The sequence below is a fragment of the Giraffa tippelskirchi genome, chromosome 5, assembly GCF_054371585.1.
Source record: "Giraffa tippelskirchi isolate mGirTip1 chromosome 5, T2T-mGirTip1v1.2.pri, whole genome shotgun sequence".
NCBI classification, from domain to species: domain Eukaryota; kingdom Metazoa; phylum Chordata; class Mammalia; order Artiodactyla; family Giraffidae; genus Giraffa; species Giraffa tippelskirchi.
The window spans coordinates 70,598,706-70,663,357 of NC_137279.1; the positions used below are offsets into that span (position 1 = coordinate 70,598,706).

Genomic DNA, 64,652 nt, shown 5'->3' on the forward strand with positions numbered 1-64,652 from the left:
GCTTAGAAATGCTGGCTCTGCACCTTTTGTGAAAGAATGTTGCCCATAGCCTGAAATATACATTCTCAAGGCTGTGACCTTTACAGGTATAATACTTCAATTCATATAGAGATCAAAATTGCAGAATATATAATAGCTAAAAACTTACCTAACATGGGAAAGGAAATAGTCAACCAAGTCCAGGAAGCAGAGAGTCCCGTGCAGGATAAACCCAAAGAGGAACATACCAAGACCCAGAGTAACCAAACTGACAAAAATTAAAGACAAAGATAACATATTAAAAACAACAATTGAAAGGTGACAATATACACAGGAACTCCAATCAGGCTTTCAGCTGACTTCTCAACAGAATTTCAACAAGACAGAGGGAATTGCATGATATATATAAATTGATGAAAGGGACAAGCCTGCAACCAAGAATACTGTACTCAGTAAGACCTTCATTCAGATTTAATGAAGAAATCAAAAGCTTTCCAGACAAGCAAAAGTTAGGAGAATTTCACACCACCAAACCATCTTTGCAACAAAGGCTAAAGGAACTTCTGTAGGCAGGAAACAAAAGACAAGGAAAAGACCCTACAGAAAATAAACCCAAAACAATTAGGGAAATGGTGAAAAGTTTCTAATAAGCAGTCATGGTTAAAAATAACTGGACTCTATGATCTTTTACTTTTATCTAGTTTGTTTCATTTTTTCTATTTCATATTCAGTGGTCCTATATCATTTAGTTTATGTTTCCCAATTTCTCCATCTCTTATTTTTCAATGTTTTTTCTCAAGCCTTTATCAAGTGCAGTAGAAATGCTTTAGTATACATATACATATATGTATATAATTTGTATAATATATCTATTTTAGAAAACATGAATTTCTGCCTAACTAAAAATGTGATAACATTTTGATTCCAGTTGCTTGACTTAGCATGAATATAATGCTAGATTTACAATTATAAAATAGATATGCAACAAACAACAAAGGTGTATAGCACCAGGAACTCTAGTCAGTACCTTATAATAAATTATGATGGAAAATAAGATCAAAAATAATATGTGTATATAGATAGCTGAATCACCTTGGTGTGCACCTGAACCATTGTAAGTCAACTATACTTCAATATTATATGTGTGTGTGTGTGTGTGTGTGTGTGTGTGTGTGTATACACATAATTAAAAGGTGGAGAACAATGAATATCATTTGTCTTTTTGGAGGTTTACATATAAGAACACTGACTACACAGCTGCAAGAACAAAAGATTCTGGTACCAAAATGTTTGCAACAATCAGCTATAAAGTGAAAGTGAAGCCGCTCAGTCGTGTCCGACTCTTTGCGACCCCATGGACTGTAGCCTGCCAGGCTTCTCTGTCCATGGGATTTTCCAGGCAAGAATACTGGAGTGGGTTACCATTTCCTTCTCCAGGAGATCTTCCCGACCCAGGGATTGAACCTGGGTCTCCCGCATTGTAGGCAGACGCTTTACCGTCTGAGCCACCAGGGAAGTCTAATCAGCTATAACCCCTCCCCTTTAAGTATAAAGAAGCTTGAATTATAAATTGAGTAAGATGGTTCTTTGGAGTCAAACTAGTCCATCATCTACTTGGTCAGCTTGATTTCTGAGTAAAGTTGCTATTCTTCAATGCAACGGTTTGTCTCTGGATTTATTGTTCTGTTGCATGGTGAGCAGGATGAACTTGGTCTCTGTAGCAAAATCTACACTTTTATGCATTCCCACACTTTGTGTCTCTTTTCTCCATAATTCTGCATTCCAAACTTGATCCTCCCAACTAATCCAATAACACAGATCAAAATTTGCTTTCTAATCAAAATGATTTTGTTAAAATTGCTTCTAGAGTTTTTATAGGTGTGCAAGTGTCACTCTAAATAATTCAGTTACAGAAAATACCAACTTTAGGTATTATGGTGCATTTTGAGGAATATCTTAAGTCATATACACCAAGTATGGAGTTTTCCCAAAATTTTAAAAATAGAAATACCATATGACCAAGCAATTCCATTTATGGGTATTTTTCCAAAATGTATATCAAGAGATGAATGGATAAGATGTGGTATGCATGGATTATTACTCAGCCATAAAGAAGAATGAAATCTTGTCATTTGTGACAACATGGATGGAGCTAGAGGGTATCATGCCAATGATAATAAGTCCAACAGAGTGACAAATACAGTATGATGTCACTTAAACATGGAAACCGAAAATCAAAACCAATAAACCAAAATAGCCAAACAGTAATGTAGTCATAGATACAGAGAATAAAGAACTGGTTGCCAGAGAGGAGAGGGATGTAGTGATGAGAAAGCTAGGTGAGAGAGATTAAGACTTACAAACTTCCTACAAAATAAATGAGTTTCAGGGACAAAATGTACACCATGAGAATATAGTCAATGAGAACAGTCCTTGGCACAGCTGGAATAAAAGAGCAGGAGGAATATAGGGAATAAAAACTAGAAGTTTAAGAGCCTTTTCAGAGAGAAATTCTCTGTTAGAAGAAAAGAGAGAAACACATTTAAGTTACAAAAGGAGAGCAATGATGAATCATGAATTTTTACCACAAAAGAAGCCTGAGTTTTGAAAAATGCTGACATGCAAGTTAGAAAAGTTCTAGGGTCATATTGATCTCCTATGACTAGTGGAATGAACAGACATGAGAAAACAGAATCCTTAAAGACAAAGGCAGTAGGACAGATGTAAGAACTAAATTTGCAGTTCCTAACAAGAGACTGAATTGTATACAAAGAGGAGTGATCGTGGTGGTGGACACTAAGGTAACTGGCTTATAACAATTCATTAAATTCTACCTCTGTTGAGGGGCTACTCTATACATGGGTGTTTTACAAAAAAAATATTTTAAAAGTAACAGATAAAAAATTTTAATGAAAAAACTTACATGTAAATATAGAACGTACCATATGGAACATATAGATAAAACTGCAGGTAAAACTACTACTAAATCTATACAACATAACAACTGAAGCTGTACTAAGTGAGGGCCCTCAGGAGAGAGGCAGTGAGGCCTCCCCTGATCTGGTCCAGATGAGGCTCCTGGTGCTGTGGAGGCTCCATCCCCTCTGGGGTCCAGGATGACGTTCGGGTCCAGGTCTTCAGGGATTCAGAGCAGAGCCTGCAACACCAACACAAGTGATGGAGTCCCTGGGAGGTGCAGAGTCAGACAGAGGAGGGCTCCCTGGGGAGGGTGTGCAGGACCCAGAAGACTTCCCAGGATCTAGACTTGGCTTTCGGGCTCAGATCTGCAGGAAACTGCGTCTGTTTGCTGCTGTTTGCTGAGGGTGCTGTCTGTGAGTGGGAAGTGTTTAGAAATGTCCCACAGCAGCAATTACACCTGGGCATCTGGCCAGTACTGTTCAACTGATGGGTCCCCTGAACAGTGGGATCCAGGAGGGAAGGAACAAGGGGTTCTGGGATCCAGGACTAAAAGGTTGGGTCCCCCCTTCCCTCTAGGCCCTGGGAGGAGCAGGGATCAGATAACACATCGGGTATGAGAACCTGCCCACCCATCCTACACTCAGTACAACTGCTTCTGAGACCTGAGCGTTAGAAATGGACAGACACCTGGAGTCTGTTTTCCTGCATAATCATTTCTAACCCCCAGCTAAACTCTCCTGAGGTTTATGATTTTAAGCTGTTATTATATTGTTATATTATTTAAAAAGTACATTTTATTTATTTAGCATAATGCAACATTAAAATTTGAGAGAAGACACTGCTTTTTAAACTGTAATAAAACAAGATATGCTATTAATGACAGATTGGGGAAAAAAAAATAAAAGGAACATGAGTAACTTGAATCCTGCCACTCATCCCAAGTGTACTGCTCATTTGCTTTGTTCATGTCTGACTCTGTGCAACGCTATGGATTATAGTCCACCAGGCTACTCAGTCACTGGGATTCTCCAGGGAAGAATACTGAAGTGGGTTGCCATTTACTTCTGCAGGAGATCTTCGTACCCAGAGATCAAACCCAAGTCTCTTGTGTCTCCTGCATTGGCAGGTGGGTTCTTTACCACTAGCCCCACCATGCCAACTGCACACTCCACTGAATTGCACTCTGGTGTTTCTTTAGTTGGAATTGGACACATACATGGAAGAATCTACAGAACCTCCAACTTCAGCTTGAGAAAAGGTGCCTGAGGTGACCCAAGACTCCAGGTTTCCAGATTCTGAGGGACCCCAGACTCAGGCACCCCCCAGGATGGCTGGAACCCTCAGGACCAGGGAGCACCCACAGGGATGCAGAGCTGCCAGGTGACTCCTGCCTGCACGAGCTCTGGGCGCCTATGTCTCCTTCACTCTGTTCCCAGGAGCCCAGGACTGGGGAGGGTGGGGCCGCCCCAACCTCTCTCTGCAGCTGATGATGGACTAGGGATGCCCCCAGCTGCCTTTAGAGGGTTGGGAGGGCAGAGCTGGGTCCTGCAGATGGAGATGAGGAAGCCCTCAGTGGGGATATTCAAAGAGAACCTGCTGGAACAGCAGCTCCTGGGCTCCTGCACACAGTGGCCCCACAGTGTCCCCAGCCTCCCTACAAATGTAAGAGCTGCAGGAGGAGCCAGCCCAGAAACCTCAGGGGGGTCTGTGGGCGGGACCTGTGCCATGGGGAGATGTGCTCAGGGCATCCTCCACTCATCTGCACGGATTGTTACCACCCTCTTGTCTCCACATTTGTGATCACACTCAGCAGCAGACCCCAGGGTTTTTGCTGGTGATACTGAAACACCAACAAGTGAGTGGGGTCATGATGGAGACACAGGCCCTGATCTGCCTGACCTTTTCAGCCCAGGTCCAGCATTCACACTTGCTCTTCCAGCTCTTCATCATCACTGATGATATTCCCAAAAGCACTCTTCAAAAATATGACCAGAGAACTTTTTGACTTCTGGAAGGAAAAGATACGTCAGGCAGTTCCAATCCCTCCCAGGGCAGGAAAGCAACCATATGGGGGAGCCCAGGGCAGTGCAAATTTCATGAGGCCCCTTCAGCCATGTGGGTCCAGACCTGCTGACTCCAGGCTCAACTCCTGCTCAGGCCACTCATGGTGACAAAGCCAGGGTGCATACATGAGGTCAGGAGCCAGAGCAATGCTAAGAAAATGGGGGAAGAGAGCTGCAGACAGATTTCATAGATTTTATATAAGTTCCCAGATCACCAAGTGCCTACAAGAGACCAGGTCCTTGATTATCCAGAAGGATAATCCTAAAAGATGGAAAGGGCAGATGTGGAAGTATTGCAAAGAAGTATCTATGGATCAGAAAAAGACAGAAAAAATTTAAAAGATATGAAAGAAGAAATAAATGACCTCCATATTCTTGCTATCCTGCTCCATTTCTTCATTATCTGCCTTGCAGTTTTCTGGTGTCTGAGGGCAGCAGTCATGTGGAGAGGCTGTGGGAAAGCAAAGGGGAGATTTAGAGTCAGGATGTGATCAGGGGACCCTGTGCTCCTCATAGCCTGGAGTTGGGATCCCTGGTGTCCTTTTCTCCAGGGACCTCTCAGGGCCTCAGTGTTTCAACTGTGTAATGAAAGAGTGGGTCTCTGACCTCCAACATCCTGTTGCCACCCTCAACTTGTCTACATGTGACCAGGAATGAGGCCGTGTCAACCTGTTCCTCATCTAGGTGGTCACTGTCTCCATGCATCTCTGCCCACGACCTTGCTTGCCTCCTTCTCCCACTGTTTCCTCTCTCTTCCTTCCTCATTTCTCTCCTCTAGTCCTCATTCCTTGAACCTCCCACCAGCCCTAGAGTTATCCAACGTGGGTACATTGGAAGAAGGACCATGAGTATATGGTCACCATCTCCAATCAGCCCATTATTTCATTAATCAATCCATGCCTCCCAGGGAGGACCAGGTATGGACCTGAGAGTGTGTTGAGCCCCAGGGGAGGGAAGGACAAAAATTCCACCTAACAGAGACTCTCGCATTGACTGGGGTGACCTTAGATACCTAGGAGATGCTTAATGCTCACAAAGAGACCTTCAGTTTCCCAGACCCTTAGAGAGGATAGAGGCAAACACTTCCAATTTCATTTAGCTAGAATGATGCAACAAGGGTCCTTCATAAACACGTGGTAGCTGCCGGGTTTACATTGAGACTTGGAAAATTGGAGGGATGAGACCTGGGAAGGTGTAAGGAAAGGACAGAGGATGGGGCAGGCCTGGGGTTAGGGAGAAGGGGCAGGACAGTCTGGATGGAGCAGTGGGCTCTGAGAGCAGCAGTGACCCCAGGACCGGCTGTGCTGGGACTGCTCAATCCCAGAAGACCAGGTCAGCAGGGCTGTGAAAGGAAGTGTGTAAAGAAGCCCCGTGGCCCCTTCACAGACTCTAGAATCTGCAGCCATGGAGGGTCTCTAGGAGCAGCTGGACATGGACCTTTCACACGGAAGCACCTTCAGCACATCAGCCTTGGCTGGTGCGGAGGCTAAGATGAGCTCCAGGAGACCGAGCCCAGGCAGGGACCCCAGAGCCTGTGTGCTGTGACTCATCCACCCTTGGGAGAGACCTCTACATGAGGAATTAACAGTGAGGGCAAACATGAGGGGAAGTCACAAGTCCTGAAAGTGCAGGAGGAGAGAGTTCACATCTCACACACTATCTCACATGCATGACAAGGACATTGTCTCCAGTGTCAAGTGACAGTTTTGTGCCCACTAGGATATGACCATCATAGTTCAGCATGCAATAGAAAACAGAGTCTGCAGTGCACAATACCCTAGATGTGCTGACCAGAGACTAGGCTTCCGTATTAGTCAGTGACAAAAGCAGAAAGCAGAATCTCTTACAGGAAAAATAATTTTTGAAGAGCAAAGCAAGAAAAGGTGATTATAAAACAGAACTCAATGCAAGTCCAGGGCAAAATTTCTCTATCACATCATTAAAATATGAAAAGAATAAGTCAAAACTCTACACACATTTCCTTCTTCCTAATTTCCTGTTCACCCTCCTTAGCCTACAAGCAGAATGTTTAACCCTAAAGTTCCAGGAGCCCTCTCCCATCAGATCCCAATGGAGTGTTGTTTCCTGCCTGTGTCACTTCCTTATCATTGCACCAAATGCTCTCCACAATGCCTTCCATAGAAACACAACCATGAGCAAGAAGATGATTAGAATGAGCGAGCAACCCACTTCTGTTCCAGCTGAGGCCCTGCTGGCTCTCACAGCATCACCTTGATCTTTTTCCCAGGGTCCTGAAGAGACACCCTACTGTGTATAGCAGATGGCAGTCATCTGTGCTCTGTGCAGTCAGAGCCCTTGAATAAGACACTGATCTCAGTTGCAAACCTAAAGACAGGGATGCTAAAGAGTCATTTCTCAACCTCTCACTTCTACAGGCCCATTAGAGCTCTCAACTTTATGCTAACCAACCTGAAATTCCAAGTATTTTTGACACATTTAAAACATGCCTTTAAGCAAATTATAACAGTCACATCTGGAGGTGACTACCACACTATAATGCACAGCAACCACTATATATGTTTATATATGTGGGCATGCTTATTCACTCAGTCGTGTTTGACAATTTGTGATCCCATTTACTGTAGCCCACCAGGCTCCTTTATCATGAAATTCTCTAGGCAAGAATACTGGAATGAATAGTGGTTTCCTTCTTCAGAGGATCTTCTTGACTCAGGGTTTGAACACAGGTCTCTTGCATTGTAGGTGAACTCTTTACCATCTGAGCCACCAGGGAAGTTTGAATGAATCTTAAGACAAGCACCACTTGTTCTAACAATTCTGACAGATTTTGGCAAAACAGTTTTTGGAATACTAAGGAACTTTGGTACAAGGTGGGGTGTAGGGCTTCCCAGGTGGCTCAGTGGTAAAGAATATGCCTGCCAATGTAAAGGACATAGGTTCAATCCCTGGGTTGGGAAGATGCTCTGAAGGAGGAAATGGCAACCACTTCAATATTCTTGCCTGGAGAACACCATGGGCAGAGGAGCCTGGTGGGATATAGTCCATGGGATCACAAAGAGTCGGACACACTGAGTGATTGATCACACATGAATATGTACAGGATGTTAGCATCCTTCTCCTTGTTATCCACTGTGCACTTTCTGGCTATTTCAAGATGGCTGTTTGCTGATCAATTAACAAAGAAAACACCTCTGCCCCATAAAAGTATTTAGCCTGAGAGGCTAAGAAAGGGAAGGGGGCCTCTACTGGTTTCCATGGTAACCAGTGTAACCAATGAGCCAATCTCTGTTAATTCCCCCTGTATCTACTATATTTCTTATCTCCCCTAAGGGAAGAATGCAGTAGCTGCTGTGTTCTGCCTGTCACCTGCTATCCACATTGGGTATCTTTCCAGGACCCTTTTACTTCAGATATGTAAGACAGCCCATCTATTAAACCCTCTGATATCTCTGTAGACTCTGGAATCTGTCTTAGGTCTCAAGTCCAGGCAAATACACAGCTTTCAGGCCTGTGAAATGTAGCCCAGCAGCTTCTGCAGAGTATTTGTCTGGCCTGATTTGATGATTCATTTGTATGTATTTCCTGGGCTCATGCACATAACCCAGGTACTCATGAGCCTTTGGGACACTGAAACAGCAATGTCAACACACAGATCTTAGAGGAATTCCCAGCAGGTGTTCCACTTCAGGGGACAGGTATGCACACAGGGCCCAGTGGGCCTGTGCTGATACATCATCAGAGAAGAGGTGAGGAGGGAGGGAGGGACACTGCATCTCCTCAAGAGCCCATCCCTCCACCATTGACTCTGAGATCAGGGAGGGAGGGACACAGGGCCTTCAGAGAGACATGATCAGCACACTGAACACTACACACCACACTGAGAGAGTGAGACAAGGCACACAGAATTGAAATGACAGATCATGCTCATAGACTGGAGACTTAGTGCTGTTGGCATTTCTACACTACCCAAAGCCAAGTAAAGATTCATTGCAACACCAATCAAAACATCATTTTCATAGAAATGGAAAAAGCAAATCCAAAAATATATATAGAACCACTAAGGACTCCAAATAGACAAAATAATCTTGAGAACAAAGATCAAAGTTTCTCACCTCCGGATTTCAGAACACATTACAAAGTTATCAGAATGAAATCTGTATTATACTGACATAAAAACAGATGCATAGTCTTAATAGCAGAATAAAGAGCCCCACGTAAACTCAAGGATACATGGTCAAATGAAATTCACCAAGTTTCTAAGACAACAAAATAAGGAAAGTGAAGTCTGTTCAACATTCACTAGGATGAAAAGATAACCTCCAGAAAATTACAAACCATGTATCAGATAAGCAATATATACTCAAAATATATAAGAAAATAGGACAACTCAAATGCAAAACATATAATAAAATAAAAAGTAAATGAGTTGAGGAGTTTGCAAAGATGGTGATCAAAACCATTTGGAGCTTTTTTTCTGGAGGGAATAGTGAGTTTTAAGAGGAACAGTGACCCAGAGTCCTGCTTCTCTGAGTCTCTGACCTAGGTCTGGTCAGCCCCAGGAGACCAGGTCATCAGGGCTTCGAGACCAAATGTGTAAAAAACCCAGCATCCCCTTCACAGTCTCTAGAATCTGTGGCCATGCTGGTCTCTAAGGGGACATGGACCGCTCTCATACGGAAGCACCTTCAGCATAGCATCCTTGGGGAGGTGTGGTGCTGAGATGAGCTCCAGGAGACTCAGCCCAGACAGGGATGCCAGAGCACGTGTGCTTTGACTCATCCAACCCTGAGAGAACACTTCATGCAAGGAATAAACAGTGAGGACAAACGTGAGGGGAAGCCACAAGTCCTGAAAATGCAGAGGGAGAGGGTTCACGTCTCACCCACCACCTGACACTCACTGCAACAACTTGGTATCCAGTGTCAAGTGACTATGAGACATTTGTGCCCACTAGGATGTGGCCATCATAGGAGAATTTAAACATGAAGCCAAAGTCCCTTGTACATAATACCCTGCAGGTACTAACCGAACCCAGGCTTTCACATTTGGCAGTGAAAGGTCAGGAAAGAGTAGTCTTGTGAGAAAAGATATCTCTTCTTTGTAAAGCAAGAAGAGATACTATATAAGCATAGCACAATAAAACACAGGGACACAGAGCTCTACTATATCATTAAAATATGAAAAAGGCAAATCACCTTTCTAAACATATTTCCTTCTTCTTTCTCAGTTTATATTCATCTTCCTTCACCTCCAAGGAAGCTGGTGTAGTCTGAGTGGTCCTGGAACCCTCTCCCTCTAAATCCCACTTGAGAGTTGTTCCCAATCTGCATTCTCTTCTGAATCACTGCTGCTAATATTTTCCAGGACACAGTCTGTAGAAAGACAACCAAGAGCAATAATACAGTTATACAAATTGACCCACTCATTTCTCCTCCTCCACTTGGCTCACACAGCATTTCCCTGGTCTTTCCTCCAGGTTCACAGACCTTCCCTGTGCTTTGTGGAGTCAGAGCTTTTCAACAAGGTGTTGATCACAGTTGCAAAATTTTACATGAGAGAAAGATGTGGCGAGAATTACCATTCAACCTTACACTTCTAAGGCCCAATATAGCTTTACATACAAGTTTACAAAGCTGAAATTTCAACACTTGTGGACACACTTGAAATTTGGCTAACGTGACCAAGCAATTGTGCAGTTTTTGTGATTTTTCTTAACGTAACAAGTTAATTATTGTTTGAACTATGTTCATTGTAAGTTGGCAGATCTAACTAGTGGATATTACACTGGAAAGTTCAGATCTAAGAGCTTCAAAGATCAGGAAAAGGCAGCTAATTGCCTGCTCTGTTTTTGTTTGTTTGTTTATTCCAGATGATTTGATGGCCTGATAAGATCATTCACATGTAGGTATACATGGGGATCTTGAACCCAGGACAGGCATTGGGAGAGTGCTTGTGGACATTCCAAAAGTAAGGTGAACACTCAGATTCAAAGAAAATTCCCAGTAGGGGGCTCATTTGTAGGCAGAGGTGAAGGGCATGGCCTAGCACTCCTGTGCTACAAGTAACCAGAGAGTAGGTATGGAGGGAAGGCAGGAATGTTCACTCTCTTCATGAGCCCATCTTTCCAATCCCTGACTCTAGAGGGCCCAAGCAAGGCAGTGGAAAAGGCTCATTAGGAAGTGAAAGATTTGTACATTGAAAACCATAGAACACAGTTGAAAGAAAGAAGAGACAAGTGGAATGACATACCATACTCATAGACTGGAATATTTAGTGTTTTTGATCTTCATATACTCCTAAAAGTGATATATATATATAAACCACTAACAAAATCCCATGTCATTTTTATAGAAATGGAAAAAAAAAAAATTCCCAAATACTAAACCTTATGCAACCCAAAGAAACCTAATGAGCAAAAACAATCTTGAGAACAAAGAACGACAATGGAGATTTCAGGCTTCATTAATTCAAAACAGATAAGAATGCCACAACAGTCAAAACAGTGTTCTATTGGCAACAAAACAGGCAGCGAGACCAATGAATCATAAGGAGGGACTCTTGAATAAACTGACACATGTGTGGCCAAAATATCTTTGCCAAGGTCCTAAAATTACCAAGTGAAGAAAGGATAGTCTTGGAGGTTGCTAAGATGGCAGAAGAATAGGACAGGGAAACCACTTTCTCTCCCACAAATTCATCGAAAGATCATTTGAACACTGAGCAAATTCCACAGAACAACTTCTGAACGCTTGAGGAGGACACTAGGCACTCAGAAAGGCAGCTCATTCTCTTTAAAAGGAGGTAGGACAAAACATAAAAGACAAAAGAGAGACAAAAGAGTTAGGGATGGAAACCCTTCCCAGGGAGGGAGTCGTGAAGGAGGAGAAGATTCCTAACACCAAGAAACCTCTCACCGGCAGGTCTGTGGGGAGTTTTGGGATCTCTGAAGGCAACATACCTGGGAGGAAAAAAAAAGAACCCAAAGATTACACGAGGTAGCCCGGTCACTTGGGTCTGCCAGCAGCAAGCGGTGGCTGAACAGGGAGGCGTGGGCTGGATGTATAGGGTGGGGACTGGACCTGAATGCCCTGAGGACAATCTGAGGGAGCTAACGTGAGATAGAAACCCAAACTGTGGGGTAGCCAAAGAGATGGAAAAAAAAAATAGAGAGAACTTTCCCATAAAAGGCTCTGAGGCACAGCCTGGCCTGCTCACAGAACAAAGGATTGAGCGAATACCAGAGGAGAGCTGGCCAGCTGTGGACCAACCCCTCCCCCACTGGAGCCAGAGAGGCAGGTGGGTGACAGCTAGAGATGGAAGGTGAGAGGCAATCTTGGCCCCAGAGACAGCATCCTCCATCAAACTGTGAGCAAGCTTCCAGTTACTAACGAAGTTTTCCTGGATCCTAGACAGCTGACATCCATCAGGAGGGTCGCAGCCAGAGATCAGCTCCCGAGAAGAGATACACGGCCCACCTGAGACGGCGCTCTTGGTGCACCCAGGAAATGGAGGGGCTGGGACCAGGGAGGTGATAAGATGCACCGCCCATCTGGGAGAGTGTGCTCTCCAGCACTTGGTCACCTGAGCTGGTTGGACCTGGGAAGGGCACAAACCGCAGGCCCAACTGAGTCTGTGCCTTTGTGGAGTACCTGAGAACCTGAACCTGAGCAGCTTAGACCTGGGAAGTGCACAAAACCCAGGGCCGGCTTTGGACAGTTTCTCTGCAGAGAAACCTGGAGCCTGAGCAGTGTAGACTGGGAAAACACACACGTCGTGAGTGGGGGCAAACCCAGTGTGACTCCAACACTGCAAGCACTCCCCACATACGCCAGTGATATTTGTTTGCAGTGTTCCTCCCTTCCCACAGCACAACTGAACAAGTGAGCCTAAATAAGTGACCATCTCCGCCCCTTGTGTTAGGGCGGAAATTAGACACTGAAGAGACTTGCAAACAGAGGAAGCCAAAATAAACAAGGAAGAGGGAGGTGCTCTGGAAGTGACAGGTGCAACAGATTAACCCTGGAGTTAGTACTGATGACATTGGAAGGGGCCTATAGACCTTGAGAAGTATAAGCATGAACAAGGAACTATTTGAAACTGAACTGACCCCACACTGCCCTCAACAGCTCCAGAGAAATTCCTAGATATATTTTACTATTATCATTTTTTAATTTTTCAATTTTTTTAATTTTTAAGTTCTTTATTACTCCTTCAATTTTCATTCTTATAACCTACAAAACCTTGCAAAAAAAGCCAACCCTATTTCTAAAGCAAATATATATATATATATCTTATAATTGTTGTGATTTTTTTAATATTGTATTTTTGAGAATCTAACCTCTAGATTTTTAATCTTTGCTTTTTGATTTTTGTTATCAATTTTGTACCTTTAAGAATCCAATATTCAGTACCCATTTTTACTTAGGAGTGTGATTACTGGCTTGATTGCAATCTCCTCCTTTTGACTCTACTTTTTCTCCCCCAGGTCACCTCTATCTCCTCCCTCCCCTCTTCTCTTCTCTACCCAACTCTGTGAATCTTTTTGGGTGTTCTGGGCTGTGGAGAACACTTAGGGAACTGATTACTGGTTAGACTGGTCTCTCTCCTTTTACCTCCCCCTCTCCTCCTCCTGGCCACTTCTTTCTCTCTCCTCCCTCTTCTCTTCTCTATGTAACTCCGTGAACCTCTCTCAGTGCTCCAGACTGTGGAGAGCACACAGGGAATTGATTACTGGCTAGATTGCTCTCTCCCGTTTTGATTCCCCCTCTTCTCTTCCTGGTCACCTCTATCTCTCTCCTCCCTCTTCTCTTCTCCATGTAACTCTGTGACTCTCTCTGGGTGTCCCTCACTGTGGAGAATCTTTTCACCATTAACCTAGATATTTTATCATCAGTGTAGTATGGATGGAGAAGTCTTGAGACTACTGTAAGAATAAGATTGAAAGCCAGAGGCAGGAGGCTTAAATCCAAAACTTGAGAACACCAGAAAACTCCTGATTCGAGGGAACATTAGTCGACAAGATCTCATACAAAGCCTCCATACCTACACTGAAACCAAAATCCACCCAAGAACCAACAAGTTTAAGAGCAAGACATACCAAGCTAATTCTCCAACAACGAAGGCACATAACCCTGAGCATTAAAATACAGGCTGTCAAAAGTAACCAACCCAAGACACCTCAAAACTCACTACTGGACACTTCATTGCACTCCAGAGAGAGGAGATCCAGCTCCACCCACCAGAACACCAATGCAAGCTTCCCTAACCAGGAAACCTTGACAAACCATTCATCCAACCACATCCACGGGGAAAAACCACCACAATAAAGAGGAACTACAAACTTTCAGCATACAGAAAGGCCACCCCCAAAACAGCAACCTAAACAAGATGAAAAGGTAGAGAAATATTCAGAAGGTAAAGGAACATGATAAATGCCCACCAAACACAACAAAAGAGGAGGAGCTAGGGAGTCTACCTGAAAACTAATTCAAAATAATGATAGTAAAAATGATCCAAAGCATTGATAACAAAATGGAGTTACAGATAAATAGTCTGGAGATAAGGTTTGAGAAGATGCAAGAAATGTATAACAACGACCTAGAAGAAATAAAAAAGAGTCAATCAAGAATGAATAATGCAATAACTGAGGTCAAAAACACTTTGGCGGGAACCAACAGTAGAATAAATGAGGCAGAAAATAAGATAAGTGAGGTGGAAGATAGAATGGTGGAAATCAATGAAGCAGAGAGAAAAAAAAAAGAATTAAGAGAAATGAGGACAACCTCAGAGACGTCTGGGACAATGTCATACACCTCAACATTCAAATCATAGGAGTCTCAGAAGAAGAAGACAAAAAGAAAGGCCATGAGGAAATACTTGAAGAGATATTGAAAATGTCCCTAAAATGGGGAAGGAAATAGCCACCCAAGTCCAAGAAACCCAGAGACCCCAAACAGGATAAGCCCAAGGTGAAACACCCCAAAACACATATTAATCAAAGGAATGAAGGTCAAACACAAAGAACAAATATTAAAAGCAGCAAGGGAAAAACAACAAATAACACACAAGGAGATTCCCATAAGGATAACAGCTGATCTTTCAATAGAAACTCTTCAGGCCAGAAGGGAATGGCAGGACATAATTAAAGTGATGAAAGAGGAAAACCTACAACCTAGATTACTGTACCCAGCAAGGATCTCATTCAATATGAAGGAGAAATCAAAGCTTTTCAGACCAGCAAAAGCTGAGAGAATTCAGCACCACCAAACCAGTTCTTCAACAAATGCTAGAAGATCTTCTCTAGACAAGAAACACAGAAAAGGTTTATAAACTCGAACTCAAAACAGCAAAGTAAATGGCAACGGGATCATACTTATTAATAATTACCTAAAATGTAAATGGGTTGAATGCCCCAACCAAAAGACAAAGACTGGCTGAATGGATATAAAAAGAAGACCCCTATATATGTTGTCTACAAGAGACCCACTTCAAAACAAGGAACACATACAGACTGAAAGTGAAGGGCTGGGAAAATGGGAGAATAAAAGAAAGCAGCAGTAGCAATACTCATATAAGATAAAATAGACTGGGAAATAAAGGCTGTGAAAATAGTCAAAGAAGGACACTACATAATGATCAAAGGATCAATCCAAGAAGAAATATAACAATTATAAATATATATATGTACCCAACATAGGAGCACCACAATATGTAAGGCAGATGCTAACAAGTATGAAAGGGGAAATTAACAACAACACAATAATAGTGGGAGACTTTAATACCCCCACTCACATCTATGGATAGATCAACTAAACAGAAAATTAGCAAGGAAACACAAACTTTGAATGATACAATGGACCAGTTAGACCTAAGTGATATCTATAGGACTTTTCACCTCAAAACAATGAATTTCACCTTTTTTTCAAGTGCACACGGAATATTCTCCAGGATAGATCACATGCTGGGCCATAAATCTAGCCCTGGTAAATTAAAATAATTGAAATCTTTCGAAGCATCTTTTCTGATCACAATGCAGTAAGATCAGATATTAACTACTGGAAAAAAAATTATTAAAAATACAAACATATGGAGGCTAAACAACATGCTTCTGAATAACCAACAAATCACAGAAGAAATCAAAAAAGAAATAAAAAATACCCATAGAAACAAATGAAAATGAAAACACAACAACCCAAAACCTATGGGATTCAGTAAAAGCAGTGCTAAGGGGAAGATTCATAGCAATAAAAGCTTACCTCAAAAAAGAAGAGAAAAATCAAATAAATAACCTAACTCTACAGCTAAAGCAACTAGAAAAAGAAGCAACAAAGAACCCCAGGGTTACTAGAAGGAAAGAAATCATAAAAAATAGGGCAGAAATAAATGAAAAAGAAACAAAGGAGATGGTAGCAAAAATCAACAAAGCTAAAAGCTCATTCTTTGAGAAGATAAATAAAAGAGACAAGCCATTAGCCAGACTCATCAAGGAAAAAAGGGAGAAGAATCAAATCAACAAAATTAGAAATGAAACTGGACAAATCACAGCAGACAACACAGGAATACAAAGGATGATAAGAGACTACTATCAGCAACTTTATGCCAATAAAATGGACAACTTGAAAGAAATGGACAAATTCTAAGAAAAGTATAACTTTCCAAACTGAACCAGGAAGAAATAGAAAATCTTAACAGGCCCATCACAAGCACAGAAATCGAAACTGTAATCAGAAATCTTCCAACAAACAAAAGCCTAGGACCAGACAGCTTCACAGGTGGATTCTACCACAAATTTAGAGAAGAGCTAACACCTATCCTACTGAAACTCTTCCGGAAAATTGCAGAGGAAGGCAAACTTCCAAACTCATTCTATGAGGCCACTATCACCCTAATACCAAAACCAGATAAAGATGCCACAAAAAAAAGAAAACCACAGGCCAGTATCACTGATGAACATAGATGCAAAAATCCTTAAGAAAATTCTAGCAAAGAGAATCTAACAATATATTAAAAAGATCATACATCATGACCAAGTGGGCTTTATCCCAGGGATGCAAGGATTCTTCAACATTTGCAAATCAATCAATGTGATACACCACATTAACAAATTGAAAGATAAAAGCCATATGATTATCTAAATAGATGCAGAGAAAGCCCTTGACAAAATTCAACATCCATTTATGATAAAAACCCTCCAGAAAGCAGGCATAGAAGGAGCATACCTCAACAAAATAAAAGTCACATATGATAAACCCACAGCAAACATTATCCTCTATGGTCGAAAATTGAAATCATTTCCCCTAAAGTCAGGAACAAGACAAGGGTGCCCACTCTCACCACTACTATTCAACATGGTTTTGGAAGTTTTAGCCACAGCAATCAGAGAAGAAAAAGAAATAAAAGGAACTAGATTGGAAAAGAAGTTAAACTTGCACTGTTTGCAGATGACATGATCCTCTATATAGAAAACCCTGAAGACTCCACCAGAAAATTACTAGAGCTAATCAAGGAAAATAGTAAAGTTGCAGGATATAAAATTAAAACACAGAAATCCCTTGCATTCATATACACTAACAGTGAGAGAACAGAAAGAGAAATTAAGGAAACAATTCCATTCATCATTGCAATGAAAAGTATAAAAGTATAAAATAGTTGAGAATAAATCTATCTAAAGAAACAAAAGATTTACATATAGACAACTATAAAACACTGATGAAAGAAATCAAAGATGACACAAATAGATGGAGAAATATACCATGTCCATGGATGGGAAGAATCAATATAGTGAAAATGAGTATACTACCCAAAGCAGTCGATAGGTTCAATGCAATCCCTATTAAGATACCAATGATATTTTTCAGAGAACTAAAACAAATAATTTCACAATTTGTATGGAAATATGAAAAACCTTGAATCACCAAAGAAATATTGAGAAAGAAGAATGGAACTGGAGGAATCAACCTGCCTGACCTCAGGCTCTACTACAAAGCCACAGTCAACAAGACAGTATGGTACTGGCACAAGGACAGAAATATAGATCAATGGAACAAAATAGAAAGCCCAGAGATAAATCCACGCACCTATGGACACCTTATCTTTGACAGAGGAGGCAAAAAATATACAATAGAGAAAAGACAATCTCTTTAACGAGTGACTCTGGGAAAATTGGTAAACCACATGTAAAAGAATGAAACTAGAACACTTTCTAACACCATACACAAAAATAAACTCAAAATGGATTAAAGATCTAAACGTAAAACCAGAAAATATAAAAATCCTAGAGGAAAACATAGGGAGAACACTCTCTGACATAAATCACAGAAGGATCCTCTATGACCCACCTCCCAGAGTAATGGAGATAAAGGCAAAAATAAACAAATGGGACCTAATTAAACTTAAAAGCTTTTGCACAATGAAGGAAACTCTAAGCAAGGTGAAAAGACAGCCTTCAGATGGGAGAAAATAATAGCAAATGAAGCAACTTACAAAGAACTAATCTCAGAAATATACAAGCAACTCCTGCAGCTCAATTCCAGAAAAATAAACGACCCAATCAAAAAATGGGCCAAAGAACTAAACAGACATTTCTCCAAAGAAGATATACAGATGGCTAACAAACACATGAGAAGATGCTCAACATCACTCATTATCAGAGAAATGCAAATCAAAACCACAATGAGGTACCATCTCACACTGGTCAGAATGGCTGCTATCAAAAAGTTTACAAACAATAAATGCTGGAGAGGATGTGGAGAAACGTGAACCCTCTTACACTATTGGTGGGAATGCAAACTAGTACAGCCACTATGGAGAACAGTGTGGAGATTCCTTAGAAAACTGGAAATAGAACTGCCATACTATCCAGCATTCCCACTGCTGGGCATACACACCGAGGAAGCCAAAATTGAAAGAGACATGTGTACCCCAATGTTCATCTCAGCACTGTTTACAATAGCTAGGACATGGAAGCAACCTAGATATCCAACAGCAGATGAATGGCTCAGAAAGCTGTGGTACATATACACAATGGAATATTATTCATCTTTTAAAGAGAATGCATTTGAATCAGTTCTAACGAGGTGGATGAAACTGTAGCCTATTATACAGAGTGAAGTAAGTCAGAAAGAAAAACACCAATACAGTATATTAACACATATATATGGAATTTAGAAAGGTTTTAAAGATGACCTTATATACAAGATAGCAAAAGAGACACAGATGTAAAAAACAGACACTTTTGGACTCTGTGGGAGAAGGCGAGGGCGGGATGATTTGACAGAATAGCATTGAAACATGTATATTATCATATGTGAAATAGATCGCCAGTCCAGGTTCGATGCATGAGACAGGGTGCTCAGGGCTGGTGCACTGGGATGACCCTGAGGGATGGGATGGGGAGGGATGTTGGAGGGGGGTCAGGATGTGGTACACATGTACACCCATGGCTGATTCCTGTCAATGTATGGCAAAAAACACTACAATACTGTAAAGTAATTAGCCCCCAATTAAAATAAATAAATAAATAAATAAAAAGGATAGTCTCCTCAACATCTACAGAAAGGCAACTTATAGAATGAGAGGAAGTATCTGCAAGCGTTGTATCTGAATGAGGGGTCAATATCCAGAATATATAAGCAACTACTATAACATAACTTCAAAAAACAGCAAGCAAATAACTGACTATAAAAAATGTGCAAAAAATTTCAGTAGACATTTCTTCATAGAAGACATAGAAGTGATCAATATACATCAGAAATGTGCTCAGCATCACTAAGTATCAGTGAAATGGAAACCAAGTCAAAAAGAAATATCACCTTTCAGGATGTGTATTATAAAAAGAAAATAACAGATGTTATCAAGGGTGTGGAGAGGTGCAACTGTTGTACCCTCTTGGTAGGAATGGAAAATGGCATGCCCATTATGGAACAGTTTGGAAGACCCTCCAAAAATTATTAAGATACAAAAATTATCATAAGAATTAGCAACCATTTACTTGAGTTTATGTCCAAAGGAGATAAAACCAGAATGTCCAGGAGATATCTATAATTTCATATCCATTGCCACATTGTACACAACAACCAAGATAGAAAAACTGCCCAGTGTCCACAGGCAGATAAATCAAGAAAGTAAATGTGGTGTATACATACACTGGAAGGTGATTCAGCTTTTTAAAATGAATGTTATCTTGTCATTTGCAGCAATTAATGAAGCTGGAGCAGAGAGGGCAATGGCACCCCACTCCAGTACTCTTGCCTGGAAAATCCCATGGATGGAGGAGCCGGGTAGGCTACAGTCTATGGGGTCGCTAAGAGTCGGACACGACTGAGTGACTTCATTTTCACTTTTCCCTTTCATGCACTGGAGAAGGAAATGGCAACCCACTCCAGTATTCTTGCCGGGAGAATCCCAGGGACAGCGGAGCCTGATAGGCTGCTGTTTATGGGGTCGCACAGAGTTGGACACGACTGAAGCGACTTAGCAGCAGCAATGAAGCTGGAGGATATTGGTAAGAGTGAAATAAGCTAGTCACAGGAGGACAAATACTGAACAATTTCATTTACCTGTGGCATCTAAAGGAAAATTCAGAGAAGTAGAGAGTAGAAGGGTGGTTCCAAGAGCTGGGAAGAGGTTGACACAGGGAATGACTGTAAAATGGTTATAAAATTTTAGTTTCAGGATGGAAAAGTTCTAGAGTTGTGCTGAACAACATGTTGCATTGAGTTAACAGGACTGACTGGACACTTCAAAGCTTAAGAGGCAAATCTGGACTGAACTTCCTCCATCTATGCTTGGAAGCTCCTCCTTTCTCAGATTCCTCTAGAACTGGATGTGGCATGTGTGTACCACCAGGGGGTCCCTGCAGAAGGAAAGAGCCTCCCCAGTACTAGGGGCCTTGGTTAAGGGGGGAGGACTCATTCTGAGGCTCTAATAGGAAAGATTTTGAATGAGGGAAGTGGCAGAGTGATGAATCATGACTGAAAGAAATGCTATAAGACCTACTAAGAGATGAGATTTACTATTGAATGAAGGTGTGATTGATCCAGTAAGGGGGATTCTGAAACACAGTTTTGCACATTAAGAATCCTGTAGGTCTTCCTTGGTGGCTCAGTGGTTATGAATCTACCTGCCAATGAAGGAGATACGAGCTCAATCCCTGATCTGGAAAGATTGAACATGCCGTGGAGGAACTAATCCTGTTTGCCACAACTACTGAGCCTGTGCTCTAGAGCCCAGGAGCCACAACCACTGAGCCCACGTGCCAAAACTAAGGAAGCCCGAGAGCCCTAGAATCCATGCTCTGTGACAAAAGAAGCCACCAAAGTGAGAAGCCTGTGCACCACAATTAGAGAGTTCCCCTGGCTTTTCACAAATGGAGAAAAGCCTGCACAGCAATGAAGACCCAGCAGAGCCAAAAAAAATTTTAATAAAAATTAAAAAGAATCCTGCAAATATTTTCCTGGGTAGTGATGGGATTTGTCTTCCTGGGAAAAGGATGCTCACTGTTTAGGGTGACAAATATCAAGGAAAACACAACAGAAAAAATTAATACACACAAAAAGAATCACACTATGCATTACACATGGACAAACACCCAGTTCCATGCACACAAACCTACACTATTAACCATAATACAGCTTCTTCCTGTACAGTAATTAGCCGCAGTGCTCTACTTGTAAATTACTTTCTATCACCAGGGCCCCTAAACTCATTCCCAGCAGGAATTTGGAATAAGTTTGCCCTCTACACTAAAACCCGCGAGAAAGCCCCAACTTTCTCATCTACAAAGTTTTTCTTCCAAAGTGAATGATTCTAGAATACATACCACTTTCACATCCTGAAAGGTCCACCTGCAAGTACAGAATAGAAGACACTATGAGGGTAAGATCACAAAGATGCACAATCTTTGGTTCATTTGGTGACAGTAGAAAACCTGATGAGGAACAGTGGTGGAGTCCAGGGAACCCAGCAAGATCAGAGCACACGTACTCAGGATGAAAGGCAAGACCTTTGCCTGGAGGATGGAACTTCCAAGTTCATTTCGTTTGCAAATTCCAGTCTTCTTTCCCTATAGGAAATGTTGTTGCAGGAGAGAGAACTCTGTGCTCTACAGAGTGTAATGGATGCTAACAATTTTAATATCCTGGGGACTGAGGCATCATGAGTTGGTAATAAGACTCTCATTCTACATTATCCCAATCAAGGGAATCATCTCTATCTGAAACGAACACCTTCAAAGACTCATAGCTTAATTCTACTGAAAGAGAAATGAAAAAGTATTTCTATCTCTGACCAGAAAAAAAAAAAATTGCTTGCCTTGGAGACACACGGAGTCTCTTCGGTCCTGTCACAAGCTGGGTTGACTGGCAGGTCCTCAGTGAAACCTAGAGGGACACAGAGCAACTTTTAGAACAATGGTAAGGCTGCTCAGGAATCACGCAGGGGGTTTTCTCATTGTGTGGACATGGAGTGGTGTATATGAATGTGGGAAGTTAATAAGCATGAGCTGAACTTGTGTTCATCCATCCTCTTTGGAGGAGGAAGGAAAGTAAAGAAGACGAGGAAGGAAATGAAAACAGAGCTTTGGCTTTCTAGCTAAGAAGAACCTAATCAAGAAGAAATATTTATTCTAAAAAAAGGAAAACTCTAAAATCTGTGTACTATTCAATGAAAGAGACCCATGACTTCTGCATATTTGAAGCTCCCGCTAAATTGCCATGGTCTCTTGATTTTTCCCAGATCACTCTTCCTCCAGGATCCATAGTTGCTGGTACTCTACTCATCATGTTTTCTATGAGACTTTGTACTTGATTAAAAGTGAACTCTGTAGAGTACTGAATTCAATCCTGGGCAAAGTGTGCTATTCTATTAATTCACTAATCAAATGTTTTAAATAAAATCAAATGTACAAGATTTGATAATACTGAATTCCTACCATTTAAAAACAGCCACTATGAATAAATCATATTTTTATATCAGTATTTGTTTTATGTACAGTGTGTACATGTCCACTGAGTCAGTCACTGTCGATACTCACAGGGGCAATATGTATAGTGGGACAGTTGATTATAGAAAGAACAGTTCCTCCACCAGGTCTTCCTGGGGAGCTAAGAAGTTCCTCCACTAGGTCTTCCTGTGGAGCTAGCTACACGGAGTAGCTGAGCTGTCAGGAGACTTGGTGAGAATGCTAACCAATCACTCAGCGATTCTCTTTTTTTTTTTTTTTGATGGGATGTGTGGTGGTGGAGTGTATGCATGAGGGAGGTTAGCAACTATGGACTGAGCTGCTGTTGAATCATCCTCTTTGCTGCATGAAGGAGAGCAAAGGAGAGGAGCAGGAAAGAAATGAAACAGAGCTTCTGCATTTTAACTACTGATAACCTAAATGATGGGGGAAAAAAGAAACACTAAAATGCATGTCAGCTTTCAATGACAGAGACCCATGACCCTTCTGCTGCCTTTTTAGAGCATCTTTTCAATGGCACTTATCTTCTGGACTTTTTCTGTATCACTGCCTCTCCAGGATCCACATTTATATCTCTTGAACTTACCAAGTTTTCTATGAGATTTTGTTCTTGATTAAAAGAAAATAATGCTTGCATGTCCACCGAGTCAGTGGCTATTTACACTCACAGAAGTCATACACTTAGTGGGACAGTTCATTGTGAAGAGAACACATAGGGTGAACACTGACTGTCTCTGACCCAGCTGTTCAGGAGATTGTAACAAAACTAATGGTCATTAGACTAACTACCAAGTTCCACTGTGAGATCTATTTGCTATCTTCCCTTGAGTGTATGCTACATGGTTTAACCAATGCAAGGCTTGTGGTAATGTCACCCAGTACAATGAAATATTCCCCCGATTATAATCTGCTTTTTTCTTTGTTTAAGCAATGACACTAGCACCAACAGATATGATCTACATTTTCTAAACAAAGCCACAAAACTCTCAGAATCTGAGAGTTTACCAGGAGGATGTAAGTCCTGAGGCTTCTTTCACACTACTGAGCCAAAGGGGGCTGTTAATTCACCTATGGTTTTCCTGGATTTCATGACCATTGAGCCCACCATATAATGAACATAAGGGTCTGGACCCCTGGACCTGCTAGTACCTCCAGGGATGGATATAAATGCAGGGACACCCTTGCTCCATGACTAGGATTTCAAGGCTGAGTGATAAGTTCAGGTCAGCAGTACAGAGAAGCCATATTGGGACCACACCTAGGTTCTCAGTTTGGCTTTTCCACTTAGAAGCTCAAAAACTTGCACCATTTTTCTCAACACCATCTCCATCTGAAGAAAATGAATATTAAGCAAACTCGAGGAACGGTTGAGTTGAGGAAAGAATCAGGTAATGTACAGCCAGTGTGCAGTGGTGATGAGAAGTGTTAAGAAACTTCACAGTTGACTTATTCTGTTTAAGAGGGAAATATCTTCTGAGGAAAGACACACACACACACACACGCACACACGCACACACACACACACGCACGCACTCTCAGAGCTTCAAAATCCCACCACATGGGCCTACACATTGGCCCCCAAACCTGATTCACGCAAACCCACAGCATCTAAATGATGGAGTAGTTTCCAGAGACCATAGAACACAGACATTGTTTTTCCTGGGACATCAGTCTCTTCTCTGCACTCCCAGCCTTCACCCCCTGTAGGAATCCAGCATCATGGTGCCTCTCCAACCAGAGCCAGAAAGAGAGCCCCACCTTCATCAACTAGATTGTGTCTCAGCAGAGGGATGGTCTCTGAATATTTACCGTGTTCATAGGCTGCTCCGAATGCCTGTGATTAGAGAGAAGAAAATGGTGTGAGGGTGTCAGCATCATGCATTCTCTGCAGTAAGTCTTCTGTTATCTGATTTTGGTCCTCAGAAAACTAAAACTCTTCAAGTCAATGCCCACCCACCTCCCCAATTAAACAGAGAGGACCGCTGTTGAAAAGCCTGGTATATTTTACATAAAATCTACAGTTTCAATTTGAACAAGATTTACAAAATTATTTTTGAAGCAGGAAAAATTTCTACTGAGGAATGTACTTACAGTAGTAACTGATGCTGTCTTTTTTAAAAGTACTTTTGAATCAAGTCTGTGTTGATAATATATTTATCCTCAATATTTCACCAGCCAAGAAACTGCATACATCAGTGATAATGTATGTGTCAGATTACTATAACTGTATTCGACTGAATGAAAATAAAGAAGTGAAGCAATGCCCTTATCCCAGATAAAGCCAGGTGAGCTCACCTTTGGGGTCCTCAGAGGCTGTTCCTCATCCCAGGCCTCGTGCTGTTTCACCACCAGGTCCTCTTGGGGAGCTAGAGAGATACAGAATAGCCATCAGGACACAGGTGAGGCTGCTCACCAATCACTCAGTATTTTTTTGTTTGTTTGTTTGATGGAGACATGGGGTGCAGTGTATGCATGAGGGAGTTTAGTAACTATGGACTGAAATGCTGTGGGATCATCCTCTTTCTGGATGGAGAGCAAAGGAGAGGAGCAGGAAAGAAATCTAACAGAGCTTCTGCATTTTAACTAGTGATACCCTAACCAATGTGGAAAAAAGAAATACCAAAATGCACACCAGCTTTCAGTGAAAGTGACCCATGACTCTCCTGCCTGTTTAGAGCTACTGGTAAATCACCCCTCTCTTGCAGATTTCTTCCTAGATCACTGCCTCCACAGAATTCACAGTTACAGCTATTGTATTTACCTAGTCTTCTATGAGACTTTATGATTAAAAGAAAACTCTGTTAAGAGGACTGATTTCAATATCTTTCCAAATAGCTACTATCAATCATATGATATTTTTCCCAGTCTTCATTTTCCAAAGAATGCTTGCATGTCCACTGAGTCAGTGGCTGTCCACACTCACAGAAGTCATACATTTAGTGGATAGTTCATTATGGACTGGAAGCATGGGGTGAACACTGACTCTGTCTGACCCAGCTGTGCAAGAGATTTACAACAAGAGGCATGGTCAGAAGGCTAACTATCAAGTTCCACGGTGAGATCTGTTTGAAAGTTTCCCTTGAGTATGTTCTACAGGGTTTAATCACTGTAAGGCTTATGGTAATGTCACTCAGTGCAATGAAATCTCTCCTTGATGATAATCTTTTTTCCTTGTTTCAGCAATGAAAGTAGCACCAACAGAATGACCCACATTGTCTACACAAGGCCATACAACTCTCAGAATATGAGAGTTCACCAGGAGGATGAAAGTCCCAAAGAGCTTTCAGACTAATGACTGTGCCAAATTTCACTATTAATCCACCTATGCTTGCCCTGGGATCCATGACCACTGATCCCACCGTATAATGAGGGGCACGGTCTGCACCTCTGGAGCTGCTAGTACAGGCATAAACATAGATGCAGAGACCCCCTTGTTCCATGACTAGGATTTCAAGGCTGAGTGATAAGGGCAGGTCAGGGGTCCAGTGCAGACACACTGGGAACATCCCTAGGTTCTCAGTTTGGCTTGTCTACTTAGGAGGTCAAGAGCTTGGGCCATTTTTCTCAGCACCATCTTCATCTGAGGGAAATGAATATTAAGCAAACTTGAGGAATTGCTGATTTGAGGAAAGAATCAGGTAATGTATAGTCAGTTTGCAGTGGTGATGACAAGTGTTTAGAAACTTCACAGTTGACTTTTTCTGTGAAAGAGGGAAATATCTCCTGAGTAAACACTCACACACAGAGCTTCAAAATCCCACCACATGGGCCCAGAATTGGCTCCCAAACACTATTCACACAAACCCACAGCATCTAAATGATGGAGTAGTTTCCAGAGACCATAGAACACAGATATTGTTCTTTCCTGGGACATCAGTCTCTTCTCTGCACTCCCAGCCTTCACCCCCTGTAGGAATCCAGCATCACGGTGGGTGCCTCTCCAACCAGAGCCGGAAAGAGAGCCCCACCTTCAACAACTAGATTGTTTCTCAGCAGAGGGATGGTCCCTGAATATTTACCGTATTCATAGGCTGCTCCAAATGCCTGTGATTAGAGAGAAGAAAACAGTATGAGGGTGTCAGCATCATGCGTTCTCTGCAGTAAGTCTTCTGTTATCTGATTTTGGTCCTCAGAAAACTAAAACTCTTCAAGTCAATGCCCACCCACCCCCCACCCTCCAATTTAAACAGAGAGGACCGCTGTTGAAAAGCCTGGTATATTTTACATAAAATCTACAGTTTCAATTTGAACAAGATTTACAAAGTTATTTTTGAAGCAGGAAAAATTTCTACTGAGGAATGTACCTACAGTAGTAACTGATGCTGTCTTTTTTAAAAGTACTTTTGAATCAAGTCTGTGTTGATAATATATTTATCCTAAATATTTCCCCAGCCAAGGAATTGCATATATCAGTGATAATGGACATTGTCAGATTCCTATAACTGTTTTCCACTCAGAAAAATGAAAGAAGTGAAGCAACATTCTTATCCCAGATAAAGACAGGTAAGCTTACCTTCAGGGTCCTCAGAGGCTGCTCCTCAGCTGAGGTCTGGTGCACTTCCACCACCAGGACCTTCTGCGGACCTAGAGGGACACAGGATCCCCATAGGAACACTGGTAAGGCTGCTCACCAATAACTCGGCATTTTTTTTTTTTTTTCTTATGGGGACATGTGGTGGAGTGTATGCATAAGGGAGGTTAGTAACTATGGACTGAGCTGCTGTTGAATCATCCTTTTTGCCAAGGCAAAGGAGAGCAAAAGACCAGAACAGGAAAGAAATGAAACAGAGATTATGCCTTTTATCTAGTGATAACCTAACAGCTGGGGAAAAAAGAAACACTAAAATGCATTCCAGTTCACGTTGATGTATGGCAGAAACCATCACAATATTGTAAAGTAATCATTCTCCAATTAAAATAAATAAATTTTTTAAAAAGAAAAAGGTCCTTGGGGAAAGGGAATCCTCTTCACCAATGTCCTCTTCAAGAATAAAATGTATTATCTGGAATCCTCTCAGGATTACATATAGATATAACAAACACTTTAAAATGCTTGTTGGTGTTCACTTGTGAAAACTCATTAGGTTGTATACATGAGATTTGTGCACTTTTCTATTCGTGTTGTATTTCAATAAGAGTTTACAGAAAATATTCTTTAGAAATAAAAAAAGAAATTTGGTTAGTGCAAAAAAAATAAAATAAAATAAAATGCATTCCAGCTTTCAATGACAGAGACTCATGACCCTCCTGCCTGTTTAGAGCTTCTGCTAAATCACTGCTGTCTTCTGGATTTCTTCCTAGATCACTGCCTCCCCAGGATCCACCATTAGAGTCACTGCACTTACCAATTCTTCTACTAGAATTTGCTTTTGATTAAAGGTAAGCTCTGTTAGAAGACTGAATTCAGCCCTACCTTTCCAAAAAGCTGTTGTAAATGATGTGATTTTTTTTTTTTTTTACCAGTCTTCATTTTCCAAACAATATTTGCATGTCCACTGAGCCAGTGGCTGTCCACACTCACAGAAGTCATATGTTTAATGGGACAGTTCATCATGGAAATTAAGCATGGAATGAATGCTGACGTTCTTGGACCCAGCTGTGCAGAAGATTTACAATAACAGTCATGGTCAGTAGGTTGACTATCAAGTTCCACTCTGAGATCTATTTGACACATTCCCTTGAGTGTTTTAATCAATGCAAGGCTTATGGTAATGTCAGTCAGTACAGTGAATTATCTCCTTGATGATAATCTGCTTTTGTCTTTGCTTAAGCAATGACACTAGCACCAAATGATGACATACAGTGTTTATACAAGGCCAAACAACTCTCAGAATGTGTGAGTTGACCAGGAGGATGTGAGTGCCAAGGTACCCTTCACACTAATGACTGTACCAAAGTTGGCGTTAATGTACCTATGGTTGTCCTGGGTTTTGTGAGCACTGAGCCCACCTTATAATGATGGGCATGGTCTGGACCTCTGGAGCTGTATTATCTCCCGGTATGGACACAGATGCAGGGACCCTGTTCCTCCATGACTAGGATTTCAAGGCTGAGTGATAAGTGCAGGTCAGGGGTCCAGAGCAGTCACACTGGGACCACCCCTAGGTTCTCAGTTTGGCTTTTCCACTTAGGAGGTCTAGAGCTTGGGCCATTTTTCTCAGCACCATATCCATCTGAGGAAAATGAATATTAACCAAACTTGAGGAACGGCTGAGTTGAGGAAAGAATCAGGTAATGCATAGCCAGTATGCAGTGCTGACAAGAAGTGTTTAGAAAGTTGACTTGTTGTGTGTAAGAGGGAAACATCTCCTGAGGAATCATATACACACACACAGAGCTTCACAATCACACTACATGAGCCCACATATGGGCCACCAATCCTGATTCACACAAACCCTCATCATCTAAATGATGGAGTTGTTTTCAGGGATCACTGAACACAGACACTGTTCTTTCTTTGAGATCAGTCCCTTCTCTGCACCCCAGCCCTCACCCCCTGTAGGAATCCAGCATCAGGGTGCCTCTCCAACCAGAGACGGCCAGAGAACCCCACCTTCATCAGCTAGATTGTTCCTCAGCAGAGGAAGGATCCATGAATATTTACCATGTTCGTAGGCTGCTCTGCATGCCTGTGATTAGAGAGAAGAAAACAGTGTCAGGGTGCCAGCATCTTGAGTACTATGCATTCAGGTCTTTCATTCTTGCTTTGCTCTCATAAAACCAAATGGTTTGAGTTTGTTTCTTTGTCAACTCAAAGTGTTGTTAAGTCCATAGCCCAAAAGAAAACATAGAGGATGCCTGTGGGAAAGGCTGGAGTCTTTCCTGGAAGATCTCTCCAGCCCCCTTTAACCAGCAATTGAAAATTTTTATTTCAAGAAGGAACATTTTCCACAGAGGAAATTTCTCCCAACTATAGTTTTTAATTTACACTGTCATTTGTTCAAACTGTCCTTTTGAATAAGTTATCTGCAGGGAAAGACTCAACATTCATCCATCAAGTTAAAAACTGTATCAGCTGTCTTGATTATTTTGAAACTTTATCTGAATTCAGCAAAAAAATAGAGTCACGAAGCAACACTTTTATCTCAGATAAATAAGGGGCACTTACCACAGAGGTGGGCAGAGCCTCTTCCTCCAACTTTGAATTGGATAGCTCCTCCCGCTTGTCCTCAGGGGGCTCTAGGAGGACATAGAGGAATGGTTAGGACATCTGTAATGCTGATCAGGAAGACCTTGTTAAGATGGACACATGGAAGGTGTATGGATGTGGGTGGTTAATAAGTGTGGGCTGAAACCTGTTGGACAACCTTCCTAGTTGGGTGGGGGAGGGGTAAGGAGATGAACATTTCAGAAATGAGTCCGAGAGCCTTTAACTTTCTTGCTAAGGGGAACCTAATTGACTTGAAATTGTCAGTCTGACAAAGGGAAGCACTAAAAATCACACGGTGTTTCAGTAGTCACGTACAGTTGTAAGACCTGGACCAAAAAGAAGGTTGAATGCCAAAGAATTGATGCTTTAGAATGGTGGTGCTGAAGAGACTCTTGAGAGTTCTTGGATAGCAAGGAGATCACACCAGTTAATCCTAAAGGAAATCATTGGAAGGACTGATGCTGAAGCTTCGATACTTTGACCTCCTGATGTGAAGAGCAGACTCTCTGGAAAAGCCCCTGATACTGGGAAAGATTGAGGGCAGGAAGAAAAGGAGGAGCCACAGAGGATGAGATGGTTGGATGGCATCATCAACTTAATGGACGTGAATTTGAGCAAACTCCGGGAGACAGTGAAGGATGGGGAAGCCTGGTTTGCTGCTGTCCATGGGCTCACAAACAGTCAGACACAACTTAGCAATTGAGCATTGTGATCAAAGATACATTGTATTTATTATTTTCATAACTCTTAAGAATTAAAAAGTTATCTAGCATTTCTATATTCACAATGCTGTGTACCTATCAACACCATCTACATCTAAATCTTTTTCATCAGATCCAATATAACCTCTGTACCCATTAAGTCATAATCCACCTTCCTTCTTGACTCCTGGCTTTGGTACAATTTCTATTTCCAGTTTCCATGAGTTAGCCTATCCTATGTACCTTAAAGCAGTGGAATCACAGAATATTTGTCTTTCTGTGTCTGCCTTATTTCACTAACCATAATACATTTTTGTATAATTTGGTCCATCCATTTTGCAGCATATTTCAATCCTTACTTCAATTTTATAGCTGAATAATATTCCATTCTGAGTATATATCATATTTCTTTTATTCATTCATCACATGATGGTCTTTGAGTTGTTTCTATCATTTGAGTATTAGTAATACACTGTGACCTCATTGGAAAAGACCCTAATGCTGGGAATGATTGAGGGCAGGAGGACAAGGGGACGACACAGGATGAGATGGCTGGATGGCATCACCGACTCGATGGACATGGGTTTGGGTAGACTCCGGGAGTTGGTGATGGACAGGGAGGCCTGGAGTGATGCAATTCATAAGGTCACAAAGAGTCAGGCACGACTGAGCAACTGAACTGAACTGAACTGAACTGAATACACTGTGAACATTAGTGTACAGATTTCTGTATGGTACCATAATGGTGATAAATAATATTGTGCATATTTAAAATATCATTGAATGTAACAATACAAAGTGTGAATCTAAGGTGAACTATGGACTTGAAATTACTAAAAATATATTATCTCACTTATTGTAATAATTGGACCACATACATGTTATCTGTGAGTATCATATGATAGCTGAAAGTGAAGTGATAGGATATAGCAATTGTCTGTATTATCTGTATAACCTTTCAGTTCAGTTCAGTCGCTGAGTCGTGTTCGACTCTTTGTGACTCCATGAACCACAGCATGCCAGGCCTCCCTGTCCATCGCCAACTGCCGGAGTCCACCCAAACCCATGGCCATCGAGTCTATGATGCCATCCAGCCATCTCATCCTCTGTGGTCCCCTTCTCCTCCTGCCCTCAATCTTTCCCAGCATCACGGTCTTTTCCAATGAGTCAGCTCTTCGTATCAGGTGGCCAAAGTATTGGAGTTTCAGCTTCACCATCAGTCCTTCCAATGAACACCCAGGACTGATCTCCTTTAGGATGGACTGGTTGGATCTCCTTGCAGTCCAAGGGACTCTCAAGAGTCTTCTCCAACACCACAGTTCAAAAGCATCAATTCTTCAGTGCTCAGCTTTCTTCACCGTCCAACTCTTAACATCCATACATGACCACTGGAAAAACCATAGCCTTGACTAGGCAGACCTTTGTTGGCAAAGTAATGTCTCTACTTTTTAATATGCTGTCTAGGTTGGTCATAACTTTCCTTCCAAGGAGGAAACATCTTTTAATTTCATGGCTGCAATCACCATCTGGAGTGATTTTAGAGCCCAGAAAAATAAAGTCAGTCACTGTTTTCAATGTTACCCTGTCTATCTGCCATGAAGTGATGGGACCAGATGCCATGATCTCAGTTTTCTGAATGTTGAGCTTTAAGCCAACTTTTTGACTCTCCTCTTTCACTTTCATCAAGAGGCTCTTTAGTTCTTCTTCACTTTCTGCCATTAGAGTGGTGTCATCTGCATATCTGAGGTTATTGACATTTCTCCTGGCAATCTTGATTCCAGCTTGTGCTTCTTCCAGCCCAGCGTTTCTCATGATGTACTCTGCATAGAAGTTAAATAAGCAGGGTGACAATATACATCCTTGACGTACTCCTTTTTCTATTTGGGACCAGTCTGTTGTTCCATGTCCAGTTCTAACTGTTGCTTCCTGACCTGCATACAGGTTTCTCAAGAGGCAGGACAGGTGGTCTGGTATGCCCATCTCTTTCAGAATTTTCCACAGTTTATTGTGATCCACACAGTCAAAGGCTTTGGCATAGTCAATAAAGCAGAAATAGATGTCAATATAATCCTGTTCTAAATAAAGTCTAATAATTGAAGAAATCTTGAACATGGCTTCAGGAAGGAACATATCAAAACTTATGTTAAAACAATTAGCTAGTGTCCAAACCATAGCTAGAGACCATCTCCACGCTTGAGCGTGAACCAAATGTTGAATTTAAAATGCATCTTTCCTCCCATAGTTAAAACAGTACCAAAAGATATAGTAAGTTTCAATTTAAACACATGAGGTTAAAGAAGAACATTGCTTAATATTTCTCAGCTTTTTCTTAAATATGAGTCACTAAACATTCTACAATAACTATTCTTGAGTGAACTTAATGAGAAAATTTCCACAGTACCTTCAACTGTGTCAGTTGTAGGGTGTACTCTATTTCGTGGCCAACGACGAAACCTCCTGACCCAGCTGGTAGTGGATGTTCTTGACTTCTGAGGGATGTTTCTTCTGGTCTTCTGGGCAAAACATCCTGGGAAATGCATTATAATGGAGAGAGCTGTTGACATCTTGCTGGCAGAAGACCACCCGGAAACTAATAACATTTGACCCAAAGTTCAATCCTCTGGTCCCCTTCCTCACCAGATGCCTAGCAGGAGGCCTGAGCAGGTGGTCCTACTAGGCATCTGGCACCCAACATAATGGTTTTGCAGGCAAATATCTCTGTTTAACTGAGACCTAGAAGCTCAGCAGAGCATAGTGACCATGCCTGATGGGCTGGATTCAAATCCCATTTAGGAGAAGCAGGTATTTGGGAAAGACATATGGTTCCCTCTTTGCCTCAGTTTCCTGTTCTGAGTTGGAGAAATGTTAATATGGCTTATTTTTACCATTATGAGGCCAAGAAGGATTAAATACAGGTAAAATATTGGAAAAATAAAGGAGGGATTCCCTGGTAGTCCAGTGGTTAAGAATCTGCCTTGCAATGCAGGGGACGGGGGTTTGATTTCTGGTTGTCAAACTGCAGTCCCACATGCCTCAGAGCAGCTAAGCCCACATGTTGCAACTACTGAGCCCAAGCACCACAACTAGAGAGTCAGTGCCCTGCAATGAAAGATCTGCAAAACACAGTGAAGATCCCATGTGCCACAACTAAGACCCGATGCAGACAAATAAATGAATAGATCTATAGACAAATAAATAAATAGAAAAGTAAAGAACGGGTGCTTCATAATTGCTCTGTAAGTGTTCAGTCTTGAATGATGGCAAGAATAAGGTGGACCTTTAGTAGTGGTTGAAGGCAATGAGGGCATTTGGATGGCTCCAATAAGTGGGACTGGAAGCTTTTTCTTCAGCTTTTTCACAGAAACAAGGTTTCTCATGGAGACTATCTATTATCACCTCCTCTGACACCCAGCTCTGTTGTGGAGGAAGGGAGGACAAAGTAGGGGCTATAACCCATATGTTACTTTGCAGGTTGTTGAAATTTAGAGAGATCAAGTGACTTTCCAAGAGTCACACAATGATAAATAGTGGATCTGGGACAGGAATGTAGTTGGTTCCCTGAGGACACAGATGTCTGCACCCATGAGATCTGTGCTAAACTCCTGAACCAGGAGCTCACCCCCCCCCCCCACTCAAATTCTCCTCCCCCTAATTTTCTGTGGATGAGAGCTGATGCCCTGGAGAAGATGTCTGAGCCCAAAAAGAGCTCAAATCCTCCTTCCACCATTTGTCTTTATATTTCAGTTCCTAATCCAAAATACATGTTTCTTCTGAGCAAAGCCCATCAGAAAAAACACAGGATTTCAATTTTTCTATCCCCCCTCCCCAGCCTCTTCACACACTCAACCATGTCACAGGCAGCTGTCCCCTTGCCAGTGGCCAGTGGTCTCTTTGGCCACCAAATTCCTGGAAGCTCAGAACCTTCTAAACCAAAGGCCACATGATGGCTCTACAAGGAACTAGCTTCCCTTCCACTGACTAAGTCTAGATGAGCAGTTAATGTGAGGTGAGGTGGCCATCTGTGTTGTGCTTTTGTGGCTTAAATAAGTCTGTGATGCTCAGAGTCTCACAGTTGATCTGAGCACTGATTTGAGCAGCCTGGACCATGCACTATGTAAGAATGGGCAGGAGTTCAAGTCTGTCCTGACTAAAATTCTGACCTCATCACCTCCTCATCATGTTCTAGACCTTGTAGTGGAAGACAACAGGGCCCCATATTCTTTTTGAAAATCATATCCATACTCAGAAGCTGGAGACCACAACCCAAGATTCTCCTTGAGGATCAACAGAAAGACCCTCTTTCCCTCAGTGACCAAATGTTTATCCTACTAACCCAACTTGGGACTTCCTGGGTGGCTCACATGGTAAAGTGTCTGCTTACAATGTGGGAGACCTGGGTTTGATCCCTGGGTTGGGAAGACCATCTGGAAAAGGAAATGGCAACCCAATCCAGTACTCTTGCCTGGAAAATCCCATGGACGGAGGAGCCTGGGCGGCTACAGTCCATGTCATCGCAAAGAGTCGGACACCACTGAGTGACTTCACTTTCACTAACCCAACAGCACTGCTCCATCTCACCAAATTCCCTGGCAACAGCCAAACAGTGATCCTGTCCATATCAACCCATGGAAATCCCACCAGTAAACCCCACTGTCTTTCCTTTTTAAAAGTCTCTGGATTTACACTGCTAGTGCTTGTAGATTTGGGCAGCTACATTTAGGAGAGTTGAGCTATGATGTCCATTGTTGGGGAGACTTCACAGTTCTCCTGCTTCAGGTCTTTCCATCTGTTCTCTGGTAGGATGGGTACAAAACTGGCACTGGGAAATTGTATATTTTTCTAAATTTAGGAAGATATTTTAGAAAATTTAGAAAGTTGTAAATTTTCAATTTAGAAAATTATAAATTTTCTAAATTTAGGAAGATATTTAAGGCAGCCAGCTGACCGAAGAATCAAAATATAATTTAAGGAATGAAGCAAAACTATAAAACACATTTATAACTCTGTAGATAAATTAGAGTGATGGAAAAGAAAAAAAAATACAAGGAAAATTCATCAGTAAACTTAACCAGCCCATTTGATAGAACAGCCTTTAGAGGATCAGCAGAAACCTACCTCCAGAACAACAGTTGAGGTTTCCCATTTTCAAACTCTCAAGTTTGAAGGTGAGCCCTTCTAGTTGCACCTTATGTGAACCTCTCAGCTCACTAACTGGCACTTGGTACAGAATGCACAATGTGCATTACCACATCACTGTGGTGACGATACATCACAGAACTTTCAGAGTGAACTGGACTCTGCACAGGATGAGTCCAAGTGCTACTGCCCAGAAAGTGTGTTTCTATGGGCAAACTGGGATTTTCAGAGTAAGGATTTAATTTCAAAAATTGAATCTCAGGGTCACATATTCTTCTCTGATCAAGAAAATAATTTATATGAGAGAAAATGCCCTGCCCTCAAAGATAGTTGATAGTGAACATGTCAGGGTGAGGAGGGAAAAAGCTAACACATTGAGAATAAAAAGAGATTCTATTCTTAATTAGGATATCATCTTGGTATTGATCACAAGTTTGTCTTCCTAACACACAGTGAGGCCAAACAATACCAAGAATCAGGAGCCTGGAGCAAAGAAAGCCTTACTGCAGAGCCACAAAAGGAAAAAAGACAAACAAAAAAACCTGAGCTCCCCAAAAGCTTTCAGCAAAACCCTTTTCTAGGGAAGCTGAGGCAGTGGTCTGGCTACTTCTTGTGTCAGTCATTGACCCCATTGACTGTAATCCATCAGGCTCCTCTGTCAATACTCTATAATTTATATATATATATATATAGTCTAAAATGAGTATATATATGTAACTGATTCACTTTGCTGTGCAGCAGAAACTAACACAACATTGTAAAGTGACTATACTCCAAGACAAGGTAAGTTTTTTTAAAATGTCTGAAGTTTATACAAACTGTGGGGACTGTTAAGGCCCTCTTGGCAAAGCCCTAGTTCTTGCTTATTAACACTTGATAGAAAGGCAAAAATAAACAAAAGAAAATCTGTTGATCTGATAGACATGCACTGCTAATCATTTTACATTGTGGTTTATTCATGAAGAACCTCTGAATAAACGAAGCAGTAAAAACAATCCCTCAGCATTCTTGATAATACCTTTTTATTAATACATACTTTACAATACTACATCTTAATGAAGAACAAATATGATAATGACAACAAATCAAAGCTTTTGGCTGTTTTGCTCAACGATATTAGAGTATATATTATAATGACTAATCTTGTAATGGTAACAGTGTGAAGGGCTAGATATAACATGCAGTCATGCCAGACTTCTATCAGCTTGGGATCTCGCTGAGACACCCAGACCCCAGAACACATACAGATACATGCTTATTCATATTTGCAAGCATATTAGACAGGGTAAAGTTGAAGAAACTTACTAAAATACAGTTTACTGTTGTTGTTCAGTCACTAAGTCATGTCCGACTCTTTGTGACTCCACGGACTGCAGCACGCCAGGTTTCCTAGTCCTTCACTGATTATGGTATTTGTATCATAATTAAATCCATTAGTGAGTACCTGGCATCATTTATTTCTCATTGAAAATATTTCCTATATAATACAGTTTGCTGGATGGAAGTGTGTAATTAAATAAGGCTTGATCTTACTTTTAAATCTAAAACAGTCACTGTGTGACGCTGCTGTTGTTGTTCAGTCGCTAAGTCATGTCCAGTTCTTTGCAACCCCATGGACTGCAGTATGCCCGACTTCCCTGTCCTTCACTATTTCCTGGAGTTTGCTCAAATTCATGTCCATTGAGTCAGTGATGCTAACTAACTATCTCTAACTACCTCATCCTTTGCTGCCCTCTTCTCCTTCTGTCTTCAGTCTTTAACAGCATCATGGACTTTTCCAATGAGTATGATCTGCAAAACAGGGGGCTAAAATATTGGAACTTCAGTTTCAGCTTCAGTCATTCCAATGAGTATTTGACGTTGATTCCCTTTAAGAGTGACTGGCTTGATCCCCTTGTAGTTAAACGGACTCTCCAGAGTCTTCACCAGCACCACAGTTCAAAAGCATCAGTTCTTTGGCACTCAGCCTTCTTTACAGTCCAACTCTTACATTTGTACAACTACTGGAACAATGATAGGACCTAGGACCTTTGTCAGCAAAGTGATGTCTCTGCTTTTTAATATGCTGTCTAGGTTGGTCTTAACTTTCCTTCCAAGGAGTAAGTGTCTTTTAATTCCATGGCTGCAGTCACTATCTACAGTGATTTTGGAGCCCCCCAAAATAAAGTCAGCCACTGTTTCCACTGTTTCCCCATCTATTTGCCATGAAGTGATGGGACTGGATGCCATGATCTTAGTTTTCTGAATGTTGAGCATTAAGCCAACTTTTACACTCTCCTCTTTCACTTTCATCAAAGGCTCTTTAGTTCTTCTTCACTTTCTGCCATAAGGGTGGTGTCATCTGCATATCTGAGGTTATCGATATTTCTCCTGGCAATCTTGATTCCAGCTTGTGCTTCCTCCAGCCCAGCATTTCTCATGATGTACTCTGCATATAAGTTAAACAAGCAGGGTGACAATATACAGCCTTGACGTACTCCTTTTCCTATTTGGAACCAGTCTGTTGTTTCATGTCCAGTTCTAACTGTTGCTTCCTGATGTGCATACAGGTTTCTCAAGAGGCAGATCGAGTGATCTGGTATTCCTATCTCTTTCAGAATTTCCCAGTTTATTGTGATCTACACAGTCAAAGGCTTTGGCATAGTCAATAAAGTGGACATAGATGCTTTTTTTGGAACTATCTTGCTTTTTGGATGATCCAGCAGATGTTGGTGGTTTGATCTCTGATTCCTCTGCCTTTTCTAAAATCAGCTTGAACATATGGAAGTTCACAGTTCATGTATTGCCTCACTTGGAGAATTTTGAGCATTACTGAGTGAAGTAAGTCAGAAAGAGAAAAAACAAGTGTTGCATATATAAGGAATATAGAAAATGGTATTAATGTATGTATTTTTAAGGCAGGAAGAGATTCAGACATAGAGAAGAGACTTCTGGACACAGCGGGGGAAGGAGAAGATAGGATGAGCTGAGACAATGACACTGAAATATATACATTACCATATGTAAAATAGATAGCTAATGTGAAGTTTATGTATAACACAAGGAGCACAAACTGGTGCTCTGTGACAATCTAGACTGGTGGCATGGGATGGGAGGTGGGAGGCCGGTTTAGGAAGGAGGGGACATATGTATACTTATGGTTGATTCATGTTGATGTATGGCAGAAACCAACACAACATTGTAAAGCAATTATCCACCAAATAAAAATGAATATTTTTTTTTAAAAAGTCACATGTAAATTGAAGTTAGAGTACACCCTCACCCCATACACAAAAATAAGTTGAAAATGGCTTAAAGTCTTAAATATAAGACATGATATGATAGAACTAGAAGAGAATATAGCTAAACATTCTCTGACATAAATCACAGCAATATTTTCATAGATAAGTCTCCCAAGGCAATAGATATAAAAGCAAAAATAAAAAAGGAACATAATCAAACTCATAAGCTTTTCCACAGCAAAGGAAACCATAAACAAAATTAAAAACAATCTACCGAATGGGAGAAAACATTTGCAAATGGTGTGAATAACAAAGGATTAATCTCCAAAATATACAAAGAGCTCATACAACTCAATAACAAAAAAACAAAGAACCCAATCAAAAACTGAACAGAAGACCTAAATAAACATCTTTCCAAAGAAAACATACAGATGGCTCATAAGCATACAAAATGATGTTCAACATCACTAATAATGAGAAATGCAAGTCAAAACTACAATGACGTACCACCTCACAATAGTCAGAACGGTCATCATTAAAATGTCAAATAACAAATGCTGGAGAGGGCATGAAGAAAATGGAACACCCCCCCCCATACTATTAATAGGACTATAAATTGGTGAAGCCATTATGGAAAAGAGTAGTTACTTTAAAAACTGAAAATAGAACTACTATGTTGCTATTGTTCATTTACTTAGTCATGTCCAACTCTTTGCGGCCCCATGGACTGTAGCACTCTAGAGTTCCTCATCACACTCCAGAGTTCCTCGTCCTTCACTATCTCCCAGAGTTTGCTCAAACTCATGTTCATTGAGTTGATGATGCCATCCAACCATCTTATCCTCTGTTATCCCCTTCTCCTCCCGCCTTCAATCTTTGCCAACATCGGGGTCTTTTCAAATGAGTCAGTTCTTCGAATCAGGTGGCCAAATTATTGAAACTTCAGCTTCAGCATCAGTCCTTCCAATGAATATTCAGAGTTGATTGACTGGTTTCATCTCCTTGCAGTTCAAGGGACTCTCAAGAGTCTTCTCCAACACCACAGTTCAAAAGCATCGACTCTTCGGTGCTCAGCCTTCTTTATGGTTGAACTCTCACATCCACACATGACTACTGGAAAACCATAGCCTTCACTATATGGACCTTGGTTGGTAAAGTGGTGTCTCTGCTTTTCAATACACTGTCTAGGTTTGCCATAGCTTTTCTTTCAAGGAGCAAGTGTCTTAATTTCATGGCTGCAATCACTGTCTGCAGTCATTTTGGAGCCCTCCAAAATAAATCTCATTGTTTCCACTGTTTCCCCATCTATTTGTTATGGAGTGATGGGACCAGATGCCATTCAGTTCAGTTCAGTCTAGTCACTCAGTTGTGTCCGACTCTTTGCTACTCCATGGACTGCAGCACACCAGGCCTCCCTGTCCATCACCAACTCCCAGAGTTTACTCAAACTCATGCCCATCGAGTCAGTTCAGTTCAGCTCAGTTGCTCAGTCATGTCCAACTCTTTGCGACCCCATGAACCGCAGCACGCCAGGCCTCTCTATCCATCACCAACTCCCTGAGTCCACCCAAACCCATGTCCATCGAGTCAGTGATGCCATCCAGCCATCTCATCCTCTGTTGTCCCCTTCTCCTCCTGCCCTCAATCTTTCCCAGCATCAAGGTCTTTTCAAATGAGTCAGCTCTTCACATCAGGTGGCCAAATACTGGAGTTTCAGCTTAAACATCAGTCCTTCCAATGAATATTCAGGACTGATTTCTTTTAGGATGGACTGGTTGGATCTCCTTGCAGTCCAAGGGACTCTCAAGAGTCTTCTCCAACACCACAGTTCAAAAGCATCAATTCTTCACCGCTCAGCTTTCCTCATAGTCCAACTCTCACATCCATACATGACTACTAGAAAAATCATAGTCTTGACTAGACGGACCTTTGTTGGCAAAGTAATGTCTGTGATTTTTAATATGCTGTCTAGGTTGGTCATTATCTTAATGATAATATCCGATGCCATTATCTTAATTTTTTCAATGCTGAGTTTTAAGCTAGCATTTTTTTTTTACTCTCTTCTTTCACCTTTAGTTCCTTCTTGATTTCTTCCATGACAGTGGTGTTGCAGTAGAAATTACTAGGCAGTCAGTGTATAACTCTGAAACCTCAGTCTTGTTTTCAGTAAACATCCTGCTCCATTGTACTGAATTCCTGGAATGTGTCTTTAGTCTGATAAATTATCAGCACTCAGATCCAGAGAAGAGCAGCAATTAAACTCTGTGCCATATGCTTGAGGGAAAAATGACTGGTGATCATTAATCTTAAGCCCATTCATCTGGCCCATGGTAAAATGGACAGAGGGAATGAAAAAGGGCAGTGACTTAATCCAAGGATCAAAAGAAGTCATAAAGATGATGTTAAGTATCTGAACCTTTAAACTGAATGTTTAGAAATAATGTGATTTAAAGGAAGGGTATAAAAACCATCTCGAGGTGACTCTACCCCCTCTCTATGCTGAGTGTCTATGCTGAGAGCTTTGCACTTTCCTCCTATTTAATAAATCTTATTCAGTTACTACCATGAGTGTTTGTATGTTCACGGATTCCATTCTTTGGCTTCGTGGACAAGAATTTGGATTCCTGTCTCATCTTTTGGGGGCTTGTCTGGAAATCCTGAACGGCTACTCAAGGTAAGCACAGACACTCTCAACTCTGTCATTCATTTCTCGTTACCTAATCTAGCTGCATGGTTTCTTGAGCCACTCTGTTTCACAAGCCTTCACGAGTTCCAAAGGCAGACAGAGTTAGTAGGCAGTGACCTTGGGTCTCGGTATTAGCCAGCAGATTGACCTGGGGGTGCTGAGCAATATCTCTGCTAAACTGCCGCCTCAGTGAGAACCGCAGGACATCTACCATTTCTCTTTCCGAACATCTAGAGGTTATGAGATTTTTCACTTAAGGTAGGGTCATTTTGGAGTGTGTGTAAATACTACTAACCTTGTGCACTACATAGCTTGCTTTAGGGGAACTCCAGTTCAGGCACACCCAATATTCAAAGGCACAGCAAGTCCACCAACCTAGGCTCTCACTCTATATCTATCTCTAGGTGGAAAGGAAGATAGAGACAGGAAGAGGACAATAGTCCAGGGTAACCGGATAATGATGTCAAGACCAGGTGCACTGCAAAGTTGAGGGAAGCATACCTTATTGGTGTTTCTTTGCTCCCACTGTGGAAGGTGGGGACACCCTCTATCAGAAGAACCAGAGAAAAGACAAAGAGCACTGGACGCTGGTCTTTTGTCTTTCAGATGGGAGCAACCTCTTAGTGCCCTACACCCAGCTCAAAGCGGACGCCTTTGGCAAGTATACTGAAGAACTAGAAGTTTAACCCTTAGACTTTGTTAAAGAAGAGTATGATCTTTTTCTGCACCAAGGCATAGCCTCAATAGGATCTATCTAATGGTGAAAAATGGCCCCCTGAGGGCTCATTTGATTATAATACCATCCTCCAAATAGACCTCTTTTGTAGACAAGAAAGAAAATGGTCAGAAGTGCCATATATACAGGTTTTGTCTTGAGAGAGAAAACCCTCTTATCCAGGAGTTGTGGGCTTACTACTTCTATGCTGCCTATAACTTCCTCCAAGTCCTCAGGCCCAAACTGTCGCCCTTAACCAGAGCTGCCCAAACCTAGCCCATAGGAGCCTCCACAATCTCTGGTAATGCCTTGGGCAGCAGGCTGCTGCTCCTTCCCCAGTGGCTCCTAACCCAACACTGGTGATATCTAGGCTATATCCTTCCCTCCTTCCATTCTAAGAAGCTCCTAATGGGGACTTGGGAGCCACAGGAGTCCATGTTCCTTTCCCCCTCTGAAATTTAAGGCAAATTAAATTAGACCTAGGAAGCTTTACTGAAGATCCTGACAATTATAAAAGTGTTTTCCAGGGTCTAAACCAATCTTTGAAACGGCATGGAAAGATATTATGCTAATCCTGACTAGTACCCTTACTGACAATGAAAGAAGTAGTAATTAAAAATGCCCAGGGATGGGGAGATGAATGGTATGCTACTAGCATGCAGGGGAGACCTGAGAGTGAATCAGCCTGGTTACCTACTGGGCTCCAGGCAGTGCCCACAGCCGATCCTAACTGGGCACATGACAAAGACAGTGATGACTGGAAGAGAGTTCACTTTATCACTTGCATTAAGGAAGGCTTAAAAAAATCACTAGCTAAGCCCTTAGACTACTCCAAACTCTCTGGAGTGATGCCGGAAAAGGAGGAAATGCACACAGCTTGTCTGGAAAGGCTCAGGGAGGCATGGAGAAAACACACTAATTTGGACCCAGATGCCCCAAACTTATTCTTAAAGACAAATTTATTACTCAGTTGGCTCCAGATATTCAGAGGAAACTCCAAAAACTGGCCTTTGGTCCCCATATAGATTTAGAAGGCCTCCTTGAAGGAAAGTAATACTGCTCAAAATAGCCTGGAGTTAAAACTTCCCTCCAGGTCCTCCTCACCATTCTATGCAAAACAAAGAACTCTGACCCAAAGAAAAAAAATGGACATTAAGGTTGATCTCGCCCAGCTCCCAGCTGGTCCCAACTGGTCTCCAGAATACCTTGCCCCAGCCATTTAAGAGATAACTACTCCTAACACTTCCCTGCCTTCCCTGGGGCTCAAACAGTAAAGCGTCTGTCTACAATGCAGGAGACCCGGGTTCAATCCCTCGGTCAGGAAGATCTCCTGGAGAAGGAAATGGCAACCCACTCCAGTATTCTTGCCTGGAAAATCCCATGGACGGAGGAGCCTGGTAGGGCTACAGTCCATGGGGTCCCAAAGAGTTCGACATGACTGAGCGACTTCACTCGCTCCAAATAACTTTGGAGAACAGGCCCCCTTAACAGAAGATGTCCACATATATGCCTATATATACTTACTTTTTCCTTGGGTTAGTGCAGCAGCTCACTAATCTGACTGCTGCCCCTTCTCGCCTCATTAAAGGTGGATCTGTTCCGTAACGTGCCGTTCTCCTTCTTTTTCCGAACCTCGCCTCCTCTAACTCCCTTACCCTATACTGGTAAGAGCTGCCACGTCAGTATTCTTAAATAGAAATCATGATGAACCTAAAGAAAAAGAGAGTAGAGATAAGACAAAGGCCGAAGCTCTCATTATGGCCCTACAGGGAGTTAACTTTAGGGCTACAAAAGTGGGAGGACACAAACAAAGACCTGGAGTCTGTTTCTGTTGTGGCAAGGACGGACACTTTAAAGAACAATGCCCCCAAGGCAAGCAGAGGCCACCACCAAGGCCTTGCCCCACTTGCAAGGGAGATCACTGAAGAGGAACATCCTCAGGGACGTAGGTTACAGGAGTCAGAAACCCAATATCAAGATTGACGGAGCCCAGGGCTTCCCACTTTGACTCCTGTCCTCATCACCACACAGGAGCCTCAGGTGACACTAACTGGAGGAGGCCATCCTATTAAATTCCTACTGGATACACGAGCCGCTTTCTCAACCCTCCTGTGTAATCTGGGTCCTCCTACTAAGTCAGCTACTAAACGTGGCATTTCTGGAAAGCCAATTACAAAATACTTTACACAACAGTTGAGCTGTAACTGAGATTCTATTCTTTTTTCTCATGTGTATATGTGGATGTGCTCAGTCGTGTCCGCCTCTCCGACTCTACGACCCCAGGGACTTCAGGCTCCTCTGTCCAAGGGATTTTCCAAGCAAGAGTACAGGAGGGTGTTGCCATTTCCTCCTCCAGGGGATCTCCCCGACTCAGGGACCGAAGTTGCATCTTTTGCGTCTGCCTGCATTAGCAGGCTGATTCTTTACTACTGCGCCACCTGGGAATCCCATGTGAGCACAGGGCGCCTGGAGTGCTGGGCGTGGGGTGAAGGGGGCTATTAGCGAAACCCCACGAGGTGAGGAAGGGGGAGGGCGATCACCCTGGGGCGGCCGACCGGATCCGCCCGCGGTGAGGCCGAATGATCCGCCACGCTCCGTCCACGAGGGACGCAGCGTGCTGCCCCGAAGTTCTGACGGGGAGACCCTCGTCGAGGGCCCGGAAGTGGGGCCAAGGGCACAAGCCGGGCCCATCGGGGACGGCCGTGGCACCCTCGCTCCCACCCCCTCCCCGGAGGGCGGGCGGTCCAGGCATGGCAACCAGCGGGGACCCTCGCGCGGCGAGCGCACCGCAGCGGGGGCGCGCTGGGGGCACGGGCGCTCCTCCTGGTCCAGCATGAGACGACATCGGCAAAGGGCAACGGAGTAGGGCCAAGGAGGGCGGGGAAGCCAGACGCACCAGGGCGCAGCCCCGGGGATCGGCGAACGGAACAGACGAGGCACGGACGGAGTTGGCCAGGTCGGCCCGCATCACAAAGACGTGGCAGCAGCACAGAACCGGCAGTGGAGGTGCAGTGGCCGCGAGCGACAGCGAGGTGCCCGGAAGCCATTCAAAACGACCGGGAAGCGAGTCAGCTTCCGGGTCACGCTACGGGATCTCACCGCCAGAAGCCCCCAGCACAGGAGCGGTCCCCTGGCACCCAGGACGTCTACTGCTCTTCCTGGCCTCCATGGGGCCCCCTTTTCGGGGTTCGCGCCCACCACTGCCAACACCCAGAACCACAACAACTGGCCTGGGAGAACGCTCTCCCATGTACCGGGGCCTCCACGGCCATCACGTGCAACCAGCCGTGCCCAGCTTCCCCACCTCAGGGACCGAGTGCACGTCTCTGCCCGGGGATGCCACTGGCCACGGAGGCCAGGGAACGACACCCATGTGAGGTGAGGCCGGTTAGGTCCTAGACAGAGGAAGGGGGCGCTGGGCAGTCACCTGTGTAGGGCGGGCCAGGAGAGGGGGAAAGCCGGCAGTGACAGGGAAGGGCAACAAGCACGCACAGGGAGGGCCAGGGGAGAGGTTCGCGTGCTGTCCGGTGTCCAGAAAGACCGAGTCACGGCCGGCCTCCAGGAAAACGAGTGCAGGGTCCCACCACCACACACAGGAGGATGGTCCCACGATGCCTGGGATGCCGGCCAGCCCCGGCCACACCCAGAGTTTCCCACGACCCAGCTCCGCCGCCAGGCCAGCGTGCCACAGCCCCACCTCATGTAGCAGAGGGGCCCCTCCACCCATCTCATTCTTCCATCTGCTACAAAACCCCCAACCTAGGAAGAGATATTCTGTCTAAAATGCAGGCTTCAATTCATATGGAAGAAACTTATGCTTACCTCTGACAAAAGTAGAAGTTAACCCTGAAATCTGGGTAACCAGAGGAAAGATAGGAGGAGCCATCTCAGCTCAACCAGTACAGATAACTTTAAAAATCCTAATAACTTTCTTAATTGAATGTAACAGCCTTTCGAATACACCTATTCAGAAAGCAAAGAAGAACAAAAGATCCTCTTGATGAAAGTGAAAGAGGAGAGTGAAAAGGTTTGCCTAAAATTCAACATTCGGAAAACTAAGGTCATAGCATCTGGTCCCATCACCTCATGGCAAATAGATGGAGAAAACAGTGGAAGCAGTGGCAGACTTTATTTTTTTGGGCTCCAAAATCACTGCAGATGGTGACTGCAACCATGAAATTAAAAGATGCTTGGTCTTTGGAAGAAAAGTTATGACCAACCTAGACAGCATACTAAAAAGCAGAGACATTACTTTGCCAACAAAGGTCCATCTAGTCAAAGCTATGGTTTTTCCAGTAGTCACGTGAGAGTTGGACTATAAAGAAAGCTGAGCGCTGAAGAATTGATGCTTTTGAACTGTGGTGTTGGAGAAGACACTTGTGAGTCCCTTGGACTGCAAGGAGATCCAACCAGTCCATCCTAAAGGAAATCAGTCCTGAGTATTCATTGAAAGGACTGATGCTGAAACTCCAATACTTTGGTCATCTGATGGGAAGTACTGACTCATTGGAAAAGACCTTGATTCTGGGAAAGATTGAAGGCAGGAGGAGAAGGGAATGACAGAGGATGAGATGGTTGTATGACACTACCGTCTCAGTGGAAGTGAGTTTGAGTAAACTCTGGGAGTTGGTGGTGGTCAGGGAGGCCTGGTGTGCTGCAGTCCATGGGATCACAAATAGTTGGACACGACTGAGTGACTGAACTGAGCTGATCTGAACTGAATGGGGAGTGGTGTCTAGTTCAGGACCGCCACCTCATTAATGAAGCTGTAATTCCATTCCATCCTGTGGTGCCTAACCCCTGTATTCTACTCTCCCAAATCCCAGAAACAGCCACTAACTTGACCATTTTAGATTTGAAGGATACCTTTTTTTTTGGCATACTCTTAGCCCAAAGCTTACAATTTTTGTTTGCTTTTGAGGATCCATCTGAATCCTCTACTCAATTAGCTTGGGCCATGTTCCCTCAAGGATTTAGATGTATCCTTCACTTGTTCAGGCAGGCTTTAGCCAAAGACCTAGCTGCGTTTCGGGAAACTGAATCCATAAAAGTCAGTCAATATGTAGATGATATTCTCCTTTGTGCTGGCACAGAGAATAAAATGTAACCAAACTACCTGTGACCTTCTTAATTATCTAACTCGGTGTGGCTACCCGATATCAGAATCAAAAGCTCAAATGTGCCAACAAGTCAAATATTTAGGAATCAGACTCTCCCATGGAGTTCAAGCCCTGGGAAAAGAGTGCGAGAATGGAACCCGTTTTATAACTTTCTCTCCCTAATAACTCTTAGACAGCTTTGTGGTTTCCTACACATAACTGGCTACTGTTGGATTTGGATTCCCAGATATGGAGAGCTGGCTTGACCTTTATATAAGTTACTAAAAGAGACTCAAGAGTAAGGACAAAAGGTATTACAATGGGAACTTGGAGAACTAATGTGTGTAAGACTTTACCACAGGCTCTTCTTCAGGCTCCTGCTCTCAGCCTGCCTACTGGAGAGCAATTTAATTTTTTTGTAACAGAGATGACGATAGTCACGTTATCTGTCCCTACACAGCATGGCTTAGTTTCATTGAGTTAGACAAGGCTGTGGTCCATGTGATTAGATTGGTTAGTTTTTTGTGACTGTGGTTCCAGTCTGTCTGCCCTCTGATGCCCTCTCTCAGCACCTATCATCTTACTGGGGTTTCTCTCACCTTGTATGGCTGTGCAGCGCTGGAGCAGCGAGCAGCTGAAAGGAGATACCCCATGTCCAAGGTCAGTAATGGTGGCTGGGAGGAGATACCCCACGTGCAACGTCAGGAGCAGTGGCTGTGCTTTGCTGGAGCAGCCGTGAAGAGATACCCCACATCCAACGTAAGAGAAAGTGGCCAAGGGCATGAAAAGGGTGGTGGCTTAATCTCAGGATCAAGTTCAGCTCAGTCTTCAGTCCTGTCTGACTTTGTGACCCCATGGGCTGCAGCATGCCAGGCTTCCCTGTCCATCACCAACTCCCGGAGTGTGCTCAAACTCATGGCCATCGAGTTGGTGATGCCATCCAACCATCTTATCCTCTGTCATTCCCTTCACCTCCTTCCTTCAATCTTTCTCAGCATCAGGGTCTTTTCCAATGAGTCCATTCTTCCCATCAGGTTTCCAAAGTATTGGAGTTTCAGTCTCAGCATCAATTCTTCCAATGAATATCCAGGACTGATTTCCTTTAGGATAGACTGGTTTGATCTCCTTGGAGTTCAAGGGACTCTCAAGAGTCCTCTCCAACACCACAGTTCAAAAGCATCAATTCTTTGTCGTTCATATCCAACTCTCATATCCTACATGACTACTCAAGAAGCCATAACTTTGACTAAGACCTTTGTTGGCAAAGTAATGTCTGCTTTTTAATATGCTGTTTAGGTTGGTCGTAGCTTTTCTTCAAAGGAGCAAGCGTCTTTTAATTTCATGGCTGCAGTCACTATCTGCAGTGATTTTGGAGCCCAGGAAAATAAACTCTGTAATGATTTCCATTTTTTCCCCATCTATTTGCCATGAAGTGATGGGACCAGATACCATGATCTTCGTTTTTTGAATGTCAAGTTTTAAGCCAGCTTTTTCACTCTCCTCTTTCACTTTTGTCAAGAGACTCTTCAGTTCTTCTTTGGTTTCTGCCATTAGGGTGGTGTCATCTGCATAATTGAGGTTATTGATATTTCTCCCAGCAATCTTGATTGCAGCTTGTGCTTCATCCAGTCTGGCGTTTCACATTATATACTCTGCATATAAGTTAAATAAGCAGGGTGACAACATATAGCTTTTACATACTCCTTTCCCAATTTGCAACCAGTCCAAAGGATCAAGGCAAGCCATAAAGATGTTAAGTATCTTGACTTTTAAATTGATTGATTAGAAATAATGTGATTTAAGGAAGAATATAAAAACTGCTGTAAGTCCCACTAGGAGGACTCTTTACACCCTCTCAGTTTCTATGCTGATAGCTTTGTACTTTCCTCCTCTTGAATAAATCCTATTTGCTTGCTACTGTGGGTGTTCACCTGTTCGTGGATTCCGTTCTTTGTCTCCACAGCACTGAACTCAAATTTCCCATTTCAGTGTCATCTGCACGTCTGAGGTTATTGACATTTCTCTCAGCAGTCTTGATTCCTGATTGTGCTTCATCCAGTCCAGCATTTTGCATGATGTACTCTGCATAGAAATTACATAAGCAGGGTGACAGTATACAGCCTTGATGTATTCCTTTCCCAATTTGTAACCAGTGTGTTGTTCCATGCACACTTCTAATCTGAATGCTTCTTGACCTGCATACAGATTTCTCAGGAGGCAGATAAGGTGGTCTAGTATTCACATCTCTCACAATTTTCAGCAGTTTGTTGTGATCTGCGCAGTCAAAGGCTTTAGCATAGTCAATGAAGCAGAAGTAGATGTTTTATTTCCAGAATTCTCTTGCTTTTTCTGTGATACAGCAGATGTTGACATTTTGATCTCTGGTTACTGTGACTTTTCTAAATCCAGCTTGTACATCTGGAAGTTGTCAGGTCACATATTGTTGAAGCCTAGCTTAAAGGATTTTGAGCATTACCTTGCTAACATGTGGAATGAGTGTAATTGTGTGGTACTTTTAATGTTCTTTGGCATTGCTATTCTTTTTTTGTTGTTGTTGTTGAAGGATAATTGCTTTACAGAATTTTGCTGTTTTCTGTCAGACCTCCACATGAATCAGCCATAGGTATACATGTATTCCCTCTCTTTTGAAACTCCCTCCCATCTCCCTCCCCATCACACCCCTCTAGGATGATACAGAGCCCCTGTTTGAGTTTCCTGAGCCATACAGCAAATTTCCTTTGGCTATCTGTTTTTCATATGGTAATGTAAGTTTCCATGTTAACCTTTCCATACATCTCACACTCTCCTACCCTCTCCCCATGTCCATAATTTTATTCTCTATGTCTTTTCCTCCATAGCTTCCCTGTAAATAAATTCTTCAGTACCATTTTTCTAGATTCCATATATATGCGTTAGAATACGGTATTTATCTTTCTCTTTCTGACTCACTTCACTCTGTATAATAGGTTCTTGGTTCATCCACCTCATTAGAACTGATTCAAATATGTTCCTTTTTATGGCTGAGTAATATTCCATTGTGTCTATGTACCACAACTTCTTTATCCATTCTTCTGTCGATGGACATCTAGGTTGCTTCCGTTTTCTAGCTATTGTAAATAGTGTAGCAGTGAACAATAGGATACATGTGTCTCTTTCAATTTTGGTTTCCTCAGGGTATATGCCTAGGCATGGGATTTCTGGGTCAATATGGTGGTTTCATTCCTAGTTTTTTAAGGCATCTCAATACTGTCTTCCATACTGGCTATATCAATGTACATTCCCACCATCGGTGCAAGCGAGTTCCCTTTTTCCCACATCCTCTCCAGCATTTATTGTTTGTAGACTTTTTAATGAGAGCCATTCTGACCAGTGTGAGGTGATAGGTCATTGTAGTTTTGATTTGCAATTCTTTAATAATGAGCAGTGTTGAACATCTTTTCATGTGCTTGTTAGCCATCTGTAATACATTCTTTGGAGAAATGTCTCTTTAGGTCTTTTTTCGACTTTTTGATTGGGTTGTTTTTCTCGTATTGAGTTGGATGAGCTGCTTGTATGTTTTGGAAATTAATCCTTTGTCAGTTGTTTCATTTGCTATTATTTTCTCCCATTCTGAGGATTGTCTTTTCGCCTTGCTTATAGTTTCCTTTGTTGTGTAAATGCTTTTAAGTTTAATCAAGTCCCACTTGTTTACTTTTGTTTTTATTTCCATTACTCTGGGAGGTGTTTCATAGAGGATTTTGCTTTGATTTATGTCATCAAGTGTTCTGCCTATGTTTTCCTCTAAAAGTTTTATAGTTTCTGGTCTTATATTTAGGTCTTTATTCCATTTTGAATTTATCTTTGTGTATGGTGTAAAAAGTGTTCTAATTTCATTCCTTTACATGTAGCTGTCCAGTTTTCCTAACACCATTTATTGAAGAGGTTGTCTTTGCCCTATTGTATATTCTTGCCTCTTTTGTTAAAAATAAGTTACCCATAGGTGTCTGGGTTTATTTCTGGGCTCTCTATCTTGTTCCATGGGTCTGTATTTCTGTTTTTGTGCCACTACCATACTGTCTTGATGACTGTGGCTTTGTAATATAATCTGAAGTCAGGAAGGTTGATTCCTCCAGCTCCATCCTTCTTCTTCAAGACTGCTTTGGCTAGTCTGGTTCTTCTGTGTTTCCATATGCATTGTGCCAATTTTTGTTCTAGTTCTGTGAAAAATGCCATTGGTAATTTGATAGGGATCACATTGAATCTGTAGATTGTGTTTGGTAGTATTGTCATTTTTGCAATATGGATTCTTCCTACCCAGGAACATGGAATATCTCTCCATCTGTTTATGCCATCTTTGATTTCTTTCTCTTGGTCTCATAATTTTCTGTGTACAGTTCCTTTGTCTTCTTTTTTTTATTTTATTTTTTTACTTTTTGTTTCCTTTGTCTTCTTAGTTAAGTTTATTCCTAGATATTTAATGCTTTTTGTTGCAATGGTGAACAGGATTGAGTCCTTAATTTCTCTTTCTGAATTTTCACTGTTAGTATATAGAAATGCAAGTGATTTCTGTGTATTCATTTTGTATCCTGCAGCTTTTCAAAATTCAGTGATTATCTCCAGTAATTTTCTGATACTATCTTTAGGGTTTTCTATGTACAGTATCATGTCATCTGCAGACAATGAGAGCTTTACTTCTTTTCTGATATGGATTCCTTTTATTTCTTTTTCTTCTGTAGTCCTAGCTGTAGCTAGGACTTCCAGAAAAATGTTGAATAATAGTGGTGAAAGTGGACACCCATGTCTTGTTCCTGATCTTGGGGGGGACGCTCTCAGTTTTTCACCATTGAGAGTAATGTTTACTGCGGGCTTATCATGTATGGCCCTTACTATGTTGAGGTAGGTTCCTTCTATGCTCATTTTTTGAAGAGTTTTAATCCTAAATGGGTGCTGAATTTTGTCAAAGGCTTTTCTTCATCTATTGAGATAATCATATGGTTTTTATCTCTCAATTTGTTAATATGGTGTATCACATTGATTGATTTCTGTATATTGAAGAATTCTTGCATCCCTGGAATAAACCCAACTTGTTCATGGTGAGCTTGTTGATGTGTTGCTGAATTCTGTTTGCTAAAATTCTGTTGAGGATTTTTGCATCTGTGTTCATCAGTGATATTGGCCTATAGTTTTCTTTTTGTGTGTTGTCTTTGTCTGGTTTTCGTTATCAGGGTGATGGTGGCCTCATAGAATGAATTTGAAAATGTTCCTTCTTCTGCAAATTTTTAAAGAGTTTTAGAAATATAGGCATTAGCTCTTCTCTACACGTTTGGTAGAATTCTGCTGTGAAGCCATCTGGTCCTGGGTGTTTGTTTTTTGGGAGATTTTTGATCACAGCTTCAATTTCAGTGCTTGTAATTGAGTTGTTCATAATTTATATTTTTTCCAGTTTCAATCTTGGAAGATTGAACTTTTATAAGAATCTGTCCATTTCGTCCAGGTTATCTATTTTATTACTATATTGTTGTTCATAATAGTCTCTTATAATCCTTTGTATTTCTGCATTGTCTATTGTAACTTCTCCTTTTTCATTTCTAATTTTGTTGATTTGATTCTTCTCTCTTTTTTTCTAGATGAGTCTGACTAAAGGTTTGTCAGTTTTGTTTATTTTCTCAAAGAGCCAACTTTTAGTTTTTTTAAGCTTTACTATTATTTCTCTAATTTCTTTCCCTTTATTTCTGTTCGAATCTTTATGATTTCTTTCCTTCTACTAATTTTGAGGTTTTTTTCTTCTTCTTTTTCCAGTTGTTTCAGGTGTAAAGTTAGGTTGTCTATTTGATGTTTTTCTTGTTTCTTGAGGTAGGATTGTATTGTTATAAACTGCCCTGTTTTCTCTGCATCCCATAGGTTTTGTGTTGTCATGTTTTCATTGTCATTTGCTTCTAGAATTTTTTTATTTCTTCAGTTACCTGTTGGTTATTTAGAAATGTGTTGTTTAGTCTCCATGTGTTTGTGTTTCTTACATTTTTTTTCTTGTAAATGATATCTAGTATCATAGCATTGTTGTCAGAGCAGACGTTTGATATGATTTAAATTAACTTCAATTAACTGAGGTTTGATTTGTGACCCAAGATGTGGCCTATCCTGGAGAATATTCCATGTGCACTTTAGAAGAAGAGGTATTCTTCTGCATTAGAATGGAATGTCCTGAAGATATCAATGAAATCCATCTCATCTAACGTATCATTTAAGACTTGTGTTTCCTTATTAATTTTCTGTTTTGATGATCTGTCCATGGGTGTAAGTGGGATGTTAAAAACTCCTGCTATAATTGTGTTACTGTCAGTTTCTCCTTTTATGTCTCTTAGTGTTCATCTAGATAGCATATTTAAAAGCAGAGATATTACTTTGCCAACAAAGGTCCATCTAGTGAAGGCTATGGTTTTTCCAGTGGTCATGTATGGATGTGAGAGTTGGACGGTGAAGAAAGCTGAGCACCGCAGAATTGATGCTTTTGAACTGTGGTGTTGGAGAAGACTCTTGAGAGTCCCTTGGACTGCAAGGAGATCCAATCAATCCATCCTAAAGGAGATCAATCCTGCGTGTTCATTGGAAGGACTGATTTTGAAGCTGAAACTCCAATACTTTGGCCACTTCATGTGAAGAGTTGACTCATTGGAAAAGACCCTAATGCTGGGTGGGACTGGGGGCAGGAGAAGAAGGGGACGACAGAGGATGAGATGGTTGGATGGCATCACCGACTCGATGGACATGGGTTTGGGTAGACTCCGGGAGTTGGTGATGGACAGAGAGGCCTGGTGTGCTGCAATTCATGGGGTTGCAAAGATTTGGACACGACTGAGCGACTGAACTAAACTGAACTATATATTGAGGTTCTCCTATGTTGGGTGCATTGATAATTACAATTGTTATGTCTTCCTCTTGGATTGATCCCTTGATCATTTTGTAGTGTTCTTCCTTATCTCTTGTAATCTTCCTTATTTTAAGATCTATTTTGTCTGATAAGAGGATTGCTACTCCAGCTTTCTTTTGCTTCCCATTTGCATGGAATATGTTTTTCCATCCTCTCACTTTCAGTCTCTCTGTTTCTTGATGTCTGAAGTGGGTTTCTTGTAGACAGCATATATATGAATGTTGTTTTTGTATCCATTCAGCCAATCTGTGCCTTTTGGTTGGAGCATTTTATTCATTTATATTTAAAGTAATTATTGATATATATGTTCCTATTGCCATTTTCTAATTTTGGGGGGTTGATTTTGGGGATCTTTTTTTTTCTTTTGTATTTCTTGACTATATAATTCCCTTTAACCTTTTGTTGTAAAGCTAGTTTGATGGTACTGAATTCTCTTAAATTTTGCTTGTCTGAAAAGTTTTTTTATTTCTCCATCATTTTTGAATGAGATCCTTGCTGGGTACAGTATTCTTGGTTGTAGATTTTTCCCTTTCAGTACTTTAATTATATCCTGCCATTGCCTTCTGGCCTGCAGAGTTTCTGCCTAAAGATCAGCTATTAAGCATATGGGATTCCCTTTTTGTATTGCTTGTTTTTCCCTTGCTGCTTGTAATATTCTTTGTGTTTAGCCTTTCTTAGTTAGTTGGTATGTGTCTTGGCATGTTTCTCCTTGGGTTGACATTGCTATTCTTTGGGATTGGAATGAAAACTGACATTTGCAAGTCCTGTGGCCATTACTGAGTTTTCCAAATTTGCTGGCATATTGAGTGCAGCACTTTAACAGCATCATCTTTTAGGATTTGAAATGTTATGCAAATGTTCATCCAAGATTAACTGGTTTATAAATCGAAAGAAGCACATCATTTTGCCACAGTACCCTTTATTTTACTCAATGTATTTCTTCTTTTTTTTTTTAATCATGCCCCTTATCTCAAAGATCTGAAATCAGTTACTAGGTTGTGCTCAGTTGCTGTTGTGTCCTACTGTTTGCAACCCCAAAGCCTGTAGCCCACCAGTCTCCTCTGTCCATGGGGCTTCCCAAACAAGAATACTGGAGTGGATTGTCATTTCCTTCTGCAGGGGATCTTCTCGACTCTGGGTTGGAATCCCCCTCTCTTGCAATTCCTGCATTGGCAGGCAGATTTTTTACCACTGAGCCACCAGGGAAGCCCCCATTTACTAGGTTACCATATAATTAAGGAATCACATGAAACAGTTTGAAGTGAAAATATTGTAGTGAGTGCAACATGTCACCTGGAATGAGCTATTTATTGTAATTGGATTCTAAATTTGCTTTGTAGCTTCTTAGCACTAGAATGTAGGTACCTTGAATGCAGAACTAATAAAACATTTTTTCATTACCACCTGAACAGAGCTGAAACTATCTGAATTAACAGATACAATTAAAATTAAAAGTATCATGATACATTTTATTTTAGAATATGAAAATTTTAAAATAATACTTGTTCAATAAGTAGTGTGTTTATATTTGTGTCTAACATTCAGTAATGAACAAGGCCAGGGTGCTTTTTTTCAAGGAGCTTATAGCTTGGTGAGTGAGTCAAGAAAATAAGCAATTTCAATACATTGTAAAGAGTTTTAAGACACCACAATTTCACTTGTTACATAGAAACATAAAACAGAACCTAACAAACAGTGGCGACCTAGGAAAAAAAAATTTTTGACACAGTATGTGATCAGTAAGTAAAAATTAACCAAGTTATAAATAACATTCTGATTTGACAGACTAATACATTCATTTGCACAAGCATTCCTTTTCAGAAGCTTATTTTATTATATTTACAAAAATATTGTTTTTTATAAATTGCTGCTCCTGGTATTATAGGCACGTAAGAGTATAAAAAGATTCAGTAATTTCTCTTGATCTTCTCTCTGTCTGTAATGCAAAGTGCCTTCTTCCAATTCCAGATTTCACAATATAAATAATTTATAGATAGAATTATTGCATGCATAGCCAGTACTTATGTATAATTTTATCAATTTATTGCCAGTTTTTATTTATCACCTTTTGGTGGTGGTGGTTTAGGTGCTAAGTCATGTCTGACTCTTTCTGACCCCATGAACTGTAGCCTGCTGGGCTCCTCTGTTCATGAGATTTTCTAGGCAAGAACATTGGAGTGGGTTACCATTCCCTTCTCCAGTTATTTCCATTTAAACTAACTTAAATCACAATGCTATTTCTTTCTTTCCTTTTTTTTTTTTTGCCACATAGCATATGCCATCTTAGTCCCCAGACCAGGGATGGAACCCACGCCCCCTTCATTGTAAGCGTGGAGTCTTAACCAGTGGACCATTAGGAAGGTCCCCCAGAAGCTTATTTTATGAATGTTTTGGCACACACAAAAAATGACAACATATTTCTCCTGCTTCATAAATCCTGTAAAAATAAATCATTTTAGTTAAGTAGAATGTCCTTTCTCTATTGAATTCATAAGAGTAATAAGACTTGGGGCCACAGTAAAGTTAGCTCTCATTCAAGATATAGATACACGTTCAGTTTATAAAGCACTGGATATGTTGAAGTAAAATTATCTTGAGAGTTCATTAAATCACCTAAACTGAATACATGTTTATATTCCTACCTCACATTAATTAATTATATGTATTTCTTAATCAACCCAGCTCAGTTCTGTTTTCCTCCAGAGTTGATACAGATAAATCTATCTTTGTTTAAACATGAGATAAGAATATTGACTTGAATTTGCAGCTATAGTTTAGAGAAAATGGCTTTTCTGAAACAAAAGATCAGTCTCAGTAATGTGTGAAGTTCATTCTGGAAAGCTGTGGACAAACTAGGACACCACATGCTCACTCTGAGGGAGAGTCGTCCTGAGTAGAAGCAGAAGGAATTGTAGTCCCTTCTTACTATTTAAATCCTTCTCTTAGAAAAGGAAAGATATTCCCATTTGAGTGCAGGGTTCCAAAGAAGAGCAAGGAGAGATAAGAAAGGCTTCCTCAGCGATCAATGCACAGAAATAGAGGGAAACAATAGAATGGGAAAGACTAGAGATCTCTTCAAGAAAATGAGAGATACCAAGGGAATATTTCATGCAAAGATAGGCTCGATAAAAGACAGAAATTGTATGGAACTAACAGAAGCAGAAGATAATAAGAAGAGGTTGCAAGAATACACAGAAGAACTGTACAAAAAAGATCTTCACTACCAGATAATCACGATGGTGTGATCACTCACCTAGAGCCAGACATCCTGGAATGTGAAGTCAAGTGGGCCTTAGGAAACATCACTATGAACAAAGCTAGTGGAGGTGATGGAATTCCAGTTGAGCTATTTCAAATCCTAAAAGACAATGCTGTGAACATGGTCCACTCAATAGGCCAGCAAATTTGGAAAGTTCAGCAGTGGCCATAGGACTGGAAAAGGCCAGTTTTCATTCCAATTCCAAGGAAGGGCAAAGCCAAAGAATGCTCAAACTACCACACAATTGCACTCATCTCACAAGCTAGTAGAGTAATGCTCGAAATTCTCCAAGCCAGGTTTCAGCAATACATGAACTGTGAACTTCTATATGTTCAAGCTGGATTTAGAAAAGGCAGAGGAACCACAGATCAAATTGCCAACATCCTCTGGATCATCAAAAAAGCAAGAGAGTTCCAGAAAAACATCTATTTCTGCTTTATTGACTATGCCAAAGCCTTTGACTGTGTGGATCACAATAAACTGTGGAAAATTCTGAAAGAGATGGGAATACCAGACCATCTGACCTGTCTCTTGAGAAACCTGTATGCAGGTCAGGAAGCAACAGTTAGAACTGGACATGGAACAACGACTGGTTCCAAATAGGAAAAGGGGTACGTCAAGGTTGTATATTGTCACCCTGCTTATTTAACTTCTATGCAGAGTACATCATGAGAAACGCTGGGCTGGAAGAAGCACAAGCTGGAATCAAGATCGCCTGGAGAAATATCAATAACCTCATATATGCAGATGATACCACCCTTATGGCAGAAAGTGAAGAAGAACTAAAGAGCCTCTTGATGAAAGTGAATGAGGAGAGTCAAAAAGTTGGCTTAAAGCTCAACATTCAGAAAACTAAGATCATGGCATGTGGTCCCATCCCTTCATGGCAAATAGATGGGGAAACAGTGGAAACAGTGTCAGACTTTATTTTTGGGGGCTCAAAAATCACTGCAGATGGTGATTGCAGCCATGAAATTAAAAGACACTTGCTCCTTGGAAGGAAGGTTATGACCAACCTAGATCGCATATTTAAAAGCAGAGACATTACTTTGCCAACAAAGGTCCGTCTAGTCAAGGCTATGGTTTTTCCAGTGGTCATGTATGGATGTGAGAGTTGGACGGTGAACAAAGCTGAGCACCGAAGAATTGATGCTTTTGAACTGTGGTATTGGAGAAGAGTCTTGAGAGTCCCTTGGACTGCAAGGAGATCCAACCAGTCCATCCTAAAGGAGATCAGTCCTGGGTGTTCATTGGAAGGACTGATGTTGAAGCTGAAACTCCAATACTTTGGCCACCTCATGCGAAGTGTTTCCTCAGTGGAAAAGACCCTGATGCTGGGAAAGATTGGGGGTAGGAGGAGTAGGGGACGACAGAGGATGAGATGGTTAGATGGCATCACTGACTCGATGGACATGGGTTTGGGTAGACTCCGGGAGTTGATGATGGACAAGGAGGCCTGGCGTGCTGCATTTTAGGGGGTCACAAAGTGTCGGAGACTACTGAGCAACTGAACTGAACTGTGCTGAACTTTCTCCTTTTCCCTCCTTCTCCATTTCCTTCTCCCTCTCTTACTCTCCCTTCACTTCTTTTACTGCCCCTCTGTACATTTGTGGTATAGTAGTATTTATTGCTGAATAACAAATATCCACACACTTGGCGTTTATAGCAATTCCCAGGTGCTGTTTCACCACTGTGCAGATCAGAAGTTGAGACAGGCCATTGCTGGATTCTCTGCTTGGTGTCTCTGAAGTCCAAAATCAGACTGTCAGCCCAGCAACATTCCACTTTGGAACTTGAAGTCCTCTTCCAAGCACATGTGTTTGTGGCGGAATTCAACTCCTAGCAGATTTGTTAAAACATTACCTTAAGAAGTCACACTAAAATGCTATGCAAGTAGAAACATTTTGAAACAAATTTCTGCATTCCGTTCCATTAGCCTTATTTCCTTGATGAAGCTCAACATTCTTTCACCTGTTTATACTTGACAAATATAAATGGTTACTTAATGATTTGTAAAAGCCAAAGACAGTGTTGGATGTTTGAAGGTTGGAGGGAATAGGAGGGGAGAGGATAAGTCTCAAAGCTAAAAGAAGCTACAGCACCTGCTAATAGGAACCTAAAGACACTATGAGGTAGCCACACATAGATGAAGTTGGAGTTCTGATATGAAATTGGGGTTCTATATTTTTGATAAATTTTTAACAATCACAGAGGAATAAAGTAAAGAAGAGATCTTGTCTAAGTTAAGATAAGGGATACAAACCATAATTCATGACAGTGAGAGATGAGTTTTGTCTTAAAAGGGAAAAGGAAGAGTTTGAATTTGGAAAAGAAGAGCATTCCTGGAAGAGGATGGATCCAAGCAAGTATCATAGCAGTTAAGCCACAGCTAGGCTGACTTAGAGTATACACTGACGTAGACCAAGCCACCATCAATGAACCTAGAACAGTGACCTGAGTTATTGACAAAACATAGAGCCAAATTAGTCCTGATTTTCTGTTCTTATGAAAATCAGGAAGTAGAATCAGGCATCCTCAAGAGACAGAGCAGAAAGATTAAAGCTGTCACTTCTCTGGACTACCTTGGTGGTCCAGTGACTAAACTCTGTGCTCCAATGCAGGGGGCCTGGGGTTAGATCTTTGGTCAGGGAAATAGATCCCACATGCTACATATGAGATCCAGCACAGCCAAATTACTAAATACATTTTAAAACACACACACATCTAAAGCTGTCACAAATCAAATGTATTTTTTCTTGATTTTTTTTTCATTGAAGGATAACTGCTTTACAACATTGTGTTGGTTTCTGTCATCCACCAACATGAATCAGCTACAGGTATACATATGTCCTCTCCCTCTTGAACCCCCCTCCTATCTCCCTCCCCATCCCAACCCTCTAGGTTGTCACAGAGTACTGGGTTGAACTCCCTTTGTCACACAACAAATTCCCTCTTGCTGTTTATTTTACATATGGTCATGGAAATGTTTCCATGCTATTTCGTCAATTATTCCCACCCTCTTCTTCCCCTACTGTGTCCACAAGTCTGTTCTCTATGTCTGTGTCTCCACTGCTGCTGTGCAAGTAGGTTCATCAGTACTGTCTTTCTAGATTCCATGTTGTTGTTCAGTCACCTAGTCATGTCTGACTCTTTGCAACCCCATGGACTGAAGCATGCCAGGCCTTTCTGTCCCTCACCAACTCCCAAAGTTTGCCAAAGTTCATGTCCACTGCATCAGTGATACCATTCAGCCATCTCATCCTCTCACATCCTCTTTTCCTTCTACCCTCGATCTTTCCCAGCATCAGGGACTTTTCCAATGAGTTGTCTGTTGGCATCCAATGACCAAAATACTGGAGCTTCAGCTTCAGTATCAGTTCTTCCAATGAGTATTTGGGGTTGATTTCCCTTAGGATTGATTGGTTTGATCTCCTTGCTGTCCAAAGGACTTTCAGGAGTTCGAAGACATTATTCTTTGGTGTTATGCCTTCTTTACATTCCAGTTCTCACAGCCATACATGACTACTGGAAAGACCATAACCTTGACTATAATGGACCTTTGTCGGCAGAGTAATGTCTATGCTTTTCAACACGCTGTCTAGGTTTGTCACAGCTTTCCTGCCAAGAAGCAGTTGTCTTCTGATTTCATGGCTTGCAGTTACCATCCACAGTGATTTTAGAGCCCGAGAAGAGGAAATCTGCCACTTACTTCACATTTTCCCCTCCTATTTGCCATGAAGTAATAAGGTCAGGTGACATGATCTTAGTTTTCTTTTTTTTAAGATTTAGTTTTATGCTGACTCTTCCACTCTCCTCCTTCACCCTCATCAAGAGGCTCTTTAGTTCCTCTTCCCTTTCTGCCATTAGAGTGCTATCATCCGCATATCTGACGTTCTTGGGTGTTTCCCTCACCTACCTTGATTCCAGCTTGTAACTCCTCCAGGCTGGCATTTCTCATGATGTACTCAGCATATGGGTTAAACGAACAGGGTGACAGCACACAGCTCTGTCATGCTACTTTCTCAATCTTGAACCAATCAGTTGTTCAGTACAGGGTTCTAATTGTTGCTTCTAGATTCCATAGGCATGTGTTAATATACAATATTTATCTTTCTCTTTCTGACTTACTTCACCCTGTTCAATAGGCTCCAGATTCATCCACCTCATTAGAACTGACTCAAATGCATTCTTTTTTATAGCTGAGTAATATTCCATTGTTTGCTTTGTGAATGGCAGAAATCTTGTGAATGCAGTTGGAAATTGAAGCTGGAGAGTTAATTCTTGCAAAAATAATATCACACACTTTGTTAAAACTTGGAAATTCCAGCCATTAATCATGTGTGTATTATGAAATACACTCTCCATATCTGCTTGCATATTCTCCTAAAATGGGTGTGATTATACCTTACCCATGGCATACATGTCTGAGGCAACACAGCATCCAAATGCAGGTCAAACACTTCTCCTGAGACTGTGGACTGCTACATTGTTTTCTATTTAATGTGGTTTATTTCAACCAATTCAATATTGTTTAATGACAGTAGTTCACCTAAAGGTATTAATTCTGATGAAGTTCAATATAAGGTGCTAGAATATTTCAAAAATACCCTGGTATCATTATGAAGGAGAACATTATTTCTCAGCATATTTAAAGCTTTTTTAATGTATTAATGCAAAAACACATAAGAGTCAGGGTAGATTCCTGTTTTATACTCCTGAAAAACATTATCAGTTCATTAAGAACATTACAACTGATTCTGATTAAAGTAGTTAAGGAATACAGTCTGTTAAAACTGTACAATGGAATATTATTGGAGCAAAACTTACAAAAAGTATGTGTTATTAGTGTCAAAGTATATAAAAACTGAAAGCAATTCAGTTTAGCCCTAACATATTTCACTGTATTGGGTTTTATAGTTGAAACCTATAGCATGCCTTTTTTTCCTTAGCAGAGTATTTCCCTGATGACTTCATTTGCAGTAATTATGAAAGGAAGTTATGCATATTTTGTTGGAAGATTTTATAACATTTTAACTTGATAAGACAATATGTCATTTTAAAAATGAACTATTGTTTGAATCAAATTAAACTTGGCAATGCTATTGGAATTAAAAAAAAAACAAAAAATCTTGGAATGGTGGAGCACACAATCCTGAGAAACTCTTAAAATGTTGAGGGATAAGAAATGTAGAGACCACCATTCATGATAAGCATTTTAACATACTTTACTATATAAGTGGTTGTTAGTTAAATGCCCCATTCAAAATGAGTGAAACTCACCATATTAGGGACAATTGATATTCAGAGTATTAAAAGGCACGATATTCATGATGGATGATGAATTTTTAACTCTAAGAAATATTTTTTTACAAGAAACAGTAAGAATCATATGATTGTCAAGGCATAGAACTCATAAAATAAATTCTGATTATAAGCAATTATTGATGCAAGAGAGGAAACAGGCAGCTTCCTTGAAGAACACAAATATATCAATTATTCATTTAGTAAAGAGTCTCAAAAATACTCTGAAAACTCATAGTTGGATATGACTTTACTTGGCTTCTAATACTTCCAGTCAAACCATGAATGTACATTGCTCTGAAACAGCAATGTTAGGGACTGAAATAAAGGTCCATAATAAGGATCCTGAAGGCTAGAAAGGAAGAGGGAGCTTAGTATGGAAGGCAGGTGCACTGGCCTACTGAGGGAGGCATTTCTGAAAACGTGCTGATGTTAGAAAAGCTTTTCAAAAGCAATTTTCCATATGAAATAATGGCAAAAGATGTCATTATCTAGTTTTCAAGATGCCGAACACTGCAGTTGATTAGTTGCCAGTCCCTGGGCTTCAGTGAAGGGCTGCTGGGTGTCCCTGCGTCTTCCTCCTGCCCAGGGAAGAACTGGTGTTCTGAGCATTGTGCCCTTACCTCCTACCAAGATGGCATCATTTTGGTTCACTGGAAACTCTGGTGACAAAAGTACATGAAAGCCATTCACTGAACTTAAAAAAAAAAAAGAAAATCTAGTGAATTTCACTCATCCAAGACTTCTAGTGGCTTTGTAAGCACCCTTTCTCTATATTTAATTTATTTTTGCTTGAAGTACCTAAAATAGTTTTTGGTTTCTTTAAAAAAAAATATGAATGAAACAAAATAGAGCACTGTGTGTCTCTAAGAACTGGAAAATCAAAAATGGAAAATGAGAATTGTTTATTGGAGATTGATATATTCTTAGTGAACAATGTATACTGACTTTCCAGGGCATGGTATTTCAAGTAACTCCTTACATTATCATGTGTGCTCGAATAAAGTGTCTTTTGAAGACATGGCTTAGGGAGGCTAACTGAATTGTGCTCAGATACTCAGGCATGTTCCACCATTTGTGACACCATGGACTGAAGCCTGCCAGGCTCCTCTGTCCACGGGATTTCCCATGGGACTCCAGGCAAGAATAATAGAATGAGTAGCCATTTCCTTCTCCAGTGGATCTTCCCGACCCAGGGATCAAACCTGTGTCTCTTTCATTACAGGTGGATTCTTTACTACTGAGCCACCTGGGAAGTCCGGAAAGCTAACTAACTTTTACCAAAAACCAAAACAAAACAAAATAACAACAACTAATGTAAAAGGTTGGCCACTACAAGTCTTGGTGGGCTGGTTACTTCTGTCAGTATAGAATCACCTATAGATAGAAATTACTAGTTTGGGATTTCAGCTCTTCAGCCCAAGCATGATAAAAAGGCTTTGATGCATTTTAAAGGGGTTCCTAGGTGGCACAGCGGTAAATAATCTGCCTGCCAATGCAGGAGATAAAAGAGTTTTGAGTTTGATCCCTGGGTTGGCGAGATACCCTGGAGTAATAAATGACAACCCACTTCAG

At 41.4% G+C, this 64,652-nt stretch overlaps 2 protein-coding genes across 2 annotated transcripts; one reads left to right on the plus strand and one right to left on the minus strand.

Annotated features, from left to right (window-relative positions):
* Positions 1 to 10,170: 10,170 nt before the first annotated feature.
* LOC145505189 (uncharacterized) lies at positions 10,171 to 45,346 on the minus strand. Its single transcript, XM_081486966.1, has 12 exons — positions 45,025 to 45,346; positions 35,869 to 35,970; positions 33,155 to 33,280; positions 30,011 to 30,081; positions 29,507 to 29,531; positions 27,416 to 27,486; positions 26,922 to 26,946; positions 25,198 to 25,268; positions 24,712 to 24,736; positions 22,254 to 22,321; positions 21,763 to 21,787; positions 10,171 to 10,315 (listed from the first exon to the last, which is right to left on the minus strand). Exons 1-12 carry the CDS (start codon positions 45,344 to 45,346, stop codon positions 10,239 to 10,241), a joined length of 1,008 nt encoding a protein of 335 aa, XP_081343092.1. The 3' UTR covers positions 10,171 to 10,238.
* On the plus strand, positions 45,345 to 59,676 carry LOC145505190 (uncharacterized). The gene is made up of 3 exons (XM_081486967.1): positions 45,345 to 45,373; positions 45,487 to 45,889; positions 59,443 to 59,676. Exons 1-3 carry the CDS (start codon positions 45,345 to 45,347, stop codon positions 59,617 to 59,619), a joined length of 609 nt encoding a protein of 202 aa, XP_081343093.1. The 3' UTR covers positions 59,620 to 59,676.
* The last annotated feature ends 4,976 nt before the right edge of the window (positions 59,677 to 64,652 follow it).

What these genes read in the sequence shown, in the direction of transcription:
- LOC145505190 (XM_081486967.1), top strand. Translation starts at nt 45,345, where the DNA reads ATGAGACGACATCGGCAAAGGGCAACGGA. An exon ending in CATCGGCAAAGGGCAACGGA is followed by an intron (nt 45,374 to 45,486) that starts GTAGGGCCAAGG and finishes CGCATCACAAAG; the next exon opens with ACGTGGCAGCAGCACAGAAC. An exon ending in GGGAACGACACCCATGTGAG is followed by an intron (nt 45,890 to 59,442) that starts GTGAGGCCGGTT and finishes TGGCGTTTATAG; the next exon opens with CAATTCCCAGGTGCTGTTTC.
- LOC145505189 (XM_081486966.1), bottom strand. Translation starts at nt 45,346, where the DNA reads ATGCTGGACCAGGAGGAGCGCCCGTGCCCCCAGCGCGCCCCCGCTGCG. An exon ending in AGGCTCTGCCCACCTCTGTG is followed by an intron (nt 29,532 to 30,010) that starts GTAAGTGCCCCT and finishes CTCTAATCACAG; the next exon opens with GCATGCAGAGCAGCCTACGA. An exon ending in TGGAGCAGCCTATGAATACG is followed by an intron (nt 25,269 to 26,921) that starts GTAAATATTCAG and finishes GTATCTCTCTAG; the next exon opens with CTCCCCAAGAGGACCTGGTG.